We start from the raw sequence: 60,948 nt of genomic DNA on the forward strand, positions 1-60,948 counted from the left end.
TCAGCTTACGCCGAATGGACAAAAACAAAACATGAACTAGTCATTGTGCAGTTTTGACCACCTAAGCAACTAATTTTCACAGAACATTAACAGTTTTTGCAATTTTCGACCAACTAGGTAACTGAGTAACTGATTTTCAGTCAAATAAGCATTTTAAGAAAACCTCAATCACTATTCTTGCTGAAACAAAATGCAAGGAACTTTTTTCTTTTCATTTTTGATAATAATAAATTGTTCCCATCAGGCATCTACAGTGCGTTAGTGAAATTTGCAGTGCATTAGTGAAACTTATTAATTGCTCTCAAACGAAGTTTGTAGCAATTATATTAGTCCTGTCGGTCTTTTTTTATGCGATTTTTCGCTTGACCGATTTTTCGTCTGACGTTTTTGACTTTTCGTCCTCGAAAACGGGATAAACAGGTAGCGCCCAGCGGGTATACTGTACGGGTACAAGACATACTTATGGTGTGAAGAGCGGTTCCTAGAGGTTGAAGACCCCCCCCCCCCCCAACTGTTGACCCCCCCCCCCCCCCACTATGGCCCCCCACTATTAGTGGAAAAGTTTCCACTAATGTGGAAACTTTTCTTTTGAATTTTGCACTTTCAGTTTTTTTTTCTATATGATTTAGTTACTAACAAGTCTAGAAAACTTAAAGTTTTAGAGCCGAATCTCATCATGGAAAAAATTCCCAGCTCTCTCTCAATCTCTCTCTGTGTTGGCTGGCGTTTCTTTCCCTCTCTTTCTCGCTCACGTTTAATCTCGCACTCTCTCTCTCTCTCTCTCTCTCTCTCTCCTTAACTCTTTTGTTGATGCCGCACTTCAGCGGCTGTTATGTGGCATGATGTCATCGTCTATTACCCTAATCTCAGTTCCCTTCAAGCAAGCTAAAACTAACCCCACTAATCAGTGGCTAGGTACTGACGAAGCCAACCCTTCGCCGGTCGTTTGAGAGCAATTCGCCCGACGTTAGTCGGTTATGTTCAATATTTTTGATACATAAGACAGCGGGAAGGCATAATTTGGGCCGATGACCTGTTTTTAAGTGTGGGCAAAATTGTTCTGAACAATAAAACCCACTAAAAATAAATAAGAAAATTGCACTCTTTCAACCATTTAACAACTTGTTCTCAAAATCAGCGCATTAAGTTTTTTTAGGCATTAAGTTTTTTTAGAGACTTTCAGCTCACTAGACCCCAAATATGCGATTCACAGAAACTGTTTTGGATACTTAAACCTATGGTGTGAAGGGCGGTTCCCAGAAGCAATGTTACTCGGTTATTTTTATTGCTTTATCAGATATGTCTGCTTAGAATAAATTTCATCCCTTAAAGGTATATTATAAGACAACTGTGCAAAGCCCAGAGGTCATCAACTGGCAGGGTAGCTCTCTTAGAGCCTTACTAGTCTAAATATGCAATTCACCAAAAATGTTTTGAGGGAAAATTAAGGTGTGAAGGCCGTTAATAGTCTCAAATTTTTTACCCTCTCCGTCACCTCTAGCCCCTACACGAACATGGCGAACTGCACCACCCTCTCGAACAGTTCCCACAAAACCTTACCTCCACTCCGTTCACCCCATCCAATGCTTGCATTCCTAAACCCCAGCCGGATACTACCGCATTATGCTACCGCATTTTTAATTTCTGCATTATGATTACCACTGATGACTTTTCAAAAAAATTCTTGACTAAATTTAGCCTCCAAGGTTTTATTTTCAGTTTGGTTTTACTGATGCCGCATTGAAAGTCAAATGATAGGCCGCACATTGAGGATTCAATGATGGCTGCAATGATGATTCCACGTTTCAGACGCAAACAACGTGCCAAAGTCAACAAAAAGGAGCAATGCTGCTCACAAAATGTACAGCCTGAAAAAAAGCAGCCGAGAGCAAGTTGCTGTTGCTTAATGCTGTTATAATGTGATTAGGTTGAGACACCAATTATTAATTAACTTCAATCTGAAATGCCACAGCCAAATTGCAGAGACAAGCCATCTTGCGTGACTTTTGTCTGCAAAAGTTTGGTTCCGAATATGGTATTTGCAATGACTCCTTCGGGAGCTTTATTGGAAAGAGATTGCAAAAGCTTCACCAAAATCTTTATCATTGAGTGCTCAGTTGGCAGTTTCCTACTAACTACGGCTTCTTAGGCCATTTATTTCACCTTTTAAACCACGCTTTGCCTCTGGATTTCTTTAGGTCTGGCATTTGTCGATTTTGGGGCAATAGTTTCAGATCTTTTTAATTGAAGGACGATCTTCAAATTTCCATAAAAGAATTTCATTACCGAATTTTATTTCTAAATACAATACACTACTTGCCAATATGGATTACATCAAACGGACGGAATGTTTTTAATATTTAGAAACTTTGAAATCTTCAAAATAATGAATAGCATTTCTGGTATCACGTAATTAACTTTAAGAATAACACAAAAAGAAGTTTGTTTCTATGGGCAGTTGGTCTGGTCAGTGACGACAAAGTCATTGATGTCAACTCCGATGGCTGTCAAGTTGGCGGAGAGAGAAGAGACGATAGATGGTGCCAGAGTGCTCTGTCTGGACAGAATCCACGCATATTGGGCACCCACGCCCAAAACCTGCAAAAGGTCACAAAATTTAATACAAACATTGTTTGCAATCGGAAATCATAAGGCAGGATTTTTTCGACTGATATCTGTTTTCAAACATAGATTAACCGTTTTCAAACTTTAAAAAATTGACTGATTCCGCGCCTTTTCCGACGTTTTTGCATATAGCAATAGTGTCAAAAATATAGTGGTATAGAACTTCGTACTTAAATCCCAAAAAATACGTCAGTTTAAGGTTTTTCTCGTGTTGAGGGGGTGTTATAATTTATTTCACCAATAAGTTACGCAACTTGTTATCGCAACAAAAGTTGATTAAAGCCCAATAAAATTAGTGTTCGTTCTCTCAAGAAGGTTGTTCTGAATTACAACTGAAACTTACATCTGAACAACTGTAGATGAGAGCATATTGAGATGTGTCAAGGGCTATGAGGTTGTAGTTGGGCACTGTTGGTACGAAAGGGTTCACTCCGAATGAGACTATGAATGCACCCAGGGGAGGGGTGGGCTGGGTGGCCTTACCAATCACACTAGTGTACTCAGATCCATCGAAGCCAGTGTTGTTCACATTCACGTAAGGACCTTAAACCAAGATAAACAGACCGGTTCAATCGAACTAAAAAGTACAAATATTAGGACTTTCCTATTAGACCCCTCCCCCCCCCCCCAAGCTTAGTGGCCAGATAACCTATAGCCCCTCCCATCCAATCATGATAACTATAACATAGGGGCGGGGGAATCGACTGAGAAAGACCCCACATATTCATATTTCTGGCACCGAAATTATAACGGCCACTACAGGTGCTATTAAAAAAACTCAAATGTGTAATTAGTGAAATTAAAAATAAATATAACCGACTACCGTCAAACTACACGTGATTGAGAACGATCTATTCTATGTCTCCCCTATAATGGGGGGAGAGTCTATTTTCTTTCATTTCTTGCGCAGGCCACTGACACCTTGATCAAAATAGGGACGAGGCATGTCTCCGCCTCCACAAAAATGGGTTTTTATTACTATAGGATATCACAGGGAAGTCTGCCGATTGCTCTTCAATACTTCATTTTTGTCTGATTCAAATTATTTCAAAAACAATTTTAACGCATTTCCTACCAGTAACAAAAGGCCAGTTTCAATACATTTGCATTTTTTTCATTTTATCACTCACCTGATGAGTCGCTCATGAGAGTGTACTCGGCGTAGTTGCATTCCAGTCCTCTCTCGAAAAAGTTTGTGAATTTTTGGATCTCGTACCACTTGCCCATGTAGGCCGACAAATCTGGCACGTCCACAATTTTGCCAGTGATGTCTGGGCAGGTGCCAAAGTAGGGCTCACAGAAACATACTGCAAGTGAAACAGCAATCACTGCCAAAGTTCGCATCATTTTTTCAATCAATTTAGCAAAATTAAAACGATTTAAGAACTACTGAACTTAAAACTGCAAAACAAGAAAATGATAATAAGTTGTTTTGCAGCACAAATTGAGCTTTCAAAGTGTCAAATATTTGCATTTAATTGTTTACTTATTTTCATGGTCATTGTCATTTGATTAACTTATAATGGATGCAGGAAAATTATTAGTTATCAGGCCTACGCCAGGGTGAAAAACAAACACTTCAGAATTTTGTTCAAAGGGTTAGAAAAGTTTAATGCAAACGCCAAGAAAAGCAATCACATCTTTCAGAGAGCAAATATTTCAAAATAAACAACTAAATAGCAATGGGTGATAGAGAAATTGGTCGACAGGGGGTTTAACCGACAAGTAGGAAATCAGAAAATTACCGGACAGCTTAACTCTGATTGCCAACAAAACTGACCCGTCAAAACATCACTGGTTCGTCCGTTAATTACATTTGGTGTGAGGTCGGGTTGTCTGTTTAATAGCCGCGAAGCGATAGCGGCTATTATTGGGGACATCGTGTTTTTACAATTCAAAGAATTTGAATTGTATTGGGGCGCTGTCTTTTTTACGACTCGAAGAGGAGTATTGGAGAAGTCCTTTTTTTTTAATCAATTTTATTGGAGTGAATTTTGAAGCGGGAAATGAAACGCGTGAAAAAATTTGGAGTGATTTTGAGTGCTGAACAAAAGTGAAGAGCGGAGCGAAAAGAGAGTGGTTTTTTGTTCATACCGCTGGTTTTGAGAGAGCGAGAAAGTGATGTGTGAAAAAATTTTCTCTGAGCGAGCGAAATTTTTTTGTTCACGTGCGGCTTTTAAAAGCAGGTTTTTTGCAATTTTTCTTGTTTATGAGGTTTGATTATGATATTGTATTGGATTTGGGCTCGTTCTGATAGGAATTGAAGGTTTCAAGTAGTTAATTTGAGTTTTATGCAAATTTGGAGGTTTTTGATCAGTTTTGGTGATTTTTCGACGAAATTTAATGTATTTTGGCCTTTTATTTTGTTTTAATGCTTTAAGTGCAATTTTCATAGAAGCTCGTTACTCAAGGAATATCAGGGATACAAATTGATTACAATTTTGTTGGTATAAAACATTTTTTCTGAGGAAAAATGACAGAAAAATTGAGAACTTTTTAACCAGTTTTTTAAATTTTTTGCTTCTTTTCGTTTTTTTTCAATCGTAGACAATTTTATTAACTTGTTATGACTTGCCCATTATTTCTCGAGCAGTTCATTGCTCTATTTGCTCAAAGTAACTTCATTTGGCTTTATTTTTTCTTGTAAAATTTTAAAAACACCTTATTTTTCTCGTTTTTTTTTGTTTAATTTGATTTTAAATGTCGTTTCTATTCTTCCTCAGCCTTTGAGAGCATTTGGGGAGTTTTCTAGTGGAATTCAGTTGTGTTAGCTCTTTTGGATGTCTCTCATTTTGATTAATATTAGTTTCGAGTTGTTTTTGTTAAAGAAAATCGAGTAAATCAGAGCAAATTTTGGCCACTTTTTGTCATTTTTCTAAGTTTTTTTGCCTATTTCTTCCAATTTGATGTTTTTTGCAGGCAACTTTTTCCCAATAAGGAGCATTTTTGTAGGTGTTCATACTATGAATTTTCACTTGAAGGCTTAGCAGGGCAGTTTTCATTTAAACAAATTATACAAAACTCTAATTCGTCAAAGAGTTTTTCTTAGTCTTTTTTAGTTTGTTGTTTAACGTTTCTCTGCAAGTACTAGGTGGGCGATTGATCTAGCCAAATATATAACTAATTGATTTCTATGAGTTATGGATGGGAAGCTGCATGTTATCTTTTGGTAGAGAATTTTCTTTAGATTTTTAGAGAATAATTTTTTTTTGATTTTGTCCTTTGTGAAGTTTCCAGTCTTTTCTTTGTGAATTGGTTACACTGTCTGTCGATTGCTAATATGCTGGTGATTTCTACTTCGAGTCGTTTCCGGAATTCTTCCGGCTATGTTTTTTTTTAAGATCTGTCCACACATTTTCACGATTTTTGAAGTCAAATTGGAGTAGTGATTTTGGTCACGCAGAAACAGGAAATGGAGCGAAAAAGCGAGTAGTTTTGCGGCGTGAATTTTTTTCGCTCTAATTTTAAAGTAGAGTGAGAAAACAGTGTTTGAACAAAAATTCGGTTTCTCCGTAGTGGTTTTTTGTTCACATGCGGCAATTTCACTCTGATTTTTTGCTGTTTTTTCGATTTTTTGGATCGGATTTTTTTCTAAATGGTTTTCCCGATCATTCACAGCTCATTCTAGGCCTAGCTTTTTGTTTGAATTAAATTTTCATTTCTCGCTAGTAGTTTTTTTGTTCACATGCGGCATTTTGACATTGATTTTCTGTTTATTTCTTATTTATTTGTTCTGATTTTTTTAAAATGGTTTTTATCAATTCACTCATAGTCCATTCTAGGTCTAGTTTTTCTGTTTAGTCAATGAAAAATCTTTGAATTGTACGTCAGGACTTGTCCTGCTATGTTTTTTTGTAATTCGTCGTCTCCATCGATGATTCTTACGACCTGACTTCTTGGAATTGACTTCTTGGAATTGACTTCAGTGACTTCTATTGCTTTGGAGTTAAAATTTGTGTACGTGACGTTGTTTCTGCTTTTAGGTCAATTGCATGACTTACCTCACTCAAAAAATTGACTTCTGAACTCACTTATGGAACTTTAATTTTTAATGAAGATTTACTAGTTAATAGTGTGCATCTAAGTAGTGCCAATCTTGTATGCCCTAATTCGTGATTATTAGTGTTGAGTTTTTGATTTCGAATATCAATTTTGAAATAGCTCTTTAAGGGCGTTTTCCTTATAGAACGTATGTGTCAAAAATTGAGTCCGAAGCTAACCCGAAAAGTCTAGTGGTCTATTGGAGGACTGGTGGTCGATCTGTCTATCTTATTTCTTTAGGTGTTTCAATTCCTGGAAGGCCACGAGCGTCTATCGCGGCTATTTTCCGGCAATCTGCCGGCTATGTTTTTCATATTTGTTGGTTGACGGTTAAACTCACTGTCGGCCAATTCGACTATCAACCTATAGATATTAATAAATGGAATGTAGAATGAAATGTTAAGCTATGTCACAAAAGTTAGTTGATCAGCCCAGCCCACACTTGTTGAAAGTTCATTCATAATATTTGACTTTTAGTTCACTCGACCAATGACCAAAAAGTGAATCTTCCGTTAAAGTCTTCGAATGAACTCATAAAAAGCGAGCAAAGTGCAAGTAATAAATTGAATGCGGAATCAAATTGCATATTTGGAAATTTAATTGTTCCGTCCATCTTATTCAATTAGGTACCATTTATTATCACCTCGGTTCAATCAATTTTCGGTCGATCGATATAGTTGCCGTAGAAATTCGCAAACGCTTAAAATCAAAAAGGCATTCATGCGTCAATCTTTTTTGAATTTCGTTTTCTTCGATATGATACGGCGATTCAAAGTTCTTGGTTTAACTTAGGCTAAGTTGACTGAAGTTAGGCACAAATTACAAATTTTGTCCATATACGACAAATTAATCCAGAGTTCGTACATTTTGTATCTTGAGAAACAAGACTAAGAAATTGAAATGATTGGAAGATATTATTAGTTTTTAGTGTAGAAAATTTAGTGTAGCGATAAAAAAAAATTGGCGCAAAATGATCTTCACCCATTTAGAAAAAGGCTGCTGCGTCATAATAAATTTCTTAAAAAGTAATGGGCAAATGTAATGAAAAATTAGTGGATAAATAAAATATCAATGAAGCAAGCGTTTTGATTATTCAGTGTTTCCAAGAACTGTGTAATTTTAAATTGATTAATTATGTCCTCATTTATCTCTAAGTTTTAGCCAACTTTAAAACAAACTACATCAAAAAATCTTGGCTAAATTAAATGTTATTAGAATGATCGGATCTTTTCCGTTTGTGCCCCCCAGTACGTTATGCGCCCCCAGTTACAGAGCACGTGCCATTACATAGTAAATCACTATGTAAAAATATTGCACGTGCGTCTGGGGGTTGCAAATAATATGCGCCCACTAAGCTGGGGGGGGGGGGGGGGGGGCACAAACGGAAAAGATCCGAATGATCTTTTGAGTTTCAGTTCCCGAGAGAGCTGTTGAGGTTGATGTTTCGCCGAAGCTTTGAAGTCTTTCGTCACACTATTTTCATTTAATCTTCATTTTGTGTGTGTTCAGATATTATGTCCCCAAATGTCACCACCAAAAGTTTTTATACTCAAAATTCGCCTTCATAGTGGTAATTTACATAATCTGTCATTGAGCGTTTCATTTATTTCACCTGTCGACAAAAACAATAATCAAAAACATTTCAAAAATGCATATTCACCCTTTGAGTTTTGTACGTGAAACCACTGCCACCCTCTTTTTTGGTAATTTCTTCCATCAGCCATTGTTCAACATCACGCTGTAAAAATTTGGTTTTCAGGGCATTAAACAGAAAAATCAATAAAAGTTATTATAGCCCCGACGAAAAATAATTTATGAGCCGGATTTCTAAATTTCGCTATTATTCAGAGCTTCAGAAACTATTAAGGTTTTTTTTATCTGCCTTTTCTGCACTAACAAATCGCGTTTCCGTAAAAATTTTGCACAAATGGATTGAAAAAAAATTGAATGGAATTGCTAACTATTATATCGGCGTACAACTACTCAGCTATCAATCTCTGAGATCTAACGCTTTAGAGTTTTGATGCCTTCCTATTTCCTCTCTATTAAATTTTCAATATAAATTTTAGAAATTTTCATTTTAATTTTGGTAAAAATTGGCTTAGTACTTTTAAGATTTCAGTTACTTTACAGTAAACCTGATCCAATGTATTCAATGAAAATTAAATGAACCTAACCTACTTTCGGTTCATGGGCACTTTTTCCGAGAAAACAAAAATCAAATCTCATGAGTTTATAGAATCTGTTGCTCTCATACAGATAACTTATCCCCCAGTCTGGCAAAAATTTACTACAATGTTTCATATTTTCAGTTCAAATGTTGCAATAAAATTATCTAAGAGAAACAATTGTACTAACGAAAGTTCAAATATTAAAACTTTCTGGCAATTTTTATTTAAGAGTTATCTGAAAGATTTGAATAATTAGAGTTTATTAACAATCTTCAGCTAACTTGACTGCAAATTCTGTTAAATTTGTCAAATCTAGCTTATCCCTATCGTCGCTTATTTTTTCGCAGAAAGTCTGCCGGTTTGCCTCCTTTTTCATCAGCTTTATCGCATTCTGCCTTATTTCATTGTTTTAAGCAGTTGTACTATTTTGTCCTATTTTTTAGGCAAAGGTATAAATTTTAATACCTCTTTGGATTGTTATTAAATTGTTTGATTTGAATTCTATGTTCGCAAGTAAACTATAAAAATAAGTCAACGTATGGTCCTTAGAACGGCGTCACGTTAGCAATACTTCGTTAAAGCCAAAATTATTTTCAAAAGAAAAAACGGTCGTTTCAGTTGAACCTTTAGTTAAATATAGTTTAGAGTAGAGGAAATCAATTTGATCTAAAACTTTTTTCATATGGGCGAATTGTCATGGTTTTGGGCAATTATTTCAGCTTAATATCCGTAGAATAACTGAAGCTTGTGTTTTCGCCAGATCTTTCAATAAATATGCAACACTAAACTTAGCAAACGACCAGGCATCAAAAACAATCACAAAAACTTTTATCCATTTTTTGTCTTTCCTTCGGAGTTAATTGACCAACTGTTTAAAAAACAAAAACGCAAAGATTTTAACAGAAGTTCAGTAAAACTTTCGTTTCCCAAAAAATTTACGTATTCGACAATTTCTTTGCGCTCTTTCCGCCATAAAATCTTCTCAAACTTAAAGTTTGTCGCAACATAGCCTTTCCTGGTTTACGTTAAAAACAAAATTTTCTTTCAACTAATATTTTTCTGGTGTCCTGACATCCGTTGGCTTTTAATTCGGACTTCATTAAACTGAGATTTAAGAAATAATTAGCACAAAGTTTTAATTTGTCTCAGTTGATTAATTTTCAGTTAATTTTCTCAGTTGATACACATCTTAAGTTCAAAAATTAAATTGAAAGATTCCAACTTTCGGAAACTTTCTTAATTCATTAAATAAAGTGAAAAATTCCAAATTACCAATTCAACAAATGAGGTAAAAAAAATCAAAAATTAAAAAAAATCCACAAATTTAGATTCCTGTTTTTAGGTTTCTGACATCTGCAAGTTCTTTCTTACTGGCAGTAGACAAAAAGCAAGACAATTTAAAGAGGAATGATTGAGAATGATAGAGGCATGAACGTATTACCGAGTTTTTCTTGTTTAATATTAATTTCCAAAAGTTTTGCAGCTAATTGAGCTCATTACGAACGATTTCGCAAAACTATTTTTTTCGACAAATTATTTTGTCCAGTTAATGTCAGCATTCTCTACTTCAACTAGCAAGTGCAGAACTCCTTTTTTAAACGAGGCGAATTCTCTATTAGCTAACAATCACAAAATGACGCAAAAATAGAGCAGAGTAGTCGTGTACACAAAATTAATTAGCTAGTGATAAATTTAAAAAGCTGATGTAAAACTATAAGCCGCGCCAAAAAAGGTTGCAATAAGTTTGAAGTAGGCGCCAACTAATAAGAAAGCTCTTATAAAAGCACCCAAAACTCAGTTTTAGAATAAGAATTAGAAAAGATTACAATAAGATTAGATTAAAAAATTTCGAGAATATAAAACGAAACAGGAATGAGCATTTTCCAACAATTTCAAAATTTTCAAAATCTTACCAATTGAATGAAAATTTTCATTAACTATCATGAAGAAAGGAGAGTATTAAATAAAGTGGAGCCCAGCTTTTACAAAAACCAAGAAAAGCCATCTTGGTCGAAGACAAAATCGTCCAAAATCGTACAACCTCAATTTACCTCCAACAATAACTGTATTATTCAAATTTTGGGAGGACTGATGCCAATAAGGCGAAAACGCGCGACACTCCCACACTTGTAATAACATTTCTGCGCAGATTAAAAGCATGTACTTAAAAGTTAAACAAAACTCGCTTTCAGATGACCCACTATCATTAATTTTTAAAACTATCAACTAGGAATGAAGGCAATAAATCAGAAATCGTTCCATCAAAAAGACCCGGTGGTTTTTAATTTTTGACAAAGTAAATAATACTTGGCCTAGTCGACTTACAAATTCAGAAAACAAATTTTTTTACAAAATTTATCCAAACATTGCCATAACCCGAAGTATGAATATATGGCCGACAAAAAATTTAGGCAAAACATTTTATGCGCGATTAAAAATAACCTCTGAAAATAGTTTGAAATTTTTATGACAATTATTTTTTAACAAACTTAAGGAACCGTCTAGTGCAATTCTTTTAGAATTTGTTAAAATTCGAGGCGGCCTCCATAAACGCAGACGAAATTTTGGTCGATGTTTATAATCCTAGAAAATCAGCAAAACTTCCAATAATCGAGATCAGGAACAAAATGTTATATTACAACACAATTGCTTAAAATTTAGCAAAAAAATTCTAATGTACTTTTAAGACTGCACCAAGATCTTTTAAGCAATTTTATAGAATTTTTGCTTTGAAAATGTCGCACGTAAACCATAATTGTCAAACTTCCAGCACAATTTTTAACACCTGCTTCTTAGCACTCTCAGCTATATCTCTATCGTAGCTATTAATAACATCACAAGTCACTATACCCAATTTGCTTGCTCAAAGTTTTCAACTTTACAACTCGTGCCTCTGAATTTTACAGACTATTTGAAGACTTCGTCCCAATTAATTCAGGGGTCAACCCCCGACCTCTGGAATAGGATACCGAAGCATTAACTTCTCGGCTATCAGTGACTTGTAGTAATTTATCTCACAATCGGTTTTGTTTAAACAGACTTAAATTCTGAATAAGAGCAATTGAAGTCACTTGAGAGTGGAATCGAATGTTCCAGAACAAAACGGTCAAGCAAAAACAATGCATAAAAAACATTAACCGAAAAATGTCGGATGAATTGCTCTCGAACGACAGACGGGGTTAATTTTATTTAGGTGTGTAGCTTAGAAATTTATGGGTGCAAAAACTCGTATCTCATAGGGCCGAGGCTCGAGACCTCATGGATATGTCAGACATCTTAATCACTAAGCTACAATGGCTTTGTGAATCAACCGCTAACAACCACTTTTATATTAGCAACAAACTTCATTCGAAATGCGAGCAATTGAAATCACGAAATATGAAGTGAAGCGTGAAAAAGTCACTCAAGAAGTAAAAGAAAATTCGAGAACAGAAGTTTCTACAACTTCGTTTGAAAGCAATAAAAATCTAGTTCTTATTAATAAACAGCTTATGTGAATTACATATCCATCCTCACCTATCACCCCGCGTGCTTTGTTTTCTCATTTTGAAAAAAAATTCCCGAATATTTTTCAATTATGAACATTTGTACAATATACAATTTCTACAAATACTGTAAATATAGTTACTTCTGATATTATAGAAACAACGACCTAAGTATGAAATTCATGATTTGCTAAGAAAGGCACAAAACGCACGCAAGAGGATACTGCTGGTAGGGGAACTACCTGTAATGTGGTAAGAATATGAGAAGGGAAATTGAGAACAGTCAGCTGGTGGCCAATTACTGTATATTTTTGATTTGTGTCCCCCAGTACGTTATGCACCCCCCAAATACAGAGCACGTGTCATTACATAGTAATGACACGTGCTCTTTTCCGCTCCCCCGCTCCCCCCCCCCCCCCCCCGCCCACCCCATTATGTTAAGCTCCCCCCAATAACAGAGCACGTGTCATTACGTGGTATCATTTTGTTAACATATGGCACGTGCGTCTGTGGGTGCAAATAATACGCACCCACTAAGCTGGGGGAGGGCCACAAACGGAAAAGATCCCAAAAGAGATATAGAGACCGAGAAATAAAGCTTCAAGGATTTTCCGCAGATTGAGATTGGAATACTGTTCGATCATTTTAAATTTAGTTTGCTTCATAAATGATGAGGGGAAGATTAACCAATATCAATGCAATTCATAATTTTTGTGATTATTTGAACAGGTGCCGCGCGTTTTCACCCCCATTTGTTTAACCCCCTATCATTTCACCCCGATTTTAAACCTTTTGGTACTATTAACATTGGTAATATTATCATTTGCCGGGTCTTTCCCATTTTAGCCCCCCCCCCCCCCGCTTAGTGGTCAGATAACCTATAGCCCCCATAACCATGGTAAATATAGCGTAATGGGGGGGAGCTATAATGGGAAAGATCCCATTTTCCATGCTTCGCGTGCCATGGCCATGCCACATCGGCCCGTGGGACTTGATATGAAACTATCATAACCGAACATTGAACTAAATTATCCACTTAATCATCAAAAAACATGGTTATACGGCCGACTTCTAAATTTCGGGGTGAAATGATATGGTGTTAAATGAATCGGGGTGAAAAGAGGTGGAAACAGTTCGCCAATGCTTTACGAAGTTTAATTATTTTCAACGGTGAAATTAGCACTTCTGACGGACATTACCCCACCTCCACTCGTCTGGCCCTGAATTCCTGCCGCACTTGCAACCAAACCTGATTCATTCAACAGGCCATGGAAGTATCTGGTTTGAGCCATTCTGTTGAAAAAGTGTGAGAACTTAATACGAGACCTGTCCTGAATGGTTGAAAAGACCTCATCTAGCGCAGCTTGTGTCGGTATAGGGTAGTTGGACTTGGAGGTAGACACTGGAATAACAACAAAACATTTATTGGTTCAACACTGAATTCCGAGTCAGAATCAAATAAACAACTACTATAATTCACTACTCGGCAGTGTAAATATTTATTTGCCTATGAGTAAAAAATTAAAAACTATACTCTACTTGGAAACAAAAACAAATACATTGGCTTTCAAACTTTGCTTAAAAAAATCTGAAATTTAAAATATCCGCGTGGTTAATGTTATATGCTTGCAATTTATAAATCTCAACATTTTCCTAAATAAGTACAATCTAAGGTCTGTTTCCTAAAACTAATCTTGTAAAAATGTAATTGCACCCAGCTATTTTCATTCTCTTGTTATTCCTTCATGTCGTTTCGACCCTCAAAAATCTGATCAATTATTTTCATATCCGACCTACCTAGTTGTCTTAGCCGATCTTTGAAGGTCGTTGAGTCAACGCTCTCAGCATGCGACAGAAAAGACGTAGATTTAGAAGTCGAAAGCGCGCCAGACGTATCCTGTCTAGAGGTCACGGGGGCAACTGAACTATTTTGACTTCCGCTATTTGACATCACAAGGTCATTCGGGTTCATATTATTGTTCATAGCTTGTAAGGTCCTGTAAACTTTAATTGAGTCTGTTAGGAATTCGTCCAGGAAGAATTGCAGTTCGAAGTTTGTCAAGAAAGAAGAAAAAGTAGCAGGCTGAGCGAGTGTTAGTCCCGAATTGAGAAACGATCGTTGGATTAGTTCAATCGGCAGGTCAGCGCAAAGCATGAGCAGCAATGAATGTAACTCCTAAACGACAAAACTGTAGAATGCTATTTCAAAGTAAAATATCGAACCAATTCTTGATAAGACGGATTACCTGCAGAGATAGCTGCTCAGTTGACTGCAACAGATACTGGTAACTTTTCCTCACTCCCTTCAAAAATGAGAGTCGATTGTGTGGGGTTGCCACTATGAATGACACGCCTCGAAACATCACGTGATTTTCAGTCAGAACAGAAGCAAAATAGTCTGCTAAAAATTTGGCACTTTCACTTTGTGACCGTGGCGTGTGTTCCTGTAGTGCCATTTGCGAAAGTGCATCTTCTAGGTATGTTAATACGTGATGTCTGCGAAGATATGCTTCCGGGGATAATTTAGCTGTGGGAACAGTTGCACCCACAAGCGAAGGGTTCACCTCTCTCATTTGAAATCTGAAAGTCATAAAAGGAACACAAGAGTCATTCACGTCACTAGCATAGTATTTGGTGGACAAAAATTATTTATATTCTGACCATATGCTCACCATCTCACAAATATGCCAGATATCAACTTCCAAAAATTTCGCAATCATAAGAGGATTCGCTTCTCTCTGAGAGCGTGGCACAAAAGAACATAGTCGTCTAATGTCGAAAGAATTGCTCTCGAACAACAGACGGGCGCGTGATTATTTTGCAACCTGCTTCCGCCTGTACGATAGAAGTTTTGAGTCGATGCTTCAAATTAACAAGCCCGATGTTTGGAAATTTGTGGAGGCGATACACAGAAAACAAGCACTTCAAGAATTCACAGTGGCACAACAAAAAGGGGGAAGCAGGTAGTTAACGAAAGAGAATAAAACGAACTGTTTGTGCCGCTCACGAATAACATAGCCGGCAGATTGCCGGAAAACAGCCGCGATAGATGCTTGTGGCGTTACTAGAATTGAAACAACTATAGAAATAAAATAGACAGATCGACCACCAGTCCTTTAATAGACCACTAGACTTTTTGGGTTAGCTTCGGACTATCATTTTTATGAGACACATAAGCTCTATAAGGAGAAAGCCCTAATAGGGCTTTTGAAAATTAGGACCTTTTCCGTTTATGCCCCCTCAGCTTAGTGGGCGCATATTATTTGCACCCCCCAGATGCACGTGCAATATTTTGGGGGGGGGGAGGGACAAACGGAAAAGATCCCAAAATTAATATTCGAAATCAAAAACTCAAGACTCTAATATTGAAGAATTAGGGCATATGTTTGACACTACTTAGATGCACACTATTGACCTTTAATAAGTATATGTTTATAAAATTTAAAATTTCATAAGTGAGCTCAGAAGTCATTTTTTTTAGTGAGGTATGTCATTGAAAAAGTAAATTCCAAGAAGTCACGGTAAGACGAAACAAAAATCAGTCAGACGAAGTAAAAAAAAACATAGCAGGACAAGTCCTGACGTACAATTCAAAGAATTTTCATTGACTATACAGAAACCTAAACCTAGAACGGACTATTAATGGTTTGGCAAAACCATTTAGAAAAAATCCGATCAAAAAAACAGTAAAAATCAAAGTGAAATTGCCGCATGTGAACAAAAACCACTAGCGAGAAAGCGAATTTTTGTTCAAACACCGTTTTCTCACTCTACTTTAAATTTAGAGCGGAAAAAAAATTTTACGCCGCAAAACCACTCGCTTTTTCGCTCCACTTCCTGTTTCGGCGTGACCAAAATCACTACTCCAATTTGACTTCAAAAATCATGAAAATGTGTGAACAGATCTTAAAAAAAGGATCTTAAACAGATCTTAGGAGCGCTATAATAGCCGCCAAGAATTGAGGACGCGGCTATTAATCAACCAACAGAATATTTGCGACCAATTGCTTCAAACATGTCATTTTGAGAAACTGTTTCAATTTTTTGCTTTCTCTGTGCAATTGTGTAATAATATAATTCATTCAATTTAATTTGATTGATTTTAAATCTCTTTGACAGGCAATTGGGGGGGGGGGGTTATTTCCGTTGTTTTTTTCCGTGGGAGTTTCTCCGAGGGTTCTTTCCTACCTAATTTTGGATGGGGGTCTTTTTTTGTGGGTCTTTTAAGTGAAAATCAGAATCATTTCTGCGGGCTTGTCAAGTTAAATTGTTAATCAACTGTCGACAGTGGTTCGTTCAGCTGCTTAAAAATGTGAAAGCGAGCGATTTTAGATCCAGCAAAAGTGAAGACGTCAGATATGATAAAATTTCGAAGAGTCAAAACTTTCAAAAATTTTTCGGAAAACGCACAGCAATGATTGCTTCACTATTCGTTCGAGATCAGTTTGAAAAAGCATCAAACAAAAAGGCCATTGAAAAATTAAGAGCACCAAACAAAAAGGCTATAGCAGAAAATCAATTCTACTTCTAGTTTGATAGAACATTTAAACATTGCCATGAGAATTCAGTTGCTAAAAACTTATGAAAGTCTGACGAACAAATAGAATCTGAAACAACCAATAAATGTGAGAAAGGCTCTCGAATGAGTAGCGACAGGTACTTAAATACCAATATTAAAAACAGAATCACACCAAGTTTGGCGCACTTTTCATTTGACTTTTAGTAAACGGCAGTCACTTAGAGTTCCGCTGCTTAAAACTGTGAATGAGAGAAACTAAGATCAGGCAAAACTTGAAGGCGTAAAGGTCACTTGAAACGTCGAAACGGTCCCGCAGAAATTTTGCGGAAACAAAAAAGCACGAACATTTACGAAAATTATTTCAAACTAAGTTCGAGAGCAATTACTCTTCAAAAAGTTTACCGAGTTTATTCTCAAAGGGCTGCCAGAGCTTTGGTGACTCATGCAGTCTCAGTCGGTGACTCATGCAGTCTCAGTCGGTGACTCATGCAGTCTCAGTCATAACAGCATGCGGTGCAGTTCACTCTGATTGCAAAGATAAAAGATTTTAAGGGGCCAGTCTAAAAACTGTATTTAAGATGTTTTTGTCTCTCTAGGTGCCACCCAATCAGTTAGGAGCTCAAACAATATTTAAATCGATAAAACCATGACCCTCTGCGGAGGGAACGCCAAGAACGAGAACAGGAAGGCTAGGCCCTTCAAGATTCCCAATATTCAGGAGACAGAATATTTCCGTTACCCCATTGATTTGAATTGATCTGGCGATAACAATGAGCGCGGGTTGCGGCGAGTGTTCTGGGTTGTGGAATGAGAAATAAAAAAAAACCGCAGTCCTAATATAATTGCTACAAGCTTTGTTTGAGAGCAATTAACAAACGTTTTACAAAAATGGAGCTAAGTATTTTTAAGCCATCAAATTATTGCGCGTAACCTTCTGCGACACCCCTCCAATGTAGAATTAAAAGGAAAATGCTGAGCAAAACATCAAAACGGGTCTTAATCAACACTGACCTTGATAAGGTTAGAGCTTTACAACAAAAATGTCACGACAAAGAATAAATTGGAGCAAAAAGCGTTGGACTAAATAATAGCATTCAATTCCCAACGGCGTCATATCACATATCACTTTCATTGTACACAGGCTTGATGCTGGTTCCTTTTCGAATCTGACCCCAGCCAATCAAACGGAAATTCTTCTCTATTCTTCTGCTCAAAGCAATTTTCTCGCCAATTTCTGTACAAACAGGTGTGGTCAGAACAAATTTAGCCAAATCAGCTTTAACTGCAACCACCCTCGCTTTAGCCGATAAAGAGCCAATATTCACCATCAACATTTCATTCTTGGTCAGTTTCTGAACCTTAGCTCCCTTTTCTTTCCCTTCAACTCGAACACCCAGTAACCTTCTGAGAAGGTAGAATGAAATTTCCAGTTCAATAAAGATATCGGGAAGGGTTCCAACAGCACCCAACACTTGACCGACCATTCTGTCTCCTCGACACAAGGTCGGGTCAATTTTGGTTCCCACTCCCAACAGACCTCCAGGCACTGCATATTGCAAATCATTCTTCTCAGCGAAAAGCGATAAGACCAGAGTCTTGATAGGAGTGCACACCATCTGATTGTTCTCGCCTTTCCTCACAATTCCAGGTCGGATTTCGACTTCCTGGCCAACTTTGAGAACTCCTTGAAGAATGCTGCCACCGGCTACTCCTCCCTTGAGGTCGTCGACCTCTGAGCCCGGTTTGTTGACGTCGAATGATCTAGAATAGAGCACTGCTCTACATTCCAAACTAGGATAAAAATATGTACTCCAGTAATGGTGATAAAAGACTTCAATTTAGAGAAGTGAGAGGTTCCGATAATTCGTCAGAAGATTATTACATCAGGGCACAAAAATACATTTAACTGATTAAAAGCAAATTTTATTGGGAAAAAAATGCTCAACTTAAAGCCATGATCTTTAGGACCCACGCCTATACTTTATACAGCAGGTGCAAGGACAATTAATGTCGAACTTGAAATCACGCAGTCTCCGACAGTATAGTTTCAATCGGGTCTTTTATTCGTAGAAATTGTAAATGGACACCTGGAAATGGAAAAGAAATGGAGAAGCTGATCCCATAAATCCGTTTCAAGTCATGGTAAACCACTTTGAGACTAAATCAATCTCTTCATGCATACTGTTGCTTTGCTTATTTTTTTTTTCAATTGCCAAAAATGATAATTTTTACGTACATAAACAAACTTTTCTGCAATAGTACACGCAGAAGTACTTTTTTTAGGATTAATTTACACAGTTAGTGACTACAATGGATTACATTACTGACCTGATGATGATTAGCTTTGCAGGAAGGTTGAAAACTCTGGTCGGGACTGGAACTTTTTCACAGAGATACTGGCAAACTACATCTACATTGTACTTCAGCTGTGCTGAAATGGGAACAATGGGTGCTTCTGCAGCTACTGTACCTCTCACGAATTCCAAAATCTCTTGATACTGCTCTTTCGCAGCCGTATCCCTTACAAGATCAATTTTGTTCTGCAGAATTATAATGTGTTTCAATTTCATAATTTCAATTGCCGCCAAATGCTCGGATGTTTGGGGTTGTGGACAAGGTTCGTTTCCTGCGATCAGGAGCAAGGCGGCGTCCATGATGGCCGCCCCGTTTAACATGGTTGCCATCAAAATGTCGTGACCAGGACAGTCCACAAATGACACATGTCGTACAAGTCTGTAATTGCCGCCACAGCCAACAGCTGCGCATGGGAAAACATCTCGCATGTCACTACTACATGACCTGCAACACACAACGATTACATGCAAATATTTTTTAAAAAAAAAAACACTAAGGAAATGGAAAGGCAGATTGCTTTGCTCGATAATCAAACAAAATATTAAGTCAAAACTGCAGCTGATACAAAATTTCAAACCAACTGAAAGTTAACCCAGGCACATCTAAATTCAGTTTGTGTCTGAGTTTAATTCCATTGTCAGATTTATGATACTGTGACATAAAGAGAGAGTGTATGAATAAAAGTAGAGCAATTCCAGAAAATAGAGAATTAAGCAAATTACTCAGTGCGAATATTTCAACAATCTGAGTGCAAAAGTATCTCAACATTTCAAATTGGAAATGTATTGTTATCAGCATAGGTTAGATTTTGTTCAATTAGACAAACAAATTTGCTTAAGAGTGTTCTTAAATCTACGGATTGTAATCTTAAAGCAATTCCATTAACACTAGAGACGAAACAGCTAGTTATTATTACTATTATTGTTTTAAGCATCATTTAAAATCTCAACAGTGCAGGAAAATTAAAACAGATACGTTTTGAGTTTTTGCCTGAATAAAATTTCAGATGGTATAAGTTTCAAATCAAAAGAGAGTTTATTCCACTCAACAGCGACGGCATGTGAGAACGAACGTCTTCCAAAACTAGAGCGAAATTTGGAAACAAGTAAATTGTAAAACATAGCTGGCAGATTGCCAGAAAATAGCCGCAATAGATTCGTAGATCGGCAGTCTAAAAAAACAGGAAAAAAGACAGATAAAAAAAAATTGTCTTTTGATTGAAAGCTTATCTGTTATATTTTGATTAAAAATCTGTATAAGTTATTGCTGCCTCTATTAGCTGATCTCAAATAACCTTCATTTAGAGTGACACACACCCATTTGACCTTATCTCTTTGAATTAAAGTAAATAAAAGTCAATTTCAAAGTGAGGAAGTCATTTTTGAGAGTGAGGTAAGTCAAGTGTGACCAAAAATTTAATCACGCGAATGAACAAAAAACTCGCTCCACTAAGAGCGAAAAATGACGTCACGCATGCAATTCAGTTGAAATTGCATGAACGAATGAACAAAAAGTGGCTGTGACGTCATATGGTCGTAACAAAAATCATGACGACGAAATAAAAAAACATAGCAGGACAAGTCCTGAAATACAATCCAAGGAATTGAATGAAAAACAGTCCTAATGTACTTGACCAGCAGATCAATTGAACAATCCCAGCCAAAAAGACGAAATCTCGATAGTTGAGAAACTACAAGAATCAAACTAAACAAAAAAAACAATTATTCCTAAAACTCTTGAAGCTTTTAACCTGAAGGCCATTTATGACACAATGCAATATAGTCATTAACTCCCGCAAAAGACTTGAAAGAGATTAATTTGACACTAAAGGTAGATAATCTCGAAAAAATGACAAGTGCTGCAAAAAGAAATGTGAAAAATGCTTCAAATGAAAAGGAAAAATTTAAAAATATTTTTCGAAAACGTGTCTGGAAATAATGTTCAAATTCATTTTTTCTCTATGGAGTTCTGTTTTGTAACTCATCTGCAACATTAAAAAAGATTTCGTTGGCCAATAAAGATAGTTAAACTAAGAAAATGACAAAAAAAATTCAAAAAATTTGAGAACAATCAAAAAACTCAAATTGCAAGCTTTTTAAAAAAAATTACTTATATTTGCAATCTAAAAAACCAGAAAACTATTTTGTTGCCACTAGAAACTCTGCAATAACATACTAGCAAACTCAAAAGCAGCAAACCCCTGGCCACTGAGGAAGAAGTCTAAGATTTCAGGAAGTCAAAGAAAAAATTACAATTTGAAAATCGCTAAAATTTGTAATATTAAAATCTTGAAACACATTCCCCATTACCACTAGGAACTATGCAGTAACCTATTATCAAAACCTAAAGGAGTTGTTTTGGCTGTTCCGATTAGAGAAACCTAAGAATCGACAACAATTTTAAAAAAATTTGAAAAAATTGGCTCATGCCATGGCAAATAAAAATTTTTGAAGTAAACTATTAGCAAATCCTAGACAAGATTTCTTGCCCCCTGGAGCTGGAAAACTTGAATAATGACAATTAATGTCAGAAAATTGGAAAAAAGTGCAAGTTTTATCAAAAAATTGGTAAATTTCGTGAAGTTGAAAACCATTCCATTACCACTAGAAACTATAAAATAACCTATTATTGTGACACCAAGAGCTGAAACAACAAAATTCAAAAAACTTGAAAAAATTTTAAGAATTAGAATAAATTACCGTGTTTATGTTTGGTGTAGCAATACATATAGCTCTTAAAATGGGCATAAAAAGTAATTACGTCTTGCAAAAGACCTTTACCAACTTTTATAAACCTCAATTTCAGACTGGTCCAAAAAAAAATCCGAAAGAAAGACAAACAAATTGCAACATTTTGGGCTCAAAAACTTTTGAAAATGACCTGTTAACCTTGAATTACGGCCTTCCCAGTAGCTTCACCACTCTAAGTACTTGCAGAACTACTAAACGCGGCTAAGGGCCTCTAATGAAACTTGATGCCCGCTGAGCTTTACCTGTTTATCCCGTTTTGAAAGCTCAAAGTCATGAAAAAAGGTGTGAAAACATCTTACAAAAACAAAAACATAGCAGGACAAGTCCTGACGTACAATTCAAAGAATTTTCATTGACTAAACAGAAAAACTAGACCTAGAATGGACTATGAGTGAATTGAGAAAACCATTCTAAAAAATCAGATCAAAAAATAAGAAAAACAAAAAATCAATGTCAAAATGCCGCATGTGAACAAAAAAACAACTAGCGAGAAATGAAAATTTAATTCAAACAAAAAACTAGGCCTAGAATGAGCTGTGAATGGATTGGGAAAACCATTTAGAAAAAAATCCGATCCAAAAAATCGAAAAAACAGTAAAAATCAGAGTGAAATTGCCGCATGTGAACAAAAAACCACTATCGAGAAACCGAATTTTTGTTCAAACACCATTTTCGCACTCTACTTTAAAATTAGAGCGAAAAAAATTCACGCCGCAAAACCACTCGCTTTTTCGCTCCATTTCCTGTTTCGGCGTGACCAAAATCACTACTCCAATTTGACTTCAAAAATCATGAAAATGTGTGAACAGATCTTAAAAAAAAAAGACAGCGCCCCAATACAATTCAAATTCTTTGAATTGTAAAAAAAGACAGAGCACCAATACAATCCAATTCTTGGATTGTAAAAAACCAAGAGAAGGCCAATAATAGCCCCAGCTATCGCTGTGCGGCTATTAAAAATATTGAGACCTTGTAACCATCGTGTTTCGTTTCATTAGTTCCGATAAATATAGTGGGAGTTTGCCAGGATGGTGTACAAAGCGATGCGCATACAATAAAATTTCGAACACAATGCGTTGCCTTATTTGCGACCAGTGTAGCTGGTAATTGAAACTGAATTTACTGACCTAAAAAACTTAATATGGAATTTTTAAGTATGAGAAGACCAACGGTTCCCAAATGTCGAGTCAGTCATACTACACAAACCTGTAACAATCGGGCGAAGGACACTTTCCGTCACATTTGTAAATCTTGGCATTTGCATATCCCAATTTGATTGTAATATTCCGGACCAGTTCATTTTTGAATCTGACAGTTTGAACACCTGATATTGACTTCACAAGGGTCGACTTCCCATGAGCCACGTGTCCAATTGTACCAATGTTGATGGTCGCCTGGCGACTAATGACCTCTGGGGTCAAAGGTGTCAGGGCATCAATGTCAAGCTTGCTCAGGTCTTGAACTGCTAAACCGGAGTCGACTGGACCCGCACTGGATTCACTGGCTTCTGATGGAAGAATGTTTTCCATAATTTCTGGAAAGATGTTAGAGAACAATTAGATCAATTTTATCAGTCTTTTTAAAGTTTCTTAGCACTGCTACTGGCATCACTTGACTAGGACCATCGGACCTATTGATGACCTATCAAGTAAGTGGCGGTTCTGTGGGGCCTGGTTTGTACAGCAATGCTAACTTACTTGGAAACAAATTTACTAATAATATATTAGTGACAAAATCAGTGAGTAGTTGATTCTTCGCATGATCTAACGTTAAAATACGCAGTTCTCTAAAGGTCTGTAAGTCAACAGCAACAGCAGAAATTAACAGGAAAACTGGACCCTAATAGAAAAAATCAAAGAGAAAACTTGTACCACCAGAATCCGACATTTTGATCTTAGTGTCTAGAGAACCCACAATATAATAATTCCTTGAAACTGAGTTCGAGAGCAATGCAAAAATTCCAGAAACATAGTAAAACTTAAACGCTTTAAAACAAAAACCAAAACTTAGAACTAAGCAATACGGCCACGGTTTAGTGAGTCTAGCTTTAGCTTAATTGAAGTAGACTTAAGGTGAGCGCACCACCCTTCACACCATATCCCATTTTGTTTATCCCATTTTGCTACCTGTTTATCCCATTTTTGAGGGCAAAAAGTCAAAACGAAGAAATATTGAGGCGAAATTCAAAAATCAATCAAAATTTTTCAAAACAAATCATTTCAAACGTCTTAAAAATCATTAGCCTTATACAAATTAATTCTTGATAAATTTACTTAAGTCATTGCAAAAGGACCTATCGTTGGTCAGGCTAAGCAAAAGAAACGGACTAAACATTCAGAAAAATGGCAAACAATTTGCAAAAACACAAACTATTGAAGCCATTAAAATCATTAGCTATTATCTGAAAGCTGTTTGTTTATTTCAATTGTTATTTATACTAATTCAGCTAAAATTATACTGAAAAACTAAATACCGCAAATTGTCCAACACACAAAACATCAGTTACGACATGTAAAAACAGGCACGTTAAACTTTGAATTACAAGGAGTTAGATGGGACCTCTCAATGATGAGAATAAGTTACAAGTTGACAAAAAGACAACAAACTGTAGAGTGGATTTTTTTGAGAACGAATATCACAAAATTATAGACAAATCGCTATCGAATTTCTGCAATGAGTTAGATAATTCAATCAGTCGTCAACTAAAAGCTTATGAGATCTCTCAGAATTTTAAGACAAAGAATTTAAAAAAAAAACAGGCTAAAACAAATTCAAAAAAACTGGAAAATGTCAAAGTCATTAACAATAAAATTTTTAGAAGAAAAGTTTTCTAAAATCAATTACTGTTTTAACAGCAATGGGATTCTTCCCTTTTTAAACAATATGACTTAAACAAATCAACAAAATATGTACAAAATATTAAAACAACGAAACTTTTCAGCAAAAACGAAGTATCGAAGCCATTAAATTCAATAGGTTTCAACGGTTGTCAATATAAACGCTAAAATATGCGTTCATAGGTCATCAATAACACATCACAATAAGTCTTATGACAAAATCAACGAAGGCAAAAACCAAAAATTCAGTAGAAAAATGCGAGAACGTGTAGAAGCCATTTGAACCATAAGCTTTTCTCGGAAAACTTTATCTATGATCCATTGAACGTCTTCTCTGAGCCAATGGGAATTATCAACAATAGGATACTGTGATTAGATTTCAAAAGGAACCAAAAATTAAAAATAGGAACCAAAATAGGAAATAAAGTCCAAAAATATATGAAAACTCGTGGCATCGAAGTCAGAAAACCAATAGCTGGAAGATCAAACCGCTAACCAGAAAAATTTTGGTTTCATCAGAAAAGCAGGGGGTCCTGTGAATACTGAGAGTGACTCACAGTTACATAAATAAGTTTAAAATAAGTTAATTTTACAAAAATCGGAAAATTATTTTTCAAGTCTTAACAGCCATTAGCTGTACACTCAAAGCACTAGTTGGTTCACTTAATGCTCATTAGGACGCCTTTTGTACTTTTTTCATGAATGACTCTATGCTGGAGGACTACACATCTTTAGTAAAATCTCAAAGAAAATCAATTTCATTTAAAATTACTAAAACTCAGTCGAAGCGAAAAAAACAAGGGCTATTCCATGAAAACGAATTTTTTGTTCATTGGGCATCATTTAACTGGAATGAGGTTTGTCATTAACGGAAACTCGACATGAAAAATGACCAGTCTCTAAGTGACTTAAAAAAACAAAACAAACAAGTTTTCTAAAAAACAAAGAGCTCTAAAATAGAATTCGATTTTTCTGATAGTAAACTTCCCTATGAGACTAGAACTAGCCTTTTTTAATCGCCTTTCGTCTATTAGGAACAAAAAAATTGATTCATTTTGTAGCGTGAAATAAAAGTTTGAATTAATAATTTTAAAGAAAAATTCTTGAACAAAAATTACGCTAAAAGTGAACACAATCATGCCCAATATATCATGTTCACACTAAACCTCGATAACTCTTCGAAAAAAACGAGATTAAAAAAATCTTTTCAATTTCGAATTCTGCTCTGGACCAGATTTTTATTGATACCACTCACATTTATCTACGATGAATATATCGATCTGCCAAAATTGACCGAACAAAAAACCCATTTGAGTATATAGCTGCTGCTGCTGCTGTTGCTGCTGCTCCTCCTCCTCCTCCATTGTCACAAAATAGTAATTCCTTAAATCGCACTTCGGAATGCCGCAACTTAAAAAGCTCAGAGCTTTTCCAGGGTGATATTCGCATGGTTCTGATGATAAATATCAATCGCTCAAAATTTAATGAACAAAAAAACAAACTCGTGCATGTACAAACTCCCATCAACTAGAAAAACTGAAGCGATACATAACGTTTTAATTCAAACTAAAGCGAATAATCAAAACATTGAAAGTATGTCGTACATAATTTGTTCACATTACACACAGTGAATACTTAATTTAAGCCTCTCGGGTTCCTTCGTGTACGCATTTGAATGGATACTAGTTTTACTGTATTTTCTTCGAACATCAGCTGAAAAGAGTCGTGTCGCCGAACTGATAGTTTGTCGACCTGAAAATATAAAAGTTTTCAACTTAAAGAATTCAAATATTGTTAACAATAACAGCAAAATACAAAACAATTAAATAAATCGCAAGTTAGCTATTACATTACCACACAAATTTTTTTTGCAAACTTTTGAAAATTTAGAATAAACACATTCAAAGGAGCATTGCTATACAACTATGGATTTTGATGGAGGGGCAGAATAGATAGCACATTTCATTATCAAATGGCAAAATTTTATTTGAACAATTTTATGAAAAGCAAGCAACATTTTCAAACAAAATTATTTCACAAATTTATGTTCAAATATATATAATTAGCAGTCAAAAAAAATTGTCAGCCTGCTTTCCCTAAAGTATTACCAATAAATTATAACCAATCTGTGGTAATTGTAAGAAATGGTGAGAGAAGAAACAAAAAGTCATATTCAACAGTGGCAAATATTAAGAAAATTAAGGTTCAAAATTTAATAGTAATACCTCAAAATACTGATAAGAAATACTTCGGTAAAGAGTCACGCTCAACAAAATATAAAACTATCAGATCGAAAATTACAGAAAATAATCCAATTCATTCATCGATTATAAACTGAATTATGATTTAGCAGTAAATTGATCATACGTTCAATTTTATTTTCAAATTGATCAGATGATAAATCGTCGGATGCACAAATTGCCAAAAATTAAATCAAAATCAGTCGCAACTATTCTTATTATAGATCGACAGATTAATGTATTTCATTTCATACTCATAAATTATAGTTTTAAGTCGGTTCAGCTGATCGTTAAATCTGTTAATCAATAATCAGCGATAACTGAAATACTATCATTTCTATTGCAAAATGGCATAAGCTGGGATCAAGATCTTAAAGTGGGAACAAGACCACTGTAACCTAATTAATTGTGGTGAATATAAGTATTGATTTTTCATTAAAAGCAAACCTCTGTCGAAAAAACCAAATCGAAATTAAGGCAATGCAATTATGTTCTGTACAAACTATCAAACCAAAAATTAAGGGGATGCAATTGTTCTCTACAATTGATAAGGTTGAAAATGAAAGTTTGGGTCTTTCTCATTACCGCCCCCAAACCCCCATTAAGGTTAATTGGGGTTAGGGTGAGGGTATAATGGGATAGAACCAAAAAGTTCGAGGTAATAAGAGCAAGAAAGGATGAATCGATATGACAGGAAGTTGGGCACATAAATCATCGGTACATATTTACTGCTCAGAGAAGTTATGATGGTCATTAACAATTTATATAAGGGAAGAGGAAAATTAGAACTGACACACCGCATTTTTTTTTCTGAGCGGCCTTCTTGAGTACTGTACAGAACCCAAACAAAAAAAACACCTGAAATAGTAACATTCAACAGAAAAACAGGCACCATTTTCAGTCACCTAAAAAACTCCAACTTTCAATTGACTATGTTTACATTCCTTTACAGAATCAAAAATACGACCGGGAATATCAAAACCACCATATGCGCAAGGCAAAGCTATCAGAATTAAAAACTTTGTTCAGAAATGGCTCCTCAGATCACAAGTAAAGGACAACCATCAAAAGAACTGCGGTCAAATGACTGAGCAAGTAATGGCATGTACCTAATTGTTCCCACATCTTTTGGGAAAAAATGGGAGAACTTTATGCTAGCCCCAATTTTTTTGTTGACAATTTTTGAATTTTTTGAAAATTTCTACCAACAATTTAGGCAAAATAGCCATACTTTTAAATCAAAATTTGCTGAAATTTCAGCAAAAATTTACTCATTTAGGACAAGTAGCGTTTTTTTTCGAGGGTTTTTTTGAGCAAAAGTATCCTATAATTTCTTTAACTCCTCATTTCACAAACAAAAAAAATGCGTTTTTGGGGACATAGCGACAAAATTCACACGTTTTCCGTTTTTCTTGTATTTTTAACCCTTCCCTCGCCTGTGTTAACCTAGATTTTCATGCAATGTTCAATTTGTTTTAAATTTGTATTTAAATCTTGATAAACACAGAAAAAATTGTTTGAAATCTGTCTGATAATGGTTAAGTGTTAAAAAACCTTTTGATAAAAAAATTGAAGACATTTCGTATCGAACCAATAAAATAAGTTCTTTCAAATTTTAATGATAGCCTACATTTTGTTTGCATGAACAATGGACTGAACACCAATCAACAATGACTCATTCCTCAACTTGTACTTTTGGACCACACTGAGATTTGAAAAAAAAATCAGAAACTTTCTGGAACTTTTAATATTTTAACCACCTTTTACAACACTAATTTTTTCTCACATTTTAAACAGTAATAAAAAGTAAGAGTTTTTAGGAGCAGCCTAATGTACTCATAAGACACTATTGACTTTCGATTTTATTAGTTTAGCTCTTTTTTAAAGACCCTATAATTTTTGACGATTTCGAGGTCAATTCGAACTCAAATTTGAGAGGTATGTCAGATAGCAGAACGAGTAATCACAATGAAGCATCGCAGGTAACAGGAAACCAAGCTTCAGGCCCTGAGCGGCTATTTGAGTTTTAAAAAAATAGGATTTTGCCAGAATTTGTTGACGTGCCGGTGCTTCGACTGCTGCTTTTAGTGTAATCCCATTTTAAATATCACACTCCACATCCATTATTAAAAAATAACAAATCAATTCCATTAGTGCTTAGCTTCAACTGCGTGAATGACTCTTCAAGGTTCTGAAATTTTTTTGACTTTGAAAATAATTGTTTTGAAGAAAAGTGTCGATTTTTCTCCTATTCATAGTTCTTTATAGTCCTTTTTGGTGACTGGCGTATTTCTCATCAACGATTACAATTAGTATTGAAAATATGCAGTCTATTGTGGATTCAGATTCATAGTGATGGATATTAGCTGCAGAAAAACTAGTAAGTATGTCGTCTTCCTTTTGACCCTTCTTTTTAGTTCTATCAGTAGCTTTTGGTTCTATTAAATTTGATAATAGTTTCGAGATTCTGATTTTTTTAACCTTTGATGCTCATTTAATAAAATAGTCCTTCTCAGAATGTTCAAACCAAAATTACAGCATGAAATCTTTGTTACCTTTTAAAGTGCCTTAGTTTTTTATTTAACTTCACAAATACTTAGGCTAACAAAACTTTCTAAGTGTTGTCACATAGAAAAACATTTTTAACATGTGAATACAAAAACTGAGCTTGATACTTTTGTTGAACTTGAAATATAAATAAATATCATTATATTTATATCATTATATTTTTCTTTATAAAGCTATTGAAACTAGAATGTTTGAATATCTGAGACCAATATTTCTCTTTTGTGTAACACCAGTTTCTTTATTGTTCACAGAAAGCACCAGTAGTCATGAAATCAATCAGTTTTTGAGAATTTCATATTCTTTGCTTTTTGTTTGAGTTGTACTCCAGGACTCGTCCTGCTATGTTTATGAATTGCTTACACAGAGTCAATCGATTCACCCACTTTTACCGCTTGTTTATGCAACCACCTACATTCATTATGACTTCACGATATTTAACGCCTTTTTTTTAACCGAAATACCAGTTAAAGGATGCTGAAATAAAAACCTTGAGAAAAATGTAGACGCTTTTTTCCCCGCTGCGTTACGCCACAAAGGAAAAAATTATAATTATACAAAACAATGGTTTCAGTTTCCAGTATTTTGAATTTCTTAAAGTGTTACGGCTACGAATAGCTTGAAATAAAATTTTAACTGAATACGCGTGACATGCAGCCGCTGCTTCCTTCATACATTAAAACTATTTTAACTTCTACAGCCACATTTGCCAATGTTTTTGACTGAAACGTTCTTTCTGAGAAAATCAGAGAGTATGAAAAACAGCTAACTTTGAATCAGAAGTCATCAACTTGACTTTAGAATTGTTAAAATCTTTTCTCCAAGGGTTATAGAAAAAAAACCTAGAGCTCAATCAAAATCGTCAATAATACAAAGGAACTCAAACTTAAAGCGTTCGTGTTTAGTTACAACACGTTTTAGGAAAACTCTTTCAATAATATCATAATTTACGTGCAACTAAGTATTTCGTTTTTGAATATTACTGAGGTTTTTGTTGGTTCTTTTCCGTTTTCTTTATTATTCGGTGATAAAAACTTTTCTGAAATGTCATTTTGGATTTATTGATTTGATATATGTTATGCTTTCAAATGCAAACATAGGAACATTCTGTGCCACGGAAAGAACAAGCGAGTCTTCTTGTTATGGTTTATGGAGGCTAGCCTTATCGGGTGAGCGAGGTAACAAACATCTACATGGAGGGGGCAAAATGTATGATGAGTAAAATCGAGCAGCTAAAAAGCGGAAAAAAGATCAACAGTATTTTAACTGATAACCTTTGTCTCAGAGCAACTTAATTTTAGAGCGACTAAAATTAATAAGGTCAAAAATAACTCCGCAAAACGCTAAAACTTAGAACTAACAAAGGCACGAATATTTTTAAAATTTTAGAATAGTTTACTAACTTTAGTTGTGAGAAATTAAAACTAAAACTATATTAAAATCAATGCTTAGAAAGCGTCGCAAATACCAATCGTTAGAAAAAGGTATGTAAAATTTCATTTTAAAAATATCGACTTGCGTTTAACATGCAAATTAATTAAGCTCCCTCTTAAATAGAAAATAATGTTGGTTTCATTTTTTTAATAATGGAGAACCAAACAATGAAACTACAACAATTATGGGCAAAATTTACATACTTGACTATAAACAAAGAAGTTTCGGTGACAGCAACATCTTTTTAAATTTTACACAAATGATAACCATGGACAAAATGAGCATCACAATATTGAACAAAATATTCTGTTAACTCTAGAAGTAATCTTAAACAAAACTCAACAGCAACAGTTCAAGGTAACAGTATAGAACTAAGAAACAAGCATCAGGGAACAAAGCAACGTTTAATTTGAGCTCTAAATAGCGCCAATAAATACATTACATTGGGAAATTAAATAGACTGGTACATAACTTTAATTATATTTAAAGAAATTGAAACTATGGTAAAACATTGGAAAGAAATATCAAAAGCTTTGAAAGTTATCTTTACATATAATAGCTCACTGAAGCTGCAAATTTTAATTGTAAACAACAACAAAAAAATAATTTTGTATATCTTGTTAATTTATATGTTTCGACTCCACCTCCAATATACCACAAAATTCGACACTAAAATAAATACCAAATTGATTAATTTACCGGTGCAAACGAATAATAAATTGAGTTGGATTGTTTGACACAAAATTAACACATGATCAATATAAACAATAAGACATTTCTGGGTAACTATACATTTCTGCTTCAAGTTCTCAAAATAAAATTTTTATTAGGAACAATTACAAGAGCCCTCAATTAATACAATTTAGTAATAACTCAAATCAGCAACATCTAAAACAAATTCAAAATAATCAAATATGATTATTTTCTGATGATATCAAACCAACAATCAGCTATGGTACAAATGAAAGCAAAAACAAAAAGCGCCTCATTTTCAAATCACTTAATTGCACACCATATATTGCTTCGGGCAGTACTTCAACATTATACAAAACTAAAAAAAAATCAAAATCTCGCTTCATCGGTTGTTGAAATAATTTCGAGCTTGGGATATTTAATGAGACAAAAATTCAGACATTAAATACTTGAAAAGGTCAAGTAAAAACAATGCTAAAAACGACAAAAGCCTTTTTTAAGCACATAAGTTTTCATATTTTTTTTTCATATCATTGTCAAGATCGCACAACGTGAGATTCAATATGAAGAGAGGCGATTCATTCATTCACTTTCTGATAATAGATGAAACTCTATCGAATCGATTCAGCAACATGGTTTGGTTTGGGTCATTTCATGCCTGAGTTCAGAGGCCAATTTGCTATTTCCCACTAAAAAAATCAGTATTCAAGTTACATAACTTTAAAAACTTTCAAACTCTGTCTAATTTACTACCATAGGATCTTTTCCACAATTTCTCCCCGAAAATACTTGTTCTGAAACTCAATTCTTTAAGGTTATTTCCAAATTAGGAAAATTAAGTTCCTCAAATTATATGGCGCTGTAACATTCAAGCAATTGTCACTCAATTAAAATGTGAATACTCGATCAAATTCCAATAATAGGGTCACAGAAATCATTTTTACAGGGCTGGGGTGAAGAGATCGTTGAAAAGATCCAAGTTATGTGGCACAAAGCCAAAATTGCGATTTTACCTTTGAGAAGAGTAAAAAACAACCCGTGTCAAGTCAGTTCTATCGGCTGCCATGGACAAAGTGAGTTTGAGTGTATTAGCGACGGTATTCTCGATCCCGCTTGCTCTCTCGTCGCTCGTATTTTTCATCTCGTGAAGATCGGTCTCGGCTTCTGCTTCGCTTATAGTAGTCCCCACTTCGCTCTCTTTCTCTTCTGTCGGAGCGTCCTTCTCTCTCCCCGCGGGATCGTTCCGGAGACGCGTCACGTGAGCTTCTTTTGCGTCTTGAAGAATGACTGAAACAGCTTTATGCTGTTAATTGTCTACAAGCTTAACGTAAAACGTCAATGTAAAAAGTAAGATATTTTTTTTTCGAAATATTGCCAAAAAATCTGAAGACGATCTAGTGGCCTGCTGAGAATGACGGAAGTAGTCTAAGCGGAAACCAAATTATGAGCGCAAAATACTAGAAATCAAGAGGGTTAGCAGCAGAGAACGATAACACGCTACCGATGCTGGTTAGAATAGCAGTAAAAGAAGCTGACAGTAGGTACAACCGACGGGGGGGGGGGGGGTCTGCTTTACGTTTGGCAAGTTTACAACGGGCTGGGGCGTTGGCCGAAAACTAAAAATGATGCAGTAACTCCTCTCCACCCTTCTCTTTTGGAATTGAGACCTGGCTCATTTGGTAAAAGTTCGGCCTTCTAAAGATTATAAAAAGCGAGATGATTGAAAGTTAAAATGATGAGTAACTTACGACTTGGAGCTGCTGCTTCCTCCTCCCCCTCCACCACTCTCTGACGAAAACTTCTGAGTAATTCCCCTCAGACACTGTTCAAGACTAGTTATCAACACCTGCAACGTAGCTATAGGTCTACACATGATATTCACCAATCACCAATGGCAGATTTCACCCTAGTAGATTATACAAGTACAACCTGCATTAAGTTACTGTACAGCGAATCATTACGCTGCCACGTGAGGATTTCAAATAATATTCCGACTGCTTGAGGGGTGAGGGGATTCAAACATCTGTCAACAACGTGATTGGTTCATTCTATTTCTAGGCCGACAGCTCACGAGAAAGTTAATCACAGAAGCAGTTTTGTTCCTTCTGCCGTTTGAAATTTTTGGAGAAATACAGTAATAATATTCAGAAAAAGGTGAAAAGAAGCAATAACCTGACAGCGACTGTCATCAGCTACTTTGGACTGCTTGATGAGTTTGATGGCCAGCTTCAACGTCTGACTCGCATCCTCGTACTCTCCCTTGCTCGCATCTGCCAGAGCTCTGGCTATAGCTGTAGTCGATACTTGTCTGTTGCGCGACATTATCTCCTCAATCTCCGTTTCAGTCAAAGGAGGTCTACAGAAATATAGCAAGTAGTTATTAACACAAGGTTTGCGATCTTTGATCTAAACCCTTATTGACATACTTTTTAAAACAACCGACTAACGTCTCTTACAACCGACTTGTTCTCATACATCCGGCGAGCTGATATCCTATTTTTACCTATGAGAACGACGTCCACAATTTCAATATTCTAATAATATTAATAACAATAACAATACTGATTCTGGGATTAATTTATTTAATATTTGAAGGCATGTGGATATTTAACCGCGGGTTATAGTCAGAATACATTACATGCTTACTTTAAAAAAGAGGAGCCAGCTGGTGTTTAGGTTAGGGATGCCAGCATTGGGGTGAGGGGGTGACTGAGGGGGTTAAACTAAGATTAAGAACTACACTTCACGCCATGAAATTGTCTCCTCAAAACCTTTTAGGTGAATCGCATACTTAGAGACTAGTACGGCGCACGGCTCTAAGAAAGCTGCTCAGCCAATTAATGACCCTTTGGGCTTCACTTGTTTATCCCGTTTTGACGAAAAGGGTCAGACGATAAATCGGTTACGCAAAAAATTGCATAAAAGACAACAGACTAAGAACTTTGTTTGCTACAAACTTTGTTTGAGAGAAGTTAAAAAGTAAATAATTGAGAAACGTGCAAATAAGGTTAAGAAAAATTAAAATACGTAAGCTTTTTATTATCCTTCTTTTTGCCGTTTCTCAATAATCTAAAGAAACTGCAGAAATAACATCTTCCATTTTATTGGTTATTTGAACTATCTGACTGAGAATTTCTCTGCCTTCTTATCAGTTGCTGTGCTGTTTTATTTAGATTAAAAAGCATTTCTCTAACTTACGAATCGTAACAAACAACTGCCCAAAGAATCTCTAGTAATTAAAAACTTAGAATGAAACATCGCCAAATGTAGATCGCAAGTTATTTGGATAGCGAGATATGGCTGACTGAGGATTATTCGCGAATTGAAGCAAATGACAAAAAAACAACTGCATTAAGAGTAAAAAAAATCACATGCAGTTGAATTTTTCGTACTGTATTAACTTTATTGTATCAGAGTACAGAAAACCCACTTTGATGGTGAGCCAAAGTCATTTTTGAGAAAGATAAGTCACGTGTGACCGAAAAGAGTCAAAGATGACACCAAGAAAGCAATTCAGTCCAAATGGCATTAATGACAGAATTGAAAGTAGAATGACCAAATCACTACCAAGACAACAATTTTCCGTTGAAACACCATTTTACTCACTGTAGATAAAACTCGAGTGCCGAAATTTCACGCCACAAAGCCACCCGCTTCTTGGCTCCGCTTTCTGCTTGACCAAAATCGGCGCGACCCAAATCACTACTCAAATTTGAATTCAACAAGGACGCTCGTTATTGTGCGTTTGCACATGATGTTCCGGCCCGCGCTCATCTACATTTTTTACTTAACTGTCTTTTGACTTACATTTTTTACAAAGATATAATCAAAAATAGATGTTTGAGTGTAAAAAATCGTTACACAACCAATTTAATAATTGAATTAAACAATGACATGCCTCATTACAACGAGATATGCCATTAAAAAGACTACGAGAAAAAAAACAGTAAAAAAGGAAAAACAAAAATTTCACGGCAAAAACTTAATATCTTAATTTAAAAGCACCTAATAACAACCTCAAATTACAGCCAGACAAAACCCCAACTACAAAAATTTCGTTTTTTCCTAACTACACATCAGATGGGATTTTTCATTAATGAGCCTAGGTAACAAGTCGACAAGAAGAAATAATGAGATGAAATTCAAAAATCAATCAACATTTTTTAAACCAAATAATTTCAAAAGTCTTAAAAATAGTTAGCTTTTAACAAAATAATTCTTGATAATTTACTAAAAAGTCACAATTACACCAATAGGACCTGTCCCTGGTTAGACTTAGCCATAGAAAAGGACTAAATATGCAGAAAACCTCAAAAAAAATTACGAACAATAAATTACAAACATTGCGAAAACACAAATTAGTGAAGCCATTAAATTCATTAGCTATTATTTGACTTTATGTATTTTTATTTCAAATTCTATTTATAATAATTCAGCTGAAATTATACTGAATGAACAAATAAGTTCAATTGGGCCACATTTGAAAATCATTGGGAACTGTTATTACGCGATTGTGCTAAAGGACGAGAATAAGAAACAAAAGTACACCACTCAAATTTTAAGAAAACGCATTTTATCCAACAAACAAAACATCAGTTAAGAGATAATATCAGTAAACATGTTAATTTTCAAAATAAAAGAAATTTTATGGTACCTCTCAATGATGAGAATAAGTTACAAGTTACGAAAAGAACAAAAACTGAAAAAAATTGAAAAATCATGAAAAATCTCTAAAAAAATATCATGATCCCAATTAAATTTAATCCCAATAAACTGACTGCTTTGGTAACATCATTCATTCAATCCTCAATTACAAGCTTAAAGGACCGGTGAGCATTTTAAGGCTACCTAAATAATAAAAGAGAATCAAAAATAGCAAAAAAAAATTGAGCGAGAAAAGTGTCGAAGCCCTTAAAAATGAAATTTTCAGTGAAAAATTTTTCTACTTTCAATTAATTTTTTCACAGCAATGGGATCCTTTTGTACACAATTTGACTCCAATAAATAAAAAAACATGAACAATTACATTAAAAGCACGGAATTTTTGAGAAAACCCGTAGTATCAACGCCATTAAATTCAACAGCTTTCAACGGAAGCTAATAAATGCGCCAAGTTTTGCCCTGATGAGACAACAAGGATGTTTGTCATCCATAAGTCATCAACAAGACATTACAATAAGTCATTGACTATGAAAACAACAACAGACAAAAACCAAAAATTAATTAGAAAAAAAGGGGTGACGGGCTGACTGAGGGGGTTAAACTAAGAATAAGAACTACACTTCACGCCATGAAATTGTCTCCTCAAAACGTTTTAGGTGAATCGCATACTTAGAGACTAGTACGGCGCACGGCTCTAAGAAAGCTGCTCAGCCAATTAATGACCCTTTGGGCTTCACTTGTTTATCCCGTTTTGACGAAAAGGGTCAGACGATAAATCGGTTACGCAAAAAATTGCAAAAAAGACCACAGACTAAGAACTTTGTTTGCTAAAAACTTTGTTTGAGAGAAGTTAAAAAGTAATTAATTGAGAAATGTAAAAAGGTTAAGAAAAATTAAAATACGTAAGCTTTTTATTATCCTTCTTTTTGCCTTTTCTAAATAATCTAAAGAAACTGCAGAAATAACATCTTCCATTTTATTGGTTATTTGAACTATCTGACTGCGAAGAATTTCTCTGCCTACTTATCAGTTGCTGTGCTGTTTTATTTAGATTAAAAAGCATTTCTCTAACTTACGAATCGTAACAAACAACTGCCCAAAGAATCTCTAGTAATTAAAAACTTAGAATGAAACATCGCCAAATGTAGATCGCAAGTCATTTGGATAGCGAGATATGGCTGACTGAGGATTATTCGCGAATTGAAGCAAATGACAAAAAAATAACTGCATTAAGAGTAAAAAAAAATCACATGCAGTTGAATTTTTCGTACTGTATTAACTTTATTGTATCAGAGTACAGAAAACCCACTTTGATGGTGAGCCAAAGTCATTTTTGAGAAAGATAAGTCACGTGTGACCGAAAAGAGTCAAAGATGACACCAAGAAAGCAATTCAGTTCAAATGGCATGACACAATTGAAAGCAGATTTGACCAAATCACTACCAAGACAACAATTTTCCGTTGAAACACCATTTTACTCACTGTAGATAAAATTCGAGTGCCGAAATTTCACGCCACAAAGCCACCCGCTTCTTGGCTCCGCTTTCTGCTTGACCAAAATCGGCGCGACCCAAATAGCTACTCAAATTTGAATTCAACAAGGAGGCTCGTTATTGTGCGTTTGCACATGAAGTTCCGGCCCGCGCTCATCCACATTTTTTTTTACTTAACTGTCTTTTGACTTACATTTTTGACAAAGAGATAATCAAAAATAGATGTTTGAGTTTAAATAATCGTTACACAACAAAATTAATAATTGAATTAAATAATGCCATGCCTCATTACAACGAGATATGCCATTAAAAAGACTACGAGAAAAAAAACAGTAAAAAAGGAAAAACAAAAATTTCACGGCAAAAACTTAATATCTTAATTTAAAAGCACCTAATAACAACGTCAAATTACAATCAGCAAAAAACCCCAACTACACAAATTTTCTTTTTTTCCTGACTACACATCAGGTGGGATTTTTCTTTAATGAGCCTAGGTAACAAGTCGACAAGAAGAAATAATGAGACGAAATTCAAAAATCAATCAACAATTTTTAAACCAAATAATTTCAAAAGTCTTAAAAATAGTTAGCTTTTAACAAAATAATTCTTGATAATTTACTAAAAAGTCACAATTACACCAATAGGACCTGTCTCTGGTTAGACTTAGCCATAGAAAAGGACTAAATATGCAGAAAACCTCAAAAAAAATTACGAACAATAAATTACAAACATTGCGAAAACACAAATTAGTGAAGCCAAAAAATTCATTAGCTATTATTCGATTTTATGTTTTCTTATTTCAATTTCTATGTATACTAATTCGGCTGAAATTATACTGAATGAATAAATAAGTTCAATTGGGCCACATTTGAAAATCATTGGGAACTGTTATTACGCGATTGTGCTAAAGGACGAGAAAAAGAAAAAACACACCGTTCACATTATATGAAAACGAATTTTATCCAACAAACAAAACATCAGTTACGAGATAATATCAATAAACATGTTAATTTTTAAAAGAAAAGAAATTTTATGGTACCTCTCAATGATGAGAATAAGTTACAAGTTACGAAAAGAACAAAAACTGAAAAAAATTGAAAAATCAAAAAATAATATCATGATCTTTAAATCTAATCCCAATAAACTGACTGATTTGGTAACATCATTCATTCAATCCTCAACTACAAGCTTAAAGGACCGGTGAGCATTTTACGGCTAAAGAATAAAATCAAAAATAGCAAAAAAAATTGAGCGAGAAAAGTGTCGAAGCCCTAAAAAATGAACCTTTCATCGAAAAAATTTTCTACTTTCAATTAAGTTTTTCACAGCAATGGGATCCTTTTGTACACAATTTGACTCCAATAAATCAAAAAACATGAACAATTACATTAAAACCACGAAATTTTTGAGAAAACCCGTAGTATCAACGCCATTAAATTCAACAGCTTTCACCGGAAGCTAATAAATACGCCACGTTTTGCCCTGATGAGACAACAAGGATGTTTGTCATCCGTAAGTCATCGATAAGACATTACAATAAATCATTGACTATGAAAACAACAACAAACAGACGAAAACCAAAAATTAATTAGAAAAAAAGAAAGAAGGTGTCGAAGCCATTTAAACCACAAGTTTTTCTCTGAAAACTTTATGCATGATCTACAGAACGTCATTTTTGAGCCAATGCAACTATCAATATTAGGATAATATGTTAAGATTCCAAAAGGAACCAAAACTACAAATATCCAAAAATTTAAAAAAAAAAATAATGAAAACACGTGCATCGAAGTCATAACACCAATAGTTAGAAGATAAAACCTCGATTGTTAGAAGATAAAACCTCAACTTACTAGATTAATTTTGTTTGAAGTAGAAAAAAAGGGGGACCCAGTCATTACTGAGCCTGACTTAGAGTTCACGAAAAGCGAAAGTAAGTTCAAGATCGTTTACTTTTCCGAAAAAATCGAAAAATTGTTTTTTAAAGTTTTATTAGCCATTAAATTCAATAGCTTTCAACTTAACTCAGTAAAAACGCTCAAACGATTGAAGGACAAGAATATTTGTTATGCATAGGTAATCAATAAGACATCACAATAAGTCTCATGACTATGGAAACAACAACAAATACAGGCAAAAATCAAAAGTTCAGTAGACAAGTGCGAGAAGAAAGTGTCGAAGCCATTCAAACCATAAGTTTTTCTCTGAAAACTTTACCCACTGAATTCGTTCTCTAAGCCAATGGGAGTTACCAATCTAAGGTTAATGTGAGAACAAGAGGAACCAATAATAAAATATCCACAAAATTTTTGAAATCTTGTTGCATTGAAGTCATATAACAAATAGTTAGAGGATGAAACCGCTAACCAGATTAATTTTGGTTGCAGTAGAAAGAAAGGGTGTCCATAAATGACTGAGAATGACTTACAATTCACGAAAACAATTATATGATCGGTTAATAATAAAAAAACCAACAAAAAACATTTCTAAAGTCGTAACAGCCATTAGCTGTTCACTGAAAGCTCTAGATAGGTTCACTTAATGCTCATTACAGAACCTATTCCACTTTTAGTCAACAATAATATGCCATAAGACTTCAAAAATTTATTAAAACCTCAAAAAGAATTAAAATTTCAATTAAAATTACGAAAACTCAGAGTCGAATCAAAAAACCACGAGCGATTCCTTGAAGACGAAATTTTTGCTCATTGGGTTTCCTTTGACTGCAAATCAGGTTTGTCACTAACGGAACCTAGATATGAAAAGTGACTAGTCTCTAGTTGACCCAAGAAAACAAAAAAAAATTAAAAGTTCAATTAAAAAAATGAGCTTTCAAATAAAATTCAAATTTTTTGATAGTTAACTTCCCTATGAGACCAGAACTAGTCTTTTTACCGCTTTCCAGTCCATTAGGAACTCAAAATTGATTCATTTTGTGGCGTGATATGTAATTTTGAACTAATATTTTGATAAAAGATCTTAATTTGATGAAAAATTACACTTAAAGTTAACAAAATCATGCCAAATATCCCGTGTTCAAAACTTCAATCCTCGATATCTCCTCGAAAAAACGAAAGTAAAAAATCTTTTTAGTTTAGGATTCTACACTGGACGAGCTTTTTAATGATACCACTCACATTTCTCTACGATCAATATATCGATAGGCTAAAATTGTACGAACAAAAAAAAAACAATTTGAGTATATAGTTCCTCCCCACATGTGGGGTCGGGGCAAAAAGCATAAGAATGTGTGAACATATCTTTTGAAGCCGGCGCTCTGAATATATACCAATTTTCTGAAATGTAAAAAAAGAAGGCCAATAATAGCGCCAGCTATCGCGTCGCGGCTATTAATAACAAACATTGCTGGCAGATTAATAAATTATCTAGTTTGGGTGGCCTCTATTCAATTTCAATCAGTTTGAAAGCTCGAATCAAATTTAATGAGCTCAAGTCGTTTTTTTGAAAGCATAGCGCCGGCAGATTGCCAGAATAGCTGGGAAAGAACAGAGTTACGTGCCGTATAATAGAGATAGAAACAGATACAGATGTAACTTATCGACGCCCTCAAAAAGCTATGTAAAAACATTCAGCGGTAAATTAATAAGCTTGTTAAAATTCCATGCGCAGAAGCATTTTCATTAGGGAGCTTTATTACACATATGAGTTCCTTTGACCTTAAACTACTTGAAATTAAACTTTAGTAAAACGTCATTTTATCGAGTGATGTAAGTCACGTAATATCAAAATCTAATCACGCAAATGACCTAAGAACTTTTGCTAGGAAGAGCGAGTAATGACGTCAAGCACGCAAATGCCGTTAGTGAGAGGAAAAGTAATTCAGAAAATTTGACTTTTCAGCTTTGCTGTGAGAACAAATGTAAAACGAAAAAGAGCGTCAGACAACTAAGCAAAAAAAAACTAAGAGTACCGCGTTATAGCTTCGTTCAGCTTACAGCTATAAAAAGGAAAGTCGTATAAGAGTGTAAGATCGCAAATTTATCATTCGATTGAACTAAAAATGCATACTAAGAGTAATAAATCACATCACGCATGCATTCAGCTGCTGAAAGGTAGAAGACGCCAATAATTGCACCGACAAAAAATTCGCTCGTTCTAAAAAGGACTTCAAAAATGAATGCACAGATCTTAAAAAAAGCCAGTGTCCCAATGCATTTCTTTGAACTGTAAAAAATCCTCGATGCGGTCAATAATAGCATCGCTATCTCTTCGCGGCTATTAATGAGGCTGAACGATGCGTATATGTAGCAATACTCACGTCTCTGGTCTTTTCTCCTCCTTCGGAGAACTTATTCCGCCAGGCCCTCCGCCGGATACTCCGCTGGTCGGAGGCAGGAATGGCGGCATCATACCCGGGAAGGGAGGCATCGGGGGCATTCCGGGTGGAAAGAAGGGCGGCATGCCTGGAAACGCGGGTGCGGACGCCACTGATGTCTTGATGTCAGGCATCATCGGCGGTAATCGAGGCGGAACCACCACTAAATGATACAGAAGGTTCACTATTTGTTTTTAAGCTGCTCAACAATATTTTTTTTCGAAGACTAGAAACACAATTTATTGTATCAATACCTGAATCTCTTCCTGGAAAGCAGGACAGCCAAGATATTTTTTCTCATTCATAAGAAGTAAGGAAAAGGGGCAACTCAAAGTCGGTTCTGTTAATTTCATCTCGAGTCTTCTATCAATTGTTTTATTTATCTGCCCAAATTTTGAATGGTTCAGTACCAAAGTGGCCACAGATTTCCAAATTCCATAGAAAAAATATCCTACAAATCTGGAGGCAACAAATTTCAAACATTTTTCAGATAACACAAACTCATAGTCAGTGAAACACTTCACGATGTTTCAAAGGACTAGTAAGGCTCTAAAAGAACTTGTAATATACCTTTTCTGATCCTTTTATTGCGTTGAATTTGTTGAAGTAAGGTTTCATTAACATCTTAATAACATAACTTTTGTCACTTAAATTATTCTTTTCATGTGATTGTTCAGGGCCTGAGCGGGTTTTTAATTTTACTTCGGAGCAGGGCCGACAGCTATTATTTTTGTCACTAGAGAAAAAAGGGGTTTCAATCTAAGACTGAATTACTTGTCTGCTGGTTTTTAACTTGACAATCTTGGTTGTGTCTCTCAGAGTTAATACTTTTTAAGACCCGAGGGCCGTATTTACATTTGAGTAATCACTTATACAAAATACATCAAGATTAACTCAAGATAAATAGAACTTCTGGCGCGTGCTGACACGTGCCAGGCAAATAAGATGAACATAGTAAAGTGTACATTGTAAATATAAATACAGGCTAGCATTGTTACAAATTCCTCTTTTATGGGTAAGTCAGATAACAAAAGATAGTTAAGTGGTTTTTAAGACAAATATACTTGAGAAAGTTTACAGGATGTTAATAAAGTAAATATACATTTTCTCATCTTAATAAGGCAGAAAAATGAAGTCTATATATGGCCTTGAGATTATAGCAAATATAGCACTAAATAAGGCGATCAGTAAAATTGGGGAAAAGATATATGGATTACTATATACAACGTACTTTAGGACGTTACACTACCCACGTTTAATGAAAAATTTAGATATAAATTTTTGATAGAATACACAGATAAAAATGTTAATAAGGAGCCACCCTTAAGTTTCTGTCGCGTTTTCGTCAGTTTCCAAAGAGTCGTTATTAAGTTGTTGAAGAAATTCGGGATTCATTCGATTAGAGCGCATGGAAATTGTCGATTTTGATCGTCTAATCGGCAATTGGGGCTTTTGTGTAGTTGCAGAGATATCAACTTTGTGATCGGTCATTGTTTTAAGAACGCATATTTCATTGTCAAGTTATTGAATTTCTTCCTCGATTTTCAGTAGACGTGCATCTATATTGTTATCAATGTTTGTTTCTCCAACAATAGTCATCAAATTTTTCATTTTATGGTCAAGGGACTGTATCTTTGTCAGCTCACTGTTTGTAACCGAAACTACTGGTTTAAGAGGGATTTTTCCATCGGAGAATTTCATAAAATTGGGGGTTATTCGTTGGAAAAATTTGATCTTATGATACAGATACATGACTAGGATGTGAAGGAGAAGATTTCCAATGAAGACTGTAATAGTCAGAGTAAGGGAAAGCTTTATTGGAACATAGGATTCTAACTTATCAACAAGGGACGGCTTCAGGAGTTGCATTTTGTGGACCAAAGGGGCTGCTATTTTGTCTAAGTCGGCTTGTTTAAGAGTATCCGTTGTACTGATCATTTCTACTCTCAATTGCTGAAACAATTCAATGTTAGCATCTGTTTTCGACGTAAAGTAAGGGAGTTTCTCCATTTCCGGTAACGATGAAATCAGGTGTTGAAGAGGGTCAGCAAGTTTAACATCGATTCGAGTGGCTGGAATTGTTTGGCAACTCGAGAGGTCCGGTCGGATTTTGATGTGTTTGCTGATCAATTGGACTCCGCATTGGAGAGTTATTATGCAGAGTCGACATCCCTCCTTCTCTTCACTTGTCGGCAGCGAGGCATCGTTCAAATTATATTCTCTCCACGTAAATGGTTTTGCGCTCATGATGAGCCAAATCCCGTAACCAAGATTTCTAGCAGTTTCAGGCGTTGGGAGCATTACCTTTTCTGTTTGGCATACAGAGAGGGCAACAACTGTCGCGTGAAAATAGAGGGTTGCTAAGCAAGACGATTGTGCTAGATGAGTCTCCATTGTTTCGTGACAGATACGATAATTTGAAGATCCTAGACAATTATCGAGCTGTTGTTGGGTCAATGTAGTCGTCTCCATGGAATCCTGCGAAATTGCCAGGTATGGACATTCGATGATCCACTGAAGGGCTTCTTTAGGATCCTGTTGGGGCATTGGGATGACGTGCGCACTATAGACATGAAATGAAGTTTGACGGCATGCTAGAGGAATTGCTAGAGTCAAAAGTAATCCTTGTTCAACGGTGGCAATTTCGTAAACAAGTTTGGCATCATAATATGACATGAGATCCTTCATGGGTATTGCCAGTGACAGACGATCTGTTGAATGTTTCTGACTATCATGAACTGAATCTAAGACGGCTAACAATGATTCGCGGGGAACTAATGACATTGGTAATCGTTTATCTAACAGAATGGGTATTGAATTTAACAAATTTATACTATAGGCATATAAAGCTGAACGATAACTTTTGATGTCGGCGTATAAAATTGATAACAATGAAGCTACAGTATCGAAGTTGAAATTTAATTGCTGATTTGAGAAGAGCATTTGTGTACAATTTCGTAATAAATGGAAATTTTTCTCGAAAATGTCGAATTGATCTTGTACTACTTTCCAGTTTTTATTTTGATTGTCTTGCATTTCCTGTTGGATTTCCGACACTTTAGCAATTTCATTCGAGATAAGGAAGAATTTTTCGTTACTGGCTGACTCAACTTCGAGTACATAATCAGTAAGAACTGATGCGTATTCGTTAAGTCGTGCAATGTTTTCTGCATTTTTGCGTCCATAGTTTTGGCATTTTCCGAACAATCCAGTTATTCCGCATCCTTCTGAACTTGCCATTGAGACTCCGAGGGATCCAAAGAGTGCTATTCCGGCAACTGCGGCGGCTGCTGCTACCGGTGCTGCACGCTTTTGTCTGCTTCTTTGACCGTTTTCTTCTTCAGGACTTAAAAATTTCGCGGTAACGTTGCGCATATGTTTCACTTCGTTTTCTGCTGATTTTGTCTCATTTGTGATTTTTGAGAGCATCCAATCCAAGTTGAAAGGTTTATTAGATGAGTTGAATGGCTCTGAGAAGTTAACTGGGCACAAAATTGACGGTTGTGTCCACATAGTTGCTAGTTTTTCAAGCATGTCTTCGATTTGTTGTTTCATAACAAAATCGTATTGCGGGAAAGGAACTAGGAATTCGACGTTAACAAACTTCTCTGCGAGTAGAATCTGTGATTCTTTGTGAAAAAGAATTCCTTTATCTAGCGCTTCATATTTAGTTGGGGTCTCTGTATTAATAATTTCAGGAACTAAGAAGAAGAGAGAGAGAAATGAACAAATTAGTGTTTTCATCGTGAGGAAAGTAAAGTGTACTGTAAGTCGAAATTCAAACCAAGTGATGTTCAATAGTGACCCGCTGTGTTGTTCTACTAATATTTGTCTCAATTGTTAACATTACCATACTGAGTTGATGTTCATTTTATGGTAAATAATTGTTCTAGCATTTTATATACAGATTTCCAATTATGGTGATGTTGATGTTTGATTTGTAAATAAACATAGTTTCTCCCAGCTGCACGGGTCGAGGCAGCGCTCAACCTGAGCCAGGGGGGGGGCAAATAATTAGGTTCTTACGGCACCATTTCCCAGCAACACGGGTCGAGGTTGCGCCACTTGCGGCTAATAATGCTAAGCAGGTAGGCTAATTTTTTCCAAGTTTTTCAGGTCATCAGTATGTGTTTTAACACCACTGTTTTCAATTCCACTCTAACGTGCTGTAAAAATGGGACCTATTATCCGAAGTTTGGATTAAATCGATTATTCCGCAGTGCCAAAAGTTGTTGGTCCCTAGTGAATCTGACGGACCAGATAATTCTGGAGCTGGCGCCATAATTGCAATCGTGGTTCTATTCCTGCTATTCTTGTCCGTCCTGATTGGGATGTACTACAATTTGCGTTTTCGGGAGTTCATTTGTAATTGCATCCAGCCCATTATCAGAGGGGGGAGATTTTATCCGAGACTCTTCTAGTTTGGATGAGATATTTTCCAAAGTGTAGGCCGACAGAAACCTTTCAGTTTACAGTGTAGTAACAACTGATTGATATAGGTAGCTTACTACATGTTTTGATTGTTACATAGATTAGCAGAGTTTAGTGTAAGTGAATATGAAGTGATCGGATCAGATTAAACTGCAAGACAATACCAAAATTAGCATGATGCTTGTTTTGCTTTATTTTCATTGTAAACAGTGTGTTCACCGTCCTGTTTAAATTCACAGCGTCTGGTTCACGGTTTGTGTTATTCAGCGTGTGTTTGTTTTAGTCATTTAACAGTCGGAAATCTCAGTGTTGTGCGTTAATTCAGTAACCTCATTGAACAGTTTAAAATGCATGTGCATCTTGTTGCATGAATTTAGTTGCCTGTTTCTTTTCAGATATGTCTATTAATGATAAGCAAATTGAGTTGCTCTTTAGTTTGGCACGAAGTGGTGCGTTTGAACTTTTGGGTATGAAGAAATTAGAAATTCGCGATTCATTTATCGTAGAGGAAAATTTCCCAAAGGTGCCTTATGTTATCCGCGGTGAAGCTGGGAAGGAACATTTTAAGTGGTCAGACGAGCTTATTCAAGACTGGAATAGTGGAGATGTTGACGCACATGAGTTTATTAGCCGGAGAGGTGGAATAATTAGCGCAGTCACTGATGGAAACAAACTTGGTTTAGAAAGCTCAGAGTCGATTACATTTGAGTTAAATCAAGGTGTCTTTTGTTCTCCTCATCCGAAGCTTAAGGCGGTTGTGCAGGGGTGTCTTGCTGCTCGTGGACCCTGGTATACTGCACCCCATATTGAGTGGGGGGGCGGAGAATCTTTAGCTGCCGTTTTATCTGGGTCAAAGTTGTGGTTATTTGCGTATACTTCCCGAAGGGCTCAAGAGTTTTATGGCATTAAATCGTTCGATGACCTATTTCAGTTGCTAACCGTTGATTCTAACGCACGTGCGAAAAAGCGAAAGGGTCATTATTTGACCGAACATTTGTCGTATCATCTTGGGACTGCCGGTGATCGTATAATACAGCCCGCCTTTGCTGTTCACGCTGTTGTTACTGAAGGTGTGATTGGGCAAGCAGGACAGTTTATTTGGTCCCTAGTTAGTGGTTACGAGGGAATTGATCCAACAATTTCGAGTCGTGGAAGGGATGTTTTCAATCACTATGTGCTAGATATTGGGCGAGAGACATTTGTGAAGGAATTGAGATTTCATAAGCACAATTATTTGACACGGTTATTAAAAATCAGGGATTATCGGGAGGCTGATAAAAGGTGTTCAGATGCGGAGGGGTCAAATTTATTGGATTATTATGACGCCAGTAATGTTACTGTTCATTGCAAGATGTTATTTCGTGCTGGTTTTGAGTTGGATCGCTCATTTAGTTTACCGCCAAAAGGACCGGCAAGAAAGAAGAGAAAGCTCTAAATCTTCAAGGGTCGTCAAGTGGGAGTCATCAGGAGGTATCTAGCAGTGAAGTATCTTTTCAATCTACTCTGAGTGATATCACCGATAGCGAATTGGCTAGATGGTCAAAGATTGGTGATATTATTTATGATATCGATGAAACTGCCCCCAGAAAGAAAAGTGGACGAGCAAAGTGACAGTTAAAGGTAATTTAAAAGCTTTGTTGTGAGAGCATGTTTGCTAATTTGTTACTAATTTGGAAGGCTATTATAAACACAATAGTATGTAAACAGTGAACACAGGGACGTTACTTGTATGTTAGCAGTTAGCGGCTTTTACTATGATAGTGTTTTTTGTGGCCTGATTTTGGCATGTGTTTGTGGTGATTAAAGTGACATTTCCTGTTTTTTCAATTCTTTTTTCAAAAAAGTGTTTCCGCCATCTTTTGAACAATCATCAAAGGCACCTTTACCCAAAAGATGAATTCCATATCTTGGTTTTTGTAGAAAAGGTCACACTTAGAAGAGGATTGCACCTAAAATTTCAAAATGGGGAGAGCAATTTGATGTGCCATTAAAATGCGATTTTAGCGTTCAGATTCCTATTTGGCGTTTCTAGTTGATCTCAATAATGCTGCTGGTTGTGCCCGTGGCCAATAATCGTTCACTTTTGCATTAAGTCATGGTTAACTTGTATTAATCTAAAATTTGGCAAAATCTCACTTTTCAATGTAGTGATGCTGGCAGATTCAAGTTATTATTTCTCCAATTTGACTTCGAGTGTCGGAATACTAATTGTTTTAATGTCTTGTACATTTGGGCAGTCCCCGTAGGGAGTGACTTCTGATGGGAAAAAGGATGTTACTATTTAGGCAGGCAGCTTTTCATCATGTTTGAGCTTTGGACAGATTGAATTTTTGACCATTCAGACTATATAAAACTATGAAAAAAACTTCAATCGCGTCGTTTTTTGGTCTGATTCATTAGTACGAAAGCCAATCTCAATGGTGGTATAGTTAGTTTCTGTCAAAATACTTTTTTCTTTGAACTATGAGTGTTTTTGTTGATTTTTGAGCCGTTTTTCAGGGGTCGGATTTCCTCGAATTCAAGTCTCCAGTACTTTTAGCCAAATGGCCTCAGACGCGTTCCTGGGGCACCTGGACTTTGGTTTGTATCCCTGGGGGTCCAGAAAATTGTTTCCGGGCATCTGAGGGCCTTTTTAGGGGCTCTAACTTAGCCATTTTTTGAGGGTAACTTTTGTGGTGTCAATTTTGGATCATTTTCTGGAAAAAGGTTCATTTTTCTCCAAAATTATGCAAACTAGCCTCATTTTCAGTTCCTCAGCGTCATTGGCAACATATGTAGAGGCGATGGATGTACTTTGTGTCATCTAAAATTGATTTTTGCTAGGGACATTGGAGATAAACCAATTGCACGTTCCACATTTTTCTGTTATTTTCGAACTTTTGGCGCTGTTTTTAGGCGTCTTAAGACATTTTAATGCGCGTCAAATGGTTAACTGGCCACTGCACATTATCAGTTGGTAGCCGTGTTATAGTTGTATAGGTGAATTTTTACTGGGACATCCGAAAATACTTCAATAATCTGTCGTAAAACACTTTTTTCTGAAAGGTGATCGAGACCACATCCAAGTTTTGGTAAATTTATCGAGCGTATGTTGTGCTTTAATATAACAAATCGTAGTGTGTGAAGAGCAACTGAGAGGTTGTAATAAGTAGGTTTATCATAGTGGTTCTCTTTCGTGACCAGGTTGAAGATATATCGATTTAAATTCGTGTCATAAAATGAGATAACGGAACCTGTTGGTGGTTTTTGCGCGAACTCTTGACTTTGCAGCATTTCGGGGTAGTAATTGACAACTTGCCGGGCGAGGCCTTTACTCATCTTCATATCGCTTGATATGCAATGTGCAAAAGAGCGCCTGGAGTTGAGAATATCACCTCTATGATGGTAGAATTTGGCTTTTGTTTTTCCGATTTCAATTACATTTATGTTTGTAGTTGTTTGTTTGCTCTTTGACTGGCTTCGGGTTACCCTTCCGTTATCGTCTGTTGAACCTCTTTGGTATCTCTCAATGCTAGATCGGACTTGGTCTAGTTTCGTTTCTCTAGTTGGAGTTTGGTCCCTTCTTGATCTGCGCGATGATTCTGCAATTATTTGGTGTTTTTGTTCTTTTGTTAAGATAGATGGCTGTGTGGGAGATTCGGGCAATCGTGGCGTTTGTGAACGTGAACCGTAGCGTGCTACAGGTTCCCATGATTCAAATTTTCTGACTCCTCGCATTTTTGCAAAGTTAACTCTGTTTTGATTGCTTCGAGTACTTGGTCCCGGTTGTTGTTCTGTACCTGCTTCGTCGTTTTCTCTAATTCTCTCAATCTCAGCGGCTGCAGGGGGGCTTTCAGGGTACTGAAATTCTTCCGGTGTTGCAATTATCTCGGGGCTATCTGAAAGGCTGGCTCGGGGTGAATTTTCTTGCGAATTTGTTGGCGAATTCATTGGTGAAGATGTTCTGCTTTCCGCTGGCGGTATTACGGTTATTGACGGTATGACCGGCACTATCGGAGGTACTGGTGCTACCAATGGCATTGCAGGGGCTCCATTTAGAGGAACAGTAACGCCGAGGCGTATTTGCGAAGGTTGAACTGTTGCGGTCTTTGAAAATGCGGTACTTTGCTCCTCTTCTAATAAATTTGGTATATACTCATCGAATAATTCTGGCTCATTTCGAGTTGTTCTTCTCGAAGGATCCGCTTCAAACTTTGCAGGATCAATTTCCTGTATGTCTTCTGGTGGCTCTGTCAGTTTGATAGGTCTTAGTCTGATCCGATGAACACATTGAGTGTAATTTGTTCCTGTTTTTCTAATAATGTAATTTGAGTTTGTCAAGACTTTCTCGACTCTATAGAGTGGTAGCCATGTTTGAACTGCTTTCTGAGTAAAATCGTTTTGCTTTGTTAAGCGAGGGTTTAGTAGTAGACAATGTGAATGCAATTTGAGTGGCTGTGCTTCAGCTTTTTGGTCATAGTAACTTCTGTATCGCTGGTAAGAATCTAAAAGTCTTTGTTTATTTTCACCAAATTTTTGAAGCATTGCGTCTTGTAGCTGCGAAACGTAATCTGAATTGACTTCAACTGCTTGCATTGCTCGTGTAGAAAAACGGAGATCAAGGGGTTTAACAGGTTCACGTCCATGAAATAGAGTTGTCGGGCAACAATTAATTGAAGAATGATACGATGTATTGTATATAAAGGTTGCCAGCGGTACATACTTGTGCCAATCATTCCACTGTTCATTGGAATTCATTTTTAGGATCCGTTTAAGTGCTGCGTGTGAGCGTTCCACTACTCCAATTGTCTGGGGGTGTTTCAGCGTAGCATGTTTGAGTTTAACTTCGAGTAACTTCGTTAATTCAGCCATGAGCTTTGAGGTGAAATTTGTTCCTAAATCACTCAGTATTGTACTAGGTAAGTAGCTATGCTGGAAGAAAATCTTCACAAGCTCTCTGGCAACTGTGTCGGCACTACCATTTGTCAGTGGTACTGCAAACAAGTACTTTGTAAACACGTCAATTCCACTAAGAACAAATTTGTAAATTGGGCCTTTCTGTTCAACTAAGTCGATTTGCATCATTTCTCCGGGAAATGACTGTAGTGAAGATACAGGCTGTAATGGTGGTTGCAGTTGCTTATTCGTTGTTTGCTTGAGCTGGAGGCATGTGATGCAGTTTTTGATGAAATCGATAAAATGTTCAGTGAAACCAGGATAGTAAAATCGTTTTCGGAATTCTTGAATTGTGCGAAGTATTCCCAAATGTCCTCCTGTTGGTGAGTTGTGTAGTCTATAGATTACTTCTTTCCAGAGATGCTTTGGCAGGCAGTACTGCTTGAAGATTATTTTGCCTGTGTCATCAAAAAATTGTCTGTATAATGTGTTGTTTTCAATTTCCAAACGGTCAAACTGTTTCGCGTATTTCTTTAGTCGTCGGGATGCATACTTCAAGTTGGTGCTTAAGCTGTTGCGTTTCCACTCAATTGCCTGCATAATCTCCTCGTCTTTTGCCTGCTCACTCGCCAAATCTAATATTTCCTCTCTATCCGTCAAATCGTTCAAAAGATCAGCTTGGTTCGCATATTGTATTGCATTAACTTCCGCACGCTTCAACTTAAAGAGACTATTTATTTCATTTCCGTTCTCCCGTTTTCGCTCAATATACGCGTCGTAAAGTCCGAGTTCCTGTAGTTGTGAGACGATGGTAACTTCTTCTATTTCTGATTCAGGGACTGTGTTCAGTTGGTCGATATTCGAAATGGAAACGTCAGGTGATTTTGCTTCAGATTCAACATATATTTCGCGGACTGGTATTTTGTCTGTTAGTTTAAGAGACAGGCTGGCTCCTTTATCCGTTTGTACGCGTGAGAGAAAATCTGCTGCATAGTTAGCTTTGCCAGGAATATGGGCAATAACTATGTTAAACGAAAGAACTCGGTCCAGGAAGTTCCATAGTGATGGAGGAATGGTTTTTGACTGAAAGAAATGCGTTAAACTTCGATTATCCGTGAGTACAATTACTGGATGGCTGGATGCCCAGATGTAGTGGGAAAACTGGTCTAATGCAAAATAAAGTGCTAAGAATTCTTTGTAATAAGTTGAAAACTTCAGCTGTGCTGTCGTGAAAAGTTGGGATCCAAAAGATACTGGAGCATAGACTCTCTTTTCCTTTGACTGTTTTCCTGTCACGTAATCTTCAACCATAAGCACAAATCCGGCTCCGTAGTAGCTTGCGTCACAGAGAAGGACATATTGTAGGCCCGGTTTAGGCAATCGGAGCGTCATATCTGTTGCTTCAAGTAAATCCTTTTTCACAGTTTCTAATGCATTGTAATGTGTTTCTTTCGCTTCAAAATCGGCTCCTTTGCGTAACAATTGATAAAACGGTATAAGCTTCTCGCCTAAATTTGGGATGAAATTTCTGAAGAACTGTGCGAAGCCAATTAGTCTTTTGACCTGTTTAGTTGTTCTTGGCATCGTAATCTTCTTTAAAAACTTTTTGATTTTCTCTGCTTGTGGGGATATTCCCTCATTTGTAATTGTACTGCCCAGAAATTTGATTGACTGTGAGGCTATTTCGCATTTTTCTGGTGACAATTTCAGTCCAGATCTCCGAATGCAATCGAAAATTTTACTTAGACTGGGAAGTAACTGACTAAATTCCGTTACTGCACTCCCAATATCGTCCATGAATTGTGTGCATATACCGGCTGCTAAGCAAGGGTCTAGGTAATGGCGAATGAATGAACTAAAACCGGTAACTGATTTACTAAGTCCTTGAGCTAGACATTTGTACGCGTAAGTTCTTGATGAGAAATTGAAAGCTAGTAGTTGTACTGAAGTGTCGTCCGCCATCTGTACACAATGATAAGCTTGTAAGCAGTCAAGTTTTGTGAACAATGTTTTTCCTGCAAAATGACTAGTTGCATCGGCCATGTTTGAGATTGGGAAGTTTGTGCTGTGGTAGTCATTTTTAAGTAAGTGATTGACTCTTCTCAGATCAATTAAAATTCGCAGTTTGCCTGACTCTTTTCTATGGGCAAATAATGGACTACTGTATTTAGACTGTGACAAAGTTGTTATAAGTCCATAGTAGTGCATTAATGCTAATTCAATGTGCAGTTCGTCGCGTAGATGTATTGGAGTTGGAGGTCCTTGTACGTATACGGGTAAGTCATGCTCTGGAGTTAGCTTTATTTTCAGTTCTGTATTGTATCCGACGTCAAATCGATGTTTGGCGAAAATGTCACAATATTCAATTAATAAGTGCTCGCATTCTTCTATTTGCTTTTGATTTAATGGCGAATTTTCCCAGTTGAATTTACTGAGAAAGAATTTACGGTCCTCTTCATTACTTCGTGGATCAACTTGCTCCAATTTTTATATATTATTTGATTAACTTAATATTTGGTCGTAAATTTCTTGTTGTAACAGCGGCAAACTACTTGGGTCCTCGCAAGTTTCTGGTGTCGGAAACCATAGTTTACTATATTCCGGTGGAGGTCTCCTAGTTTGGCCTGGTTTGTGTTGGGTAAAATCTTGAATGAGCTGGTTCAATTCCGCAAAATAGTCATTTTTGTTTTTTGATTTTGCTAACGTTATCAGTTGTGGGTCAATTTGTATCAATTGGTCGGCTTGCTCGGTGGAAAGAATTGAGAATCTGCCTACCTCTGTTCGGCTATTGATTGTGATAGGGTGCTCAGTTATGTTTATGGCAGAAACGTGCAATGTGTTATTCTTTCCTACAGTACTTAGCGAAGAAGTTAGTGCAATCTCTGTTTCTTTTTCAAGAATTTCATTAGGAGTGATTACTCCACTTTTGTTCTCAAACTGGTCCGTTTTGTCTGATAGATAGCATTCCAGGAAGATTTGCTCGTTGGGCTGTATTGTGTGCTTCTTGTTTGTGTAAATGGGAATCTTCTTATGTCTTACTGCTCGTCGTTTTTCGTTCACAGGCTTGATTTCGTTAATTTGAACTGTCAGGTCGGGGAATTGAATAAGGGCTTGTTTTGGGCTAATTAAAATATCATGCTTGACAAAGAAGGGGTTGCCAAGGATGACCGAGTTTGTTGAGGAAAGGACGAGGAAGTCTTCAACAAACTCTCTGTGAGCGAGTTTAAATTTAATTTCAGCTTGTTTCTCTATTCTGACTAGTTGTCCTCCAGCCATTTTAACTGAAGTGCAATCTGGTTGCTTCAATTTGACTGCATTCTTGTCAGTTTCAGTAATTGCTTGGAGTAATCTGTTGCTTATGACATTTGCACAAGCGCCGGTGTCAATTAGTGCTCGACGGCTTATTCCGTTATTAAATTTAATTTTGACATAGGGAAGAAGGGATGATCTCATATTTGAGTTTATATTGTAAAGATTAAATAGTCTACTAGACTGCTCTATAGATTTGGAAGACTGTTTGCGACTTTTGGGCGTTAAGGGTGGCTTTATTAGTTTTTTGATTGGCGATTAAATGGAAATGAGGTTCCTCTATTATTAGTTCTACCTCTCTGAGAACATTGACTTGATCGGTGATTTGGATAACCACATGTATAACAGAAGGTACCACTGGATCTAGTCACAGGCATATATGGGCTGGTAGGCATGCGGAATTGTGACTGGGGTGTGAAATTTCGAGGATAAAACACTTGAGCATTAGTGTTTGGGAAGCGGGGTCTCGGATTTCTATTAAGAAAGTTTTGACCTCTAAGATTATTTCCTCTGTAAAAGCTTTGATACATTGGACTTGCATAGTTATTTTGACTTGCATTGTTATTTCTGGGCGTGTAGGGCGCCGCGGGGAATTGCCCCTGTCTATTGAATGATTGCTGGGGAGAGTGGGTTACATCTCTTTGTGTTGTTGTTTCTATCTGTGCCGCCGTGATGCGGTCGTCAATCGTTTGAAGTTTTTTGTCTAGTGAATCTTGCGTTTGGTTCAATTTAGAGAGCGCATTTATCAAGTTTTCGGACACGGTGTTATTAATTTCGTTGAACCCATCTTCCGGATAGTCATCTTTTCTGCACATGTCTCTAATTGTCATCTGTTGTCGAGCAGTAGTGCAGAGATCGGTAACAAGCGTCGCTGGTGGTTGTTCCATCAATTTTGATCTCAGCCATCCCGGCATGGCTTTTATGAAAATTCGCTTCACTTGTTCGTTCTTGTTGTCCTCCGCTGCTTGCAATCTAGCAGCTCGTGCGGCTGTTTCTCCATCGAAGCGTGCGTGCTCTGCTCTATCCCCTGCTCCTCCGTCTCCTGGAAGCGCTAATGCTGCAACTGCTGGCAAATTTGGCGTTGGATAGGCACGCTGAGCCTTTGTTTGTAAGTTAAATAGAAAATTTTCGGGGCTGTCTGTTTTCGGGTCAAAGCGCAGTTGTTCTAATTTTAGAACGTGTACTTCTTGGAGATCTTGATTCGCGAAGTGGTCCCTGAGTGCTGTGAGGCTTAATTCAAGATCATTTCTGGTTGCTTCGGGCAACGTTTGAAAATATCGTAACGCGGCGTCTCGAAGGTGGAGTTGCAGAAAATTTGATTGTTGGTTGGCAGGGATTGCTGCGACACCGATGAAACCTCGGAAAAGGTGCTCAAATTGGCGGAAACTTTGGTTTTCGGCTCCGCTATAGGGCTCTACTGTTATTTGGGCATTTGCGGCCATCTTAGTTTCTTATAATTTTGGAACTGCACTGAATGAAATTAAAGGTGATGATCTGGATGGGCTGGGAATGTGATTATTCAGAAATTATGATGAGGGGAGATTCAAAATCATCTAAATCAATGTCATAGCCATGGGTCATGAGATGTCTAACTTTGGAAAATTCACGTGCTTTTTGTCGCAAAGTCTTGGGGATAAATATTAATAAGGCGCGTTTGTCGTTAGAATTTTGAGTTAAAAGCACAATTTGTTTTGTTTTGTCAGATACAAAGGCACTAATAACTGTTGAAATAATAAGGTTGTTAGTTTTGGGGCTAATGAATTGTATGTAGTTACAGTCTACATATTCCACAAAATGATTTGAATAGCGGCAGTTATTAACAACAGGGAGTATTTGGGTATTATATAAATCGTGGGGAGGCATTTTAATTTAGCACCAAAATTTATATGTTCTAACTCACAGTTTCCAAATTGACTCGGTTTTGTTACCAGTAGGAGGTTTCTTTCTTTCGTTCTGTGTGTCTCAGTGTGATGTCACTGTCATTGGGCGTCGCCTTCTTTTAGACTCCAATCTCTGTTGCATTGACAATTGATAATTGGAAAGAAAAGCTAATGGCGCTGTCTGTCATGAAGAGGTAAATGAAGAGTGCTGTGATCAGATAATAAGCAATGATGGAGAAGATAAGGAATGCTGCAGTAAAATATAAACAAAGTTTGTTGAGAGACATTGATAATGCGACAATTTTAAAGTACTAATTTTAATTAGAATCTCCGCTTTCGAATATTAATTGAAATTTCTGGCTTTCTAAGTCGAGATACATATCCCTTTTTATGTGCCTATTTACTGCTTTGAATTCATACTGATTGTCAAATGATACTATTGCGATGAGCCTGTCTCTATAGTCTTCTGTAAATCCAACAATAAAAATAATGAATAATTTATCTTCAAGAAAGATAGAGTATGTTTCTGCGGAGGTATTTTCGATGTTGGGGCTTCCGTAGGAAAAGAGTGTTAAATCAAATTTGTGCAGTTGTCTAACTTCATCTGAATCGTGCAAATAAGTTAATAGTGTTTTGAATAGCAATGGCATTAGGAAAAAACAAATGTTTAAAAAATAAACAATTTTGTTTTTTGAAGGAACTAATTGGAAAAGCTGTCTACACTCCTGTCACCATGTAATATACCTTTTCTGATCCTTTTATTGCGTTGAATTTGTTGAAGTAAGGTTTCATTAACATCTTAATAACATAACTTTTGTCACTTAAATTATTCTTTTCATGTGATTGTTCAGGGCCTGAGCGGGTTTTTAATTTTACTTCGGAGCAGGGCCGACAGCTATTATTTTTGTCACTAGAGAAAAAAGGGGTTTCAATCTAAGACTGAATTACTTGTCTGCTGGTTTTTAACTTGACAATCTTGGTTGTGTCTCTCAGAGTTAATACTTTTTAAGACCCGAGGGCCGTATTTACATTTGAGTAATCACTTATACAAAATACATCAAGATTAACTCAAGATAAATAGAACTTCTGGCGCGTGCTGACACGTGCCAGGCAAATAAGATGAACATAGTAAAGTGTACATTGTAAATATAAATACAGGCTAGCATTGTTACAAATTCCTCTTTTATGGGTAAGTCAGATAACAAAAGATAGTTAAGTGGTTTTTAAGACAAATATACTTGAGAAAGTTTACAGGATGTTAATAAAGTAAATATACATTTTCTCATCTTAATAAGGCAGAAAAATGAAGTCTATATATGGCCTTGAGATTATAGCAAATATAGCACTAAATAAGGCGATCAGTAAAATTGGGGAAAAGATATATGGATTACTATATAAAACGTACTTTAGGACGTTACAGAACTGTTGTGCAATTTAATGGAATCTCGGCGCCTTTACATGTTTTTCTCTTTTTTGAGGCCGAAAAATCAGATCGTCAGACAAAATTATTGATAGCTCAAAACTAGCATAAAAATACCAGCAGGATTAATATAATTGCTACAAACAATATAATTTGGAGGCTTCAAAATTGAACTGCTCGTTACTTAGTAAACGACTTTATTGCTCATTGAGGCACTATATAACAATCAAAACAAATCCTTAAAATGATGGTTACCAAATTTATCCAACAAAAACTTACTTCCAGCAGCCGCGGCGGGAGGAATTGGTGGAAACATAGGTGGAACAAATGAGGCGGCAGCTGCCACGGCAGACGCCATGGAATTATTAGTCATGTTATTATTGACAATGGGAGTTTGCTGCACTGAAGTTGTTGTGACAGATTCAGTCGAACTCACGTTTCCTAAAGCAAATGCTTAAGTTACAGGAACAATACGCCTGAATTTAAAGAACAAATAATGATGACTGCATAATGACTGACGCTTTTAATATCTCAGCAACCATTGGGTTCGCAGCCATAATTTTAACTTTTTCTTTTTACTCAAAATCCCAGGATGTTTAGATTTAGTTCTAGTAAGGAAGATCTTTACATCACAGACAGGCATCGATAATCAACAAAAGATCCCGTTTCTGTCGATAAACAACAGAAAGATGTTAATTTGATGTCAGACAGACTCACCTTTCTTCTGTTCAAAATGCATGAGGTTTTGTTTATTGCACGGAGTCACAAGGGGTGTTTGACCTTGAATTTTCCTGTGAACAGCAATGTTATCGGAATTTTCTTTTGATTTAAGCAAAAAACAACTATTTTATACTTACTGCTTAGGAAGCATTTCGAGTATGCGCTGAGCTGACGTATCAGACGCAAAATGTGCCATACAAAATCTGTCAACAAATAAATGCTTCGTCAAAACTGTCGATCTAAAAAATTGGGTTTAACTAACCCTTTTGACTGGCCGTTAACTCGGTTCTCATTGAACTTTATCTCAAGCAGATCCATTACACCGAGTTCTCGAATCGCATCCATCAGGTCTTGATTGGTGGTCCACTGAAAGTTTTCAAAATTGAGTGAGCTAAATTAAAGTTCTAGTCTAAATTAAATAAATTAAGAAACAGACAAAAAGCTATCAACCCAAGTAAGATTTCCAATGTACAGAGACACTCGTCTGGTCCAAGTACTTCCTCCGTGCGCTCCAAACTTGTAGCTAGATGTAGAAGTTGAGAACGTAGTCGGAGTAGCTGAGGTGTTTGTTAAACCTGGTTCTGATTGGGGCTCTGCTTTAATTTCATCTGGCGCCACAGGTTTTGATTCTGCATTACTGCTGGCTAGCACATCGTTATACAGGTCTGTTTCTTCCGTAGTCGCTGCCTGTACCTGCAAAATGAAAAAAAACAATTCTCAAAAAATAAGGGATATATTCCGTTTCGGAGCCTTTCCATTCCCTCAAATCCCAGCCTAGTGGTTGCATATAATTTTACGCCCCCGGAGCACGTGCTATTTTTTACACAGTAAAGGAGTATTTCCCATTCGCCCCCTCCTCCCCCACGAAAGTAAATGTAAGTCGTAATGTGACTAAGTTACTTCTTTTTTCGACGTTGGCTCAATGTCGTCGGAATACAAGTCAATGTCGTCACTCATTTCGGCAATCTGAAAAGATAAATTTGACAAAAATTTACACAGGTTAGCAAATTTCGCTCACTAAAATTCAGATACCGAAAGCGTTCCGCTATTCAATGGTCAGTCACCAACAAATTTCTCAACGACTATTCAAGCTTACAGAGGTCTTGCTGAAGAGACTCTCAACGCCTCTAAGTTCCTTAAATAACAAACTTAACAAATTTTTGCAAATTCATATTGCAAACTCCACTAAAAGTTATTCTAGAAAAAGAAACATGAAGTTCAATTCAAAATAAAGAATCGTGAGTTACGTGAGAAAGCAATTTAGGTCGAGCCTAAAAATTTTTACGTTAGCTTGTCAATAGGAGCTGGACTCCAGTCAGGAAGTGAGGCCAGTCATCATATCACTCGGGCACACGCATAATGAACTGAACGAGAAAGACAGCTCCTAAAAAAGCATGTTCAAGAGGTCTGATAGTCAGTGTAAAAATTAAGTAGAAGAGTAACCAACATAGTAAGATAGGTTGACCTACTAATTGAGCAACTGCAACGATCAACTCAGTACAGAAAATTAAAAAGCTACAAACAGTAAATCTCGACAAAAGTTACGCTTCTTTGTAAAACAAACCAATTTGTCAAAAATAAAATTACCTCCGATATTTAAAACAAACGTTTTCGAACTTTACGTTCATCGTCAGATTAAAACTGTTTCACAAATTGTTAAAGGATAAAATGAATATGTATTTACATTTGTCTAAGACCACAATAAAAACAATTCTAGGAACTCTTCTAAAAATTTAATCGAAAATATTTTCCGTATACAATATTTAGCCTATTTACAACTCATATTTTCATCTGTTATCGATTTCTTACCCTAAGTATCCCTCTTGTGGAGGTTTTGCAAATTTCGGTTTGTCATGCACAAAATGTTTTTTGCCCTATGTATCATTATCTAGTCAAAATTATGATTTGAACTAATATTTTAGCGTAAGTTGCCGTCCCCTATATTCATCGCGTTTGTTTAGTGCCGGCTTCTGCTTGCTGATGTATATAGCTTCGATAGTCACTAGCTTTTATACTGTCCGACTGGCGTCCAGAATTTTCCATTCAATGTCATTCGTGGCGCCACAACATTCAACCAGATGTTGACCCGCCTTGGAATCCTTCTTTTGAT

General features: G+C 36.2%; 5 protein-coding genes across 8 annotated transcripts in view; 1 reads left to right on the forward strand and 4 right to left on the reverse strand.

The window, feature by feature from the left end:
* Positions 1-86, forward strand: part of LOC142338225 (brachyurin-like) — a 26,363-nt gene extending 26,277 nt beyond the window's left edge. For all 3 annotated transcript variants that reach the window (XM_075387882.1, XM_075387883.1, XM_075387884.1), the window contains exon 5: positions 1-86. This exon is cut by the window's left edge and continues 132 nt beyond it. In XM_075387882.1, the coding sequence (XP_075243997.1) occupies positions 1-57 (57 nt within the window). In that variant the 3' untranslated portion in view covers positions 58-86.
* Positions 87-2,277: 2,191 nt separating this feature from the next.
* On the reverse strand, positions 2,278-4,049 carry LOC142338226 (apolipoprotein D-like). The gene is made up of 3 exons (XM_075387885.1): positions 3,756-4,049; positions 2,969-3,168; positions 2,278-2,598 (listed from the first exon to the last, which is right to left on the reverse strand). The coding sequence occupies exons 1-3, from the start codon at positions 3,970-3,972 to the stop codon at positions 2,449-2,451; spliced, it is 567 nt and encodes a 188-aa protein (XP_075244000.1). The 5' UTR covers positions 3,973-4,049; the 3' UTR covers positions 2,278-2,448.
* Positions 4,050-13,302: 9,253 nt separating this feature from the next.
* LOC142338227 (centriolar satellite-associated tubulin polyglutamylase complex regulator 1-like) lies at positions 13,303-14,915 on the reverse strand. The gene is made up of 3 exons (XM_075387887.1): positions 14,569-14,915; positions 14,120-14,498; positions 13,303-13,724 (listed from the first exon to the last, which is right to left on the reverse strand). The coding sequence occupies exons 1-3, from the start codon at positions 14,911-14,913 to the stop codon at positions 13,477-13,479; spliced, it is 972 nt and encodes a 323-aa protein (XP_075244002.1). The 5' UTR covers positions 14,914-14,915; the 3' UTR covers positions 13,303-13,476.
* Positions 14,916-17,884: 2,969 nt separating this feature from the next.
* LOC142337432 (eukaryotic translation initiation factor 2 subunit 3, Y-linked-like) lies at positions 17,885-23,508 on the reverse strand. Its single transcript, XM_075386648.1, has 3 exons — positions 23,153-23,508; positions 19,170-19,640; positions 17,885-18,602 (listed from the first exon to the last, which is right to left on the reverse strand). Exons 1-3 carry the CDS (start codon positions 23,473-23,475, stop codon positions 17,957-17,959), a joined length of 1,440 nt encoding a protein of 479 aa, XP_075242763.1. The 5' UTR covers positions 23,476-23,508; the 3' UTR covers positions 17,885-17,956.
* Positions 23,509-26,325: 2,817 nt separating this feature from the next.
* Positions 26,326-59,826, reverse strand: LOC142337433 (cleavage and polyadenylation specificity factor subunit 7-like). Of its 2 annotated transcripts, none has more exons than XM_075386649.1 (11): positions 59,739-59,826; positions 59,289-59,531; positions 59,101-59,204; positions 58,976-59,041; positions 58,836-58,909; positions 58,398-58,559; positions 42,147-42,366; positions 33,888-34,071; positions 33,464-33,561; positions 32,729-33,002; positions 26,326-26,535 (listed from the first exon to the last, which is right to left on the reverse strand). In XM_075386649.1, the coding sequence occupies exons 1-10, from the start codon at positions 59,793-59,795 to the stop codon at positions 32,804-32,806; spliced, it is 1,407 nt and encodes a 468-aa protein (XP_075242764.1). In that variant the 5' UTR covers positions 59,796-59,826; the 3' UTR covers positions 26,326-26,535; positions 32,729-32,803. The 2 variants fall into 2 exon arrangements, with proteins under 2 accessions (XP_075242764.1, XP_075242765.1); XM_075386650.1 differs by lacking the exon at positions 26,326-26,535 and adding an exon at positions 31,068-32,404.
* Positions 59,827-60,948: the final 1,122 nt, after the last annotated feature.

Source organism: Convolutriloba macropyga, chromosome 4, assembly GCF_964194025.1.
Source record: "Convolutriloba macropyga chromosome 4, txConMacr16.3, whole genome shotgun sequence".
NCBI classification, from domain to species: Eukaryota; Metazoa; Xenacoelomorpha; order Acoela; family Convolutidae; genus Convolutriloba; species Convolutriloba macropyga.

Bases quoted from the DNA above. Each gene is read 5' to 3' on its own strand.
- LOC142337433 (XM_075386649.1), bottom strand. From the start codon at position 59,795: ATGAGTGACGACATTGACTTGTATTCCGACGACATTGAGCCAACGTCG. The intron at 42,367-58,397 runs GTAAGTTTTTGT...TGTATCATTTAG, and splicing joins TCCCGCCGCGGCTGCTGGAA to TGGTGGTTCCGCCTCGATTA. The intron at 33,562-33,887 runs GTTATTGCTTCT...GCTACGTTGCAG, and splicing joins CTGATGACAGTCGCTGTCAG to GTGTTGATAACTAGTCTTGA.
- LOC142338226 (XM_075387885.1), bottom strand. From the start codon at position 3,972: ATGATGCGAACTTTGGCAGTGATTGCTGTTTCACTTGCAGTATGTTTC. The intron at 3,169-3,755 runs GTGAGTGATAAA...TCTTGGTTTAAG, and splicing joins TCTCATGAGCGACTCATCAG to GTCCTTACGTGAATGTGAAC. The intron at 2,599-2,968 runs GTAAGTTTCAGT...GACCTTTTGCAG, and splicing joins TCATCTACAGTTGTTCAGAT to GTTTTGGGCGTGGGTGCCCA.
- LOC142337432 (XM_075386648.1), bottom strand. From the start codon at position 23,475: ATGGAAAACATTCTTCCATCAGAAGCCAGTGAATCCAGTGCGGGTCCA. The intron at 19,641-23,152 runs GTTTGTGTAGTA...TGTGTGTTGCAG, and splicing joins CCTTCGCCCGATTGTTACAG to GTCATGTAGTAGTGACATGC. The intron at 18,603-19,169 runs GTCAGTAATGTA...GCTCTATTCTAG, and splicing joins GCAAAGCTAATCATCATCAG to ATCATTCGACGTCAACAAAC.
- LOC142338227 (XM_075387887.1), bottom strand. From the start codon at position 14,913: ATGACTTTCAGATTTCAAATGAGAGAGGTGAACCCTTCGCTTGTGGGT. The intron at 14,499-14,568 runs GTAATCCGTCTT...TTTGTCGTTTAG, and splicing joins CTGAGCAGCTATCTCTGCAG to GAGTTACATTCATTGCTGCT. The intron at 13,725-14,119 runs GTAGGTCGGATA...TTGTTATTCCAG, and splicing joins AGATCGGCTAAGACAACTAG to TGTCTACCTCCAAGTCCAAC.